This window comes from Panicum hallii, chromosome 4 (genome assembly GCF_002211085.1).
Source record: "Panicum hallii strain FIL2 chromosome 4, PHallii_v3.1, whole genome shotgun sequence".
Classification (NCBI taxonomy): domain Eukaryota; kingdom Viridiplantae; phylum Streptophyta; class Magnoliopsida; order Poales; family Poaceae; genus Panicum; species Panicum hallii.
Genome location: NC_038045.1, coordinates 34,296,325 through 34,368,413, shown reverse-complemented (window position 1 = coordinate 34,368,413; position 72,089 = coordinate 34,296,325). Strand labels below are relative to the sequence as shown.

The 72,089-nt window shown below is 50.6% G+C and overlaps 1 protein-coding gene across 1 annotated transcript; it reads right to left on the bottom strand.

The window, feature by feature from the left end:
- Positions 1-45,293: 45,293 nt before the first annotated feature.
- LOC112890094 (protein CUP-SHAPED COTYLEDON 1-like) lies at positions 45,294-48,293 on the bottom strand. The gene is made up of 4 exons (XM_025956950.1): positions 48,249-48,293; positions 47,887-48,136; positions 47,493-47,776; positions 45,294-46,235 (listed from the first exon to the last, which is right to left on the bottom strand). The coding sequence occupies exons 2-4, from the start codon at positions 48,086-48,088 to the stop codon at positions 45,642-45,644; spliced, it is 1,080 nt and encodes a 359-aa protein (XP_025812735.1). The 5' UTR covers positions 48,089-48,136; positions 48,249-48,293; the 3' UTR covers positions 45,294-45,641.
- Between the last annotated feature and the right edge of the window lie 23,796 nt (positions 48,294-72,089).

Here is a 72,089-nt window from a genome sequence, read left to right as displayed (position 1 = left end):
CTTACGGAAAGGACTGGGAGCAAAGTCTGCCTTATGCAGAATTTTCGTACAACAACGGTTACCAAGCCAGCTTGGGCATGTCGCCATTCGAAGCTCTCTATGGAAGGAAGTGCAAAACTCCCCTAATATGGTCGGAAGTTGGAGAACGTACCCTAGTAGGACCCGCACTTATAAAAGAGGCAGAAGAAAAAGTAGCAGAGATCCGCGAGAAATTGAAAGCAGCTCAGTCTCGACAAAAGAGCTACGCAGACAAGAAAAGGCGAGAAATAAGTTTCGACCCAGGAGATTTTGCTTATCTCAAGGTCTCGCCTATTCGAGGAACGCGAAGATTTCAAGTACAAGGAAAATTGGCCCCTCGATACGTTGGACCGTATCGGGTTCTAAAGAGAGTCGGAGCAGTAGCATACCGACTGGAGTTACCAGAAGAAATGTCGGATATACACCCAGTGTTTCATGTCTCGCAATTAAGGAGGTGTTTGAGAGTACCCGAGGAAGAACACGTGCCGGTGGAAACAATAGATCTGCAGCCGGATCTGCGATATCAGGAAGTACCGGTCAAAATTCTAGACACTGTCAATAGGAGCAGACACGGAGTAGAGGAAGCAACCTGGGAACGTGAGGAGGCTCTGAAGAAGGAGTTTCCCCATCTGTTCGAGAACCAGTCGAATCTCGAGGACGAGATTCATTTTAAGTGGGGTAGGTTTGTGACGCCCTGAAAATTCACTAAATTAAATCACGCGCTAGAGTAATTCGTGTCCGACGTCAAAACCCTAACCCTAACTGGGTCGCTATCCCATCCTGCACCGCACAGTGGCCGACGATCACGCGCGACCGCTTTTCCACGATCAACGCCGGCGCGAATCTTTTCTCCTCGTGCAGCGCGCGTGGCTGACCGGCCGCGGTCGCCGCCGCGATCGGCGCCGACGCGCCCCTCTCCCTCTCTCCTTCTTTTTCTTTTTTTCCCTCTCCCATTTCCTTTCTCTTCTTTTCTTTTTCCCCAATCTCTTTTCTCTTTCTTTCTTTCTTTTCCTTTCTCCCCTTTTCTTTTCTTTTTCTTCTTTCTTCTTTCCCCCTCCTCCCTTCTCTCCTTACTTCCTTCCCCCTGCCGCGTGCCCGAGCGCCGTGCGCCGGCTCTGCCCCGGCCACGCCACGACGCGCGCGCCCACGCAGCGCGTGGCCGTGCGCCGCGCCGCGCCGCCCGTCGCCCGCGCCCTCACCCAGGACCCGCGACACACCGCGCCGCGCGCGCACGCGCACGCCCTGTCCCCGCGCGTGCCGCGCCACTCGCCGTTGCCGCGTTCCGCCCGCTGCGCGCGCCGCTGCTTTTCCCCGTCCTGTGCCGCACAGCGCCGCACCTCCCCCACGTGCGGTGCCCGGTGCCCTCACCCCCACGCCGCGTCGCGACGGCCGCAAGCAGCCGGAGCGCCATTAATGGCGCCCCGCACTGCCCGCCGGCCGCCACCACCCAAGGCCCTCCTCCCCACCGCCCTTCCCCTATAAATCGCCCCCCACCCCCCCGCGCAGCCCGTCTCCCCACGGCCTCCAGCGCCACCTCCAGCCCTTCCCCAAGCCCGTAGCCCCGCCGCCGCCCACAGCTCCTCCGCCGCCCGCTGCCCACCGTGGGCGCGCCTCCTCGCTCCACCTCATCCCAAGGTGAGGACGGGGATGGGATCCCCTCCTTCCCCTCTCCCTTTTCCCTCAACCCCGAGCCGCCCCCGGGCCCCGGCTGCCGGGATTTGGCCGGCGCCGAGCCTCCCCTTCCCTCCTCTATTTCCTGCTGGCAAGGGGAGGAAGAAAGGGGCAATTTTGCCCTTAAGCCCCTCCCTTCCCTTCTATCCAGTTAAAGGCCCCTCCACCCTTTAGACCCTTTGCAAAAAGAACCCCTTCCCTTTGCCATTTCCCAAACTAGACCCCTCCACTATATAAACTTATTTCCAAACAGGCCCGCCAAACTTCCTGTCGTGACCCTAATGTTTCTAGGATTCACCAATAGGTCCTTACTCTTTCCGGATAAATACGAATAAGCCCCTAGACCCCTGTTTAACCCCTGAACCCCTCTTTACCTCGTCATTTTATGTGTGAAACGATCTCCGATCGACCCGAAACTTTACCACGCCCTTTCTAGTATAGTTCTAGCCATGCCATTAAGAAACCACCCAAAAATACTACCCCTACCTCCGTAACTAAATTATTTCCGATTCGAGCTCAACAATAAAAGCTTTTGGTACGTTCGCTTGATTGTGTGTTTGTTTAAATGCGTCGTAGGACACGGAGTGAACGAGGAAGGTCCCGACTGTGACCAAGCGAACGAGGACCAGTTCTGCGACCCCGAGCCCGAGGGACAGTGCTTCGATCAGAACCTTCCGCAAGGGTTTGATGATGGCAAGTTCAATCCCGCCCTTTTGATACATGTTTTGTCCTAGTTTTTATAAACACAACCTAGTGGCCTGTTTTATAAAATTGCATGGTTTTGCTTGCTAGAAACATGGTAGGATAGCCACCCTTGTTTGTGATAACCATACCTTGACCCTCCTGGTTTTATAAAGAAATGCGTGCGTGTGGGAAGGGATAAAATATGATTTTGAAAGATGAGTCAGACGGGATGGATGGCATTTCTGTGTGAATTGCCGTTGGTGTGCTCGTACCTGTGTGGTTGAGCGAGGAAGGGAGATATCCATCTTGTCACCCCTAAGGACCGAGTTGATGTGTCGTCTCACCTAGCTTCCTGTCGTGCAAACCACTTGACCGTTGTATGGGCAACGGCTTAGCCTAACCCCACTAGTTAGTCTGATAGCCATCAGGAGAGCTGGGAGCAACGGGTGATCAAGGAGACGGGATAAGCTCTGTGTGACTTATGCCCCGGTTAAACCTCGGTGATAGGTCGAATGACCCCTTGATAGATCCCGTGGTGGCTAGCCAGGTCTAGCTAAGGTGGGTAAGGGCTTCGATGGGATCTGCACCGGCACTAAGGTGTTCGTGCTGTGGTACCCCACCTGTGGGTAAAGTTGCACACCTCTGCAGAGTTAAAAATCTATTCGAATAGCCGTGCCCACGGTATTGGGCAAGTTACGGTGTGGTCACATAACTAGTGTTTCTCTAGGATTGGTGTGTGTGTTATTTGGAAAATGTCCGGCAGTTGTGCCGTGGGCTACGATGGACGGGGAGCCCGGTAGCAGCTTAAAGTTCGGATCCTGTGTGGATCAACAGCACGTGCTCCTTGGTATTTGAAAACTTGTTTTGAAAATGTTTTGAACGAACCCTTGCATAAAACCGAGTTTTCCGCAAATAAAACCATAACCTTATCCTTGGATTAACCTGTGCATTTATTTCTGTTATACCCCCTCCGCGGGTGTGATTGGACTTGCTGAGTACGTTCGTACTCACCCCATTCTTACTTTTACAGTGGAAGATCCAGACTACATCCCCGAAGACGTCGAGTAGGGTTCCGTCCTGCACCCAGTCTTGCCTGTGGGTGAGGTCACCGTTGGAACTCCGCATGGCGCAAGACTCTGACGACCCCCTTTTCGTAGCTAGTATAGTAGTGTGGGTTTTAGTTGTAATCCTCGCGATAGTGGTGCTTCACTGCCCATTGCCGCGAAGAGTTGTACGGTGATGTACCATCTGATGTAATAAAGTGTTATCAGCCTCCTGGGACTGATAAAGTAACACTTTTAAGTCTTCCCTGATGGGGGGACGCTTCACCATCTTCCACGCATGACACGCTGTCCCTGCCGCTACCCGAGCTTCGCCGTGCCGCCACTTGCGCCGCCGGCATGCCAGCTCTTGCTCTCGCATGACCACGTCTTATCCCAGACCCCGAACACCTCCTAGAGACCCTAGCACACTCGCTCTTGCGTTTGCATACACACATTTCTCTCATTTTCGCTTGCTCCGACCACCATCTCTCACTGGACCTCTGCCGCGCCTCCTGGCAACCGTCGTCAGCCACCTACACCAGCCCCGGACCCCGATCCAGTGCTCCTAGAGCACCACCGTGACTCACTGCAGCTCATCGACCCACCCAATTCCATTTTCTCGCACCCGAGTGTTGTTCCCCGCAGCGCCGATGAGCTCCAGTTCCACCGCCCGTTCGGCCTCACCGTCGACAGCCCCAACCGCCGCCCCCCATCCCCGGTCCAGAGCACAAACAGCATCGCCATCACCCACTGGTGCTTCCCAGCCCATCCAATCTTGCTCTGGTGCACCGGAACAGCCGGACCGCAGCGCCGACGAGCTCCTTGCTCCGCCGCTGCTCGGCTTCGCCGTCGACCCGCTGATCCACCACCTCCTAGCCCCGGCCGAGCACCCCATCAGCACCACATCATCACGTAGAAGCTTCTCGACTACTTCCCCGCCACCCTCCGGCACCCTAGACACCGAAACACCGTCAACCCTCTCGGAGCTCCACCGCCCGCCCCTGTTCGCCGCTGTTTACGCTGCTATAGCCCCTCCCCGCCTCAGCCCCGACCACCCCCGTAACCGCCGTGAGTCACTGGTCATTTTCCCCCACTTGTCCCTTGCCGCCGGTGAGCCCCCTCGCCGGATTGTAGATGCCGTCGATCTGCCCTCTGTTGAATCCCGACCAAGGGCTGGATTGCAAAGATTAGAATACTTCCAAGGGTCTTTGTGCATAAACCCGAGGGCCTCAGTGTAAACTTCTTTGTTATTTCATGTGGGCAAGCTGTCAGCTTGTAAAATCAATAGAAAATTGTAGGAAAATCCAAAAATTACCAAACTTGTTTTGTTAGAAACTAGAATTCAAAATCTACAACTTTTGTTAATGAAGTCTGGTTTGAAACTAAATACTTTTGAATCTATTTTAAACCTAAGTAAAAGGGTATTTTATGCATAGCTCTTGCATACAAGCTTAGTTTCTTATGATCTTTGGTATGTAGCTTCTATATGTCATGAGTAAGCTTATGTAGAAATTTCAAGCTTAGTATTGCTCTGTAGCTTAAGTTCTTTTAAACTTTTGCAAATCAAATTTGAAATGATTTGAATTAAATTAGGCATGTTCCTAAGGTCTCTATGTTTAGATCTTTTTACCCTAACCTAATTTGATGATAATTGGTTTATAATTAAATTTTTAAGAATTTAAAGTTCTGTTAACTCAGGATTTGAATTTAAACTTGAAGTTTGAATTCAAATTCAAATGTTTTAGTTTCTGTTTCCAGAAAATTATGAAAAATTCACCATAAGCTTATTTGTTGAAAATAAACTTATTCACAAAAATTCAAGGTCAGAATCTTTATGGTTTTTAAAATAAAAATCAAACTGTTTGAATTACTTCAAAGTAATTCCATTAAAATGACATAACCTAAGTATGGGTGGTAGTTTGGAACCCCACCCCCTTGTTACATGAGTTTATGTTTATTAATTTATTAGATTGCAACTTTATCGTGAAATGAAATCCTTAACTTAAGAACCATCTCACTTAAATCATTGCATATCATGTAGAGTCAGCAACGCTCGACGACGGAGACTACGAGCTAGTCCTGGAACAAGACCAAGGGTTTTCTGAAGACCCGATAAACGTCGCCGAGACTCTAACTGAAGCTCCGAACCAAAATTCGGAAATCTTTGACACTCCTGCCCCCAACCCCACTCCAGAAGGCAAGCTCCGATGCATATCCCAGTATTTCAATTTACTACAAATTTTATACTTATATATTCTATCTTGCATTAAGTCTAGGAGTTGGAATGGAACCCTAGATGCATGAATCCTAGGAACCAATGTATTGCACCCAAGTTCTTATCGGCTAGATGCTCTGCTAATAGGACCGGTAGAAGTTGAGTGATTTCCTGTCACTCGCGTGATATAGGAGTTGAATGTTTACTATCTTGCAATCACTATAAGGATCATGGACGGGGTTATGTGCAGTAACATGACCTGGAAGTTTACCCCGTCTGTGTTGATAAAAGTTGATAAGGTCGCAGTGTGTGGTAGTGGTGGCTAAGCGTTTGAAAGTACTAGCCACATGCCGCAAAATATGGTAAAGCGGTAAGCCTAGTAACCAATCGGCCCGAGGAGTGGACATACCTCCCACCACTCGTAATTTGGTTTTTCTCACGCACCGATGTGCGGGAGTACATTCCGCACAGCGGACAGGAGTACGGTCATGTAGTCGCGCTACAGATGTATGTCCTGCACAATTGGTGTGCGTACGGTCCTACAGTCGCTTGTGGTGGCCCTGTTCCACGAGTCGGAATGAAAGGCAAACGGTTGCTTCGGAATTATCATTGGATATTCCAAGCGTGTGAGTTAGGTTTGCCTTGCAAGGTTTGGAAATTCAATTCAGAATCATCCGTTTCTCGCGGAGATTGAGACTGCTTATCCCTTCTGTCACATAGAGTAAGAAGTGTAACTATTGATGGAATAATCTTGATGAATGATGATCTCTACCTTGCTTGCCTAGTGTAGGTGCTTACCTAGAATGGATAATCAAATTAGAATCTGAAAGCTAAAATTTTAAAATAGATCATACTCTTTGTTGCTTTTCAGCTGAAATTAAACCAGAACCATTCAAGCCTTCATGAGTCTAATTACGGGCTAAGTATACCCAATCCCGGGTAAGCCTTACTGAGTATTAGCTGTCAGACCCGGGGCCACGGGGCTGCGTACATCAAGGAGTCCGTATTGGGCTAGGGGATAGGACGTGTCCTGTACCTTATTTATATTGTATTCTACCCGCATGTGGAGTAGAACTAGTCGATACAGAAGGAAACCACTCGAGTTATACTTGAGTATGATTTCTATGTTAGTATCATATTAGGATTCATGTAACCCTGTCCCCCTGGATATATAAGGGCGGGCGGGGACCCCCTCAAAAGACAAGATCACCAGATCAACACCAAGGCAATACAAACTATCATACAGGACGTAGGGCTTTATGCATATTAAGGCCTGAACCTGTCTAAATCTTGTGTTGTCTGTACCTTCGAGTTCCTGATCTCGGCGCATCCCAACCCAAAACCTACCACCTTGGGGATACCCCTCGGTGGGCAGCCGGATAAAACCCGACAGCTGGCGCGCCAGGTAGGGGTGCACATCAGAGATCCGCTGGAGAACTCGATGGCAGTTTTCAAGTTCCCCAATCCCGTGCTCCCTGAGGGCACAACCTTTGTTTTTGGCTCGTGGGTTTGCGTCGCTAACGGCGCAGGCGGTTTCCGTCGGCACACCGTCGACGACACCTTCAAGCCAAAAACACTTGCCGCAAGGCTCGACGACTTCGTCGATAATCTCGACGAGTTGCCGTTTTCTGACTCTGCCAGGGAAACCGAGGCAGCGTCTGTCTCTACTGTTCCTTTTTCCACGTTGGAAAAGGACTTGGACTCTTTGCTCCAGGCTGGAGGCTCCGAGACCACCGCATGTCGGGAGGCTGAGGATCACCTGGCCACTTGCGGGCTGATGATCACCACCACCTCCGAAGGACGAATTGTTCATTGGAGGGGGATGAACCTGTCCGATTTACTCGGACATGAAGACCGATTGGTAGCCCATCTTGAGCCTTTGCCTTTTCAGGAGGGCAGGGCGTTGGCTGCCATATCAGAGGGCTCAACTGAGCTAGTCGAAGCCCCCTCTGAACAACTCGCAACTCGTCAAGTCCTGATGGCGGAAGAAGGGGACGACGACACCCTCATCCCATTGGCGCACTTGACGGCATATCAGAAGATGAAGACACCGCAGAAGCCGAGAACGAGAACGACGCCGAGCGCGACGCGCGACGTGCAAGGAACAGAGCTCGTGCGGTTCGCAGAAAGCGCGCCAACGAGCGCATACGTTATGCACAGCGCGAACTCGACGCCGAATTCGCCGCGGCAGATGAGTGTGGCTTCAAGACTCCCGTGGCCAACATTGCTCGGGTAACAGCACTACTCGAGCGAAGCAACGACCCCAACATCCGACAAGCACTCATCTACGCCCAACGGGCGTGGGTCCAGTTGGACCAGCTGGCTCCGGTATCGCTCGTCAGGGACGAGCATGTCGGAGACAACCGAAGCTAGGCCCCAAGTCGAACAACGGGTCATCGTCCGCGACCCCAACGCAGCAACAACAATGATTCATCTCCCGGCTCGGGGAGAGAGGATTACCTTTTTTCAAACTCTTAAAGCGCCAAGACAAGTTTCACTGGACAGAGGAAGCCGAGCGGGCTCTGCAGGATCTCAAGCAACACCTACAGTCGCCCCCGATCCTCACAGCACCATTGCCGGGTGAGACCCTTTTACTTTACATTGCGGCAACTATCCACGTTATTAGCAGTGCTATTGTTGTCGAACGCTCCGAGGAAGGCCATGCTTTTGGCGTGCAGCGGCCCGTGTACTTTGTCAGTGAAGTACTCTCGGAGTCTAAGGTGTGCTACCCGGCGGTCCAAAAGCTTCTCTATGGCATATTGATTACTTCAAAGAAATTACGCCACTACTTTGAAGAGTACCAGATCATCGTGATCACAGACTACCCGTTGGCGGATATCCTACACAACCAAGATTCCACGGGTCGTATTTCAAAATGGGCAGTGGAACTGGGGGCTTTGTCGATCGACTTCAAGCCACGCACTGCAATCAAGTCCCAAGCTCTAGTCGACTTCATGGCAGAGTGGAGGGAAAATCAAATTCCAAATCTAGTTGACAAACCAGAGCATTGGACCATGTACTTCGATGGTTCTCTCAAGCTCGACGGCGGCGGTGCCGGCATTTTATTCATTTCCCCAAGAGGCGAACAACTCAAATACGTCCTCCAAATTCTCTGGGAGGTATCCAACAATGAAGCCGAGTATGAAGCGTTGCTTCACGGGCTCCGTTTGGCGATATCACTAGGGATCAAGCGACTACTTGTATATGGCGATTCACTCTTGGTCGTTCAGCAAGTCAACAAGGAGTGGGACTGCAACAAGGAGACCATGGAAGCCTATGTACAAGAAGTATGCAAGCTAGAAAACAAATTTTCTGGCCTAGAAATTCATCATGTGCTGCGGGAACACAATGTCGCTGCCGATGCCTTATCTAAGCTGGGATCAACCCGAGCACAAGTCCAAGCAGGGGTATTCATTCAGGAGCTAACGCGCCCGTCCATCAGCCCTTCACTGCCGGTTTCCACCGCTACTGGCTCCGTACAGCCAGAACGGGAGGTTCTGCTGGTCGGTGAGGACTGGAGAGGACCTTTCATCGACTTCATCCGAGATCTCATCTTACCGGCCGGGATGGACCCCAAAAGCGCTGCCGCCGCCCGCCTCATGCGACAGAGCAAGGGGTTTGTTCTAGTCGAAGACAAACTTTATCGGCGCGGCGCACAATCCGAAGTACTCATGAAGTGCGTCACAACAAAAGACGGTCTGGACATATTGAGGGAGATACACGAGGGCGTGTGTGGTAACCATGCCGCGTCAAAGTCACTGGTCGGCAAAGCATACAGAGCCGGTTTCTGGTGGCCTACCGCCGTGTCCGACGCCGAAGATCTGGTGCGACGATGTCAGAACTGCCAGTTCTTCGGTAAGCAAACTCATGTCCCGGCCCACACCCTCATCACTATACCGCCTTCCTGGCCTTTCGCTTGCTGGAGCCTCGACATGATCGGGCCCTTCACAACGGCGCCAGGAGGTTTTACTCATGTTCTGGTGGCTATCGATAAGTTCACCAAGTGGATCGAGTTCAAGCCGATCGCCAAGCTTACTCCAGACAGGGTGGTCGACTTCATTTCCGACATCTTACATCGTTTCGGCTTCCCCAACACTATTATCACTGACTTGGGTTCAAATTTCACGGCCAACCAATTCTGGGAATTCTGTGAAAACTCATCCATCGAGGTCAAATATGTTTCGGTGGCTCACCCAAGGGCAAATGGGCAAGTCGAGAGGGCGAATGGTTTGATTATTGACGGCCTCAAGAAGAGACTTTACGACGCCAACAGCAAAAAGGGCGGGAAGTGGATTCACGAGTTGCCACACGTCATCTGGGGGCTCAGGACTCAACCTTCAAAAGTCACAGGGCAGACCCCGTTCTTTCTTGTCTACAGCTCCGAGGCGATTCTCCCAGCAGATATCATGTGGAAATCCCCAAGGGTTGAGATGTATAAAGAAGGCGAGGCGGACGAGGCTCGACAGCTGGAGTTGGACTCTGTCGAGGAGGCTCGCTGCTCTGCTCTCGTTCAGTCAGCCCGTTACCTACAGGGAGTCCGGCGATATCATGATCGCAACATTAAGGAAAGGTCATTTAGCATTGGCGACCTTGTCCTTCGTCGCGTTCAGGACGAGTCGGGTTTGCACAAGCTTAACTCAAGATGGGAAGGACCGTTCGTTGTCAAGAGGGTTACAAGACCGGGATCTTATCAACTTCGGCACCCCGATGGTCAGGATGTACCCAACTCGTGGAACATTTAGCACCTGCGATGGTTTTACCCCTAAGTAGACTAGTGTCCAAATTCCGTATGCTTCAATGGCAAGTTTTACTTTTCTGGGTCGATTTGGCGGCTTTGTGCCACACAACCCGAAATGTAAATTCTTGAATATAACGGTGGCAGTTTTTGGCCACGTTTAAATTTTATATAAAATCGACTACTTGCCAGTGGCACATGGGTCGTCGCGATACTAATCGTGTTCTTTCAAACTGGTTAGGCCCGTCTGGCTCGGGTTCTATCCAACTCGTTTGGCTACTCCTGCGGTGGTTACACCTAAGGGTAGTTTTCGACTGTTTGCCATGAGCATCCTAGTCGTCGCGCCACAGACTGCGCGTTCCGGGTCCGAGTGGATCCTTTTTGGCAGGATCTTATCTAGCTCACCCGATGAGCTCTCGCGAAGAGCTAAATCGACTACTCTCTGAGTCGCTGCACTCAGAGGTAGCACGCCTATGCTCCAAAGCAGATGGGGCTCTTAGTCTGCACATAAGGCTACAAAGGAACAAAAGTGGTTTCTTATATTACAAAAGTCTTAAGCACTAATGGTTTAATCCTGGACCATGTTTCCAACAATTTTTTCAGCTACAGGCTGGACTTCTAGCAAATACTCGCGGAAGCTTTCATCAGTACAATCAGCAGCTGCACCCTCCGCGAGTACTTCTAGCCGAGCCTTTGGCCAGAAGGACTTTACAAGGCCTAGGGCATGGCCCACGTAAGATGTGGCAGCCTCGGTGACAAAGTTGAGGAGCTTTTGTGGCGCTCCGCGAAGTCGATCAAGTAGTGGTGGCCCATCTTCAGCACTGTCTTCCCGAGGATCCACCATCTCTACGAGTTCTTGAGCTGCCACCTTCAAATCATCGAGTTCCTTCTGGCGCTGTTCTTTCTCTTCGCCCAAAGTCTTGATCTGCTGGAGGCAGTCGACGAGTTGCTTCTCCGTGTCGGCCATCACCTTCCATAGACCCTCGACTTCATCTGCGCGGCGATATAGCATGTTCTTCAAATCAGTAAGCAATCCTTCTTTATAATTTAAGAGCTGTTTAAGTTCTGCGATGATAAGCAAGTTTCAGATCATGAAGTTATCGACTACGGGTATGACTTCGAGAATTGAATTCAACATACCTTGATGGGTTTTCCGCTGCTCCTTGAGTCGGCCTTGGAGCTCGATGATATTCTGCTCGAAGCCGGCTCGCTCCTGCATCAGCTCGTCGATACGCCTGGTGGACTCTTCCAGCTTCGTTGAAGATTTTTGGTTCATGTCCTACATGTTCCTGGGCGTCAGAGAAAATCGACTTAATCATACAGTTACCAGCGGTTTAGACAAGATTTACCAGAGCAAATGAGTCGATCGCCTTGATCATTTGGCGCAGGCGGCTCAGATCATCCCCTGGGAGGTGCATCTCTTGGAGTATATCGGTGTTTTCCCCTACAGGGGTCGGCAACCCGGGTGCCTCGCAAGAAGCACCCGCACCCTCCAAGGCTGACGGCTGCGAGGTCCCGGCAAAGGACAAGTGTTAATATAGCAATGATTGTGGCAGAAGGCAGTGGGATCATTTACCTGCACCGTCGATGGGTACGGCAGTGGTGGCCTCGACTTGCTCATTGCCAGGGGCTTCGGGTTCTGTGTGTTGGAGCTCGGGTAGTGACGAATCAAGCATGATTACATCTGCCCCCCCTGCTGGCTCCAGCGCGTTGGGTTGCCCAGGCGAAAGCTCGGGGGCTGGTGGAGCCAACTCGAGTTCGGGCGTCACCGCAGCTGTTGATCTGCTCAAGACAACAACACAACATTTTTACTGTGATTTTTACACATGGCTAAGGGCAAGGTCCAAGGCATTACTTACTTCTGGGATCGGATCATTGTCGGTTTCCTCCACACCAGCTTCAACAGCTTCTTTATCACGGTACTTGTGGCTGGAGGAGTTGGCGTACAGGATGAGGGGGCTGGTAGCTCTGGCACGGCGACGTCCGTGGCGCCTATTGCCGGCGGCGGTGCTGTTTCAGTCGAGGGCGTGAGCTGCCCCGACATTGTGCTTGCCACGGCGATAGTTACATCGTCTGCGACAGAAGGTGATGGATCGGCCCTATCGACCTCTATGGGCCCGGCTCCTGGTGCATCTTTTCTGGTGGGGGGCACTTCGGCTACCCTTTGGCGCTGGGAGCCGGGCAAGGAAGACGAGGGGCTGCAAGACAGGGTTGTCATCGGTGTTCAGCAAAACAACTCGACAGTTTGTATAATTCGACAAACACTTACCCGGCAAGGTCAGTGGTGCTGGCTTTGCGTTTCCGCATATCCCGACGTCGCCGGGGAACTAGAGGTGCGTCGTCAGACCAGTCCATGGATGATCCGGAGGAGTCGTCGGCTTGCACCCTCTCCTCAGCCGCCTGGCCGCCCGTGGCTGATTCGCTGCCAGCAATTTGTTCTTTCTGTGCTTTGGCGATGGCGCTGGGCAGCGTATGGTAAGGACGGGGCAGATCGGGGTGTGTTGGGTAACTCTGATACAATGCTGATGAATCCTATGTTAAGACAATCAGTTAATATTAACTCTTCAGATCAAGGGAATAAGTCGAGAAGTCGAACACTTACTGCTGGTGGTCGATTCTGGGCTGTAAACCCTGCTGGAACATACGGGACAGCATCCACATCTAGTAGAATTCGCCTGACGCGCACAAGTGCAGCATCGTCCCCAAGCTCTTCTGCGCACATACGGGATGGGTCTTCAGTACCCAAGTACTCGAATCCTAAAGTATGGCGCTGCTGAATGGGTTGGACTCGGCGTTTGAAAAATGATAGCATCACTGATGCTCCGGTTACCCCCGTCTCTTTGTGCGCGGCAATCAACTCGAGCAGTTCTTTGACTTGGTCCATCTCGGCTTCATTTGGCTCCAATGTCCATTTGCCACGCTGAACAGGGGGCCTGCCGGACCGCACAGGGAGTTGGGGGGCATGGTTCGCAATGTAGAACCAGTGTTGTTTCCACCCGGGGACATTTGACGGAAATTTGTATGATATATATTTGTCACTAGCGTGTTGCCTAAGCTGGATTCCAGCGCCCCCTATTGCAGAAGGATTTTTTGAGGTGGGCTGGGGCTTCACGCGGAAAAGATAGCGGAAAAGAGCCCAATGTGGTTCAATTCCGAGGAAAGCTTCACAGAAATGGATAAAAATGGAGATATGGCAGATCGAATTGGGGTTGAGGTGTTGCAGCTCAATCCCATAGTAGTAGAGAAGACCACGGAAGAAGGAGCAAGTGGGGAGGGCGAATCCCCGTTCAGAGAAAGAGCAGAAAGAAACGATCTCATCGACATTTTCCATGGGAAATGGATCGCGAAGAGGAAGGCGCCAATTGATGAGATCCCTTTCCTGAAGCAGACCCCCCAATACCAAATTTGCTAAATTATGGCGAGAACACTTACTAATTGCCCATTCTCCGGTTGCTGCTTGCGCCTCTTTCAAGTCCTTCTGGTTGTTTTTCTTCGGAGCCATTTCGAATCCTTACAGCCACGAGTTGTTTTCACAAGCGCTCGGGGGCTGCGGCGGTGGGCTCGAAGATCTTCGACTATGCTGGGCGGCGGAAGGGCTCGGGCAGGTCAGATTCTAATTGGGTTTTTTTTTGTTTTTTCTCTGGTGGCGGCGTCAGATCTGAAGGCACAGGAAAAACCCTAACTGACCGTGGGGTTAAATAACCAGCGGTCAGGCAGTGGTTTACTGTGTGTAAGATGAAGCGTCGCGCAATGGGATTAATTGGATAAGGGCGGTTTTTTGGCAGATTTTTGGGCCGTTACCCGATTCACCATTTTTTCTGGGTTAGTTGTTCTAAAAAAAGAGGTTTTTCGGGTTTCGAGTCTAATTTTTGCTAATTGCCTCCTCTTAGACTTTATTTTTCAAAAGGAACTTTTTTTTGCCACGACCTTTGGGATCCTTTTTTCCAAAAGATTTGGACTCAAGGCTCGGGGGCTGTAAGACACGTGGCATTGACTACTTATTTTTCGAAAGTACTTGAAGGATAAGAAGGAAAGATTCAAGGCTAGTTTGACCCTCAGCTTGATTCTTTGATTCAACCTAAGGCTCGGGGGCTACTCCATATGGAGTGTGATTATTCATCGCACCCCATATAAAAGAAAGAATTCGGGGCATGAGCACCTCATAGCTTCGACGCAGTCAGAAGAGTACTCGAAGGGAAGTTTCAAGATGGAGCTTCGAAAGAAGTCGAAGACAGCTTCCGAAGTACTCGAAGAGTCTGCAGTACTCAGCTACGAAGAGCTCGGGGGCTTGTCAGACCCGGGGCCACGGGGCTGCATACATCAAGGAGTCCGTATTGGGCTAGGGGATAGGACGTGTCCTGTACCTTATTTATATTGTATTCTACCCGCATGCGGAGTAGAACTAGTCGATACAGAAGGAAACCACTCGAGTTATACTTGAGTACGATTTCTATGTTAGTATCAGATTAGGATTCATGTAAACCTGTCCCCCCAGATATATAAGGGCAGGCTGGGACCCCCTCAAAAGACAAGATCACCAGATCAACACCAAGGCAATACAAACTATCATACAGGACGTAGGGCTTTATGCATATTGCGGCCTGAACCTGTCTAAATCTTGTGTTGTCTGTACCTTCGAGTTCCTGATCTCGGCGCATCCCAACCCAAAACCTACCACCTTGGGGATACCCCTCGGTGGGCAGCCGGATAAAACCCGACATTAGCATACTCAGTCTTGCTAGTGAATTTTTCAGGTATGACCTTCGAGAACCCCACGGGTAGTTCTGCATGGCCAACTTCTATTCCGTACGGCTGGTCCGTGGAATGGGATCTGTCCCCGGCTGGCAGTGACCCTCCTAAATGACACCAAGCTTTGGGCTGAGTATGGTGTCAACCTTCGCGACGTGTGTAGTCGCGAGTTTATTTTCCTTCCGCTGTGAACTTGGACAAGCTGCGTAGCTTGTCGTGTTAAACACTATTTGTATAAATTTACATTAAGTTTGAAAAAGGTTTGTAATAATGTTTGTGTTTCTGTAAATTAGAATTTAATGAGCTGTGCTGTGATTGTAAACTCGCCTTCGTTTGAAGTGTGGTTGTATCGGGCGGAGACCCGACAGACCAATGGGTTGTTCCGTTTGAAGTGCGTTGAGTTAATATCGGCTGTAAAGCAATAATTAGTGCACTTGAGCTGGAATAATTCAGGCGGTTCTGCCACACTACCCAAAGGATGCAAGTGTAGTGTAGATTTTAAATAGGATTTCTTTAAAGTTTACAACTTTACTAAGTTTTATGTTAGTTTCAAATCCTTAGCTCTTTTGCAACTAAACCTTAAAGCAAAGTTGTAGACCTTGCTAAACCCTACACTTTTTCTTTTGGGCACATTTTCATTTGAGCTATGGTTTGAAAGTTATCTAGGCTTTACAGGGGAGTCCCTACACTTTCGAGAAATTGCAAACAGATCCCCTTTCGTGTACCTCCAGCCCTCGGCTCTCTGTTTTCTCTGCCCGACTCCCCGCCGCCCTCGCTGGCCATGTGCCGCGCACCGGCCGCCCCCGCACCGCTCTAAGCCATGCCACATGCCCTCCTACGCCTTGCCCGCCGCCTTCCAAGCCTCGCGTTGGCCCTTCCCTGCCTCTCCACGACGCGCCGCTGCCGCCCGAGCCGCCGGCATTGCCAGCTCCTGCTCGCGCGTGCAGTGCCTCTCCCAGCCTTAAAACATGCTCAGCAGCTGCTCCACGATCTTCTTTACTCACTCAAGCACTTCTCTTCCATGGTATTTCTTTTCCCCGAGCGCAGCTCCTCGCCGTAGTGCCGCTGCAGCCTCTGGCCGCCGTCGTCAGCCGCCTACGCCGCCTCCCACCCGCGATCCAGTGCTCCAGTCGCACTGCCGCGACTCCCTGCAACTCACTGACCCATCCAATTTCACTTTCCCTCACCCGAGCATCATCCCCCATAGCGCCGGCGAGCTCAAGCTCCACCACCGCTCGGCCTCGCCATCGACTCGCCGCTACAGAGCCCCTCAGCCCCAGCCAAGGGCACCAGCAGCACCACATCATCTCGTAGAAGCTTCCCAGCAGCTTCTTCACCGCTCTCTGGCACCCCAGCCACCAGAACACCGCCGCCGCCCTCGGAGCTCCGCCGCCCGTCTCTGTTCGCCGTCGATACGCCGCCACAGTCCCTCTCTTCCCCGACACCGACCACCCCCGTGACCGCCGTGAGCTCCTGAACATTTCCCCTCACTTCCCCCTCGCCGCTGGTGAGCCCCCTCGCCGGAGTTTGATCGGAAGCAATCGAGTTTCCTGTGTAGCCCGGCCAAGGACCCAATTGCAAGGATTCGAATCTTTCTAGGAGCCTTCATGTAGAAAATCAATACCCCTCTCTAATTTCAAATTAGCCAACTTGTAAAATCCATAGGAATTTCTAGAAAAATCCAAAAACTGCCAAACCAGTTTTGTTGGAATCCAGAAGTCCAATTCTATAACTTTTGTTAATAGAGTCTTGGTTTGAAACTAAATACTTTTTTATTTATTTTAAACTTTAGCAAAAGGGTATCTTGTGCATAACTTTTGCATGCTAGCTCTTTTTCCTATGATTTTTGGTGTGTAGTCTGTTTAAGGTGAATACAAGCTTGTGTACAAATTTCAGCACCAGTATTGCACCCTAGCTTCAACTAATTTAATTTTGTGCAAATCAAGCTTGAAAGGATTTAAATTTATTCAAACATGTTCCTAAGCTTTTCATGCTTAGATCTTTTTACCATAGGTTGATATGTTGATAATTAGTTCATAATTAATTTTTCAAGAATTTATGGCACTTTTTTCCTAAGGTTTGTATTTAAACTTGAAATTTGAACTTAATTCAAACACTATAGCTTCTATTTTCAGAAAATTATGCAAAATTCATAGTAAGCTTATCCACTAGGAATAAGCTTATCCACAAAAATTCAAGGCCATAGCCTTTATGGATTTAAAATTAAAGTAAAACTTGTTAACCTAATTCAATTAATTCAAGTAATTAGGATAATTGAATTAGGATACCAATAATAAGTTTATATTTAAAACTCTTGCTTTATGAATTTATGTGTATTACTCTGTTGGATTGCAACTCTATCATGAAATAAAACTCTTAACTCGAGAACCATCTAAATCAAATCATTGCATATCATGTAGAGTCAACGACACTCGATGACAGAGACTACGAGCTAGTCCCGGAAACTGAGCCAGGGTTTTCTGAAGACCCAGTAAACATTGTCGAGACTCTAACTGAAGCTCTGAACCAAAGTTTAGAAATCTTTGACACTCCTGCCCCCAGCCCCGCTCAAGAAGGCATGCCCCGATGCATAACCCAGTATTTCAAATTACTACACCTATGCAGTTTTATCTTTATATATATCTATATTATGCATTAAGTCTAGGAGTTGATATGGAACCCTAGATGCATGAATCCTAGGAACCTTTATATTGTGCCTGAGTCCTTATCGAATAAATGCTCTGCTAATAGGATCGGCAGAAGTCGAGTGATTTCCTGTCACTCGCGCGATATAGGAGTTGAATGCTTACTATTCTGCAATCACTATAAGGATGATGGACCGGGTCATGCGTAGCATCATGACTCGGAAGGTTACCCCGTCTGTGTTGATAAAAGTTGATAAGGTCACAGTGTGTGGTAGTGGTGGTTAAGCGTTTGAACGTACTAGCCACATGCCGCGAAATGTGGTAAGCGGTAAGCCTAGTAACCAATCGGCCCGAGGAGTGGACATACCTCCCACCACTCGTAATTTGGTTTTTCTCACGCACCGACGTGCGGGAGTATGTTCCGTGCAGCGGACAGGGGTACGGTCATGTAGTCACGCTACAGACGTATGTCCTGCACAATTGGTGTGCGTACGGTTCTACAGTCGCTTGTGGTGGCCCTGTTCCACGAGTCGGAATGAAAGGCAAACGGTTGCTTCGGAATGATCGTTGGATGTTCCAAGCGTGTGAGTTAGGTTTACCCTTGCAAGGTTGTGAAATTCGATTTAGAATCGTCCGTTTCTCGCAGAGATTGAGACTGCTTTTTCCTTCTGCCACATAGAGTAAGAACAATGACTATTGTTGGAACAATCTTGATGGATGCTAATCCCTACCTTGTTTGTCTAGTATAGGTGCTTACTTATAATGATTAATGAAACTAGAATCTGAAAGCTAAAATATGAAAGTTAGTTCATACTCTTTGTTGCTTTTCAGCTGAAAATTAAACTCAGAACTATTTCAAGCCTTCATGAGTTTAGTTACATGGCTAAGTATACCATGAAACAGTAAAGTCTTGCTGAGTATTAGTATACTCAGTCTTGCTAGTCAATTTTTCAGGTATGGCCTTTGAGAATCCCACGGATAGTCCAGCATGGCCAACCTCTGTTCCGTTTGGCTGGTCCGTGGAATGGGATCCGTCCCGGCTGGCAGTAACCCTCCGGAATGACGTCATGCTTCGAGCTGGGCGCGGTGTCAACCTCCGCGATGTGTGTAGTCGCGTGTGAATTTTCTTCCGCTGTGAACCTGGACAAGCTGTTTAGCTTGTGGTTTTCAAACAATATTTGTATAAGTCTACTTGAAGTTTGAAATGGCTTGTAATAATGTTTAATATTCTGTAAATTAAAAGTTGGTGAGCTGTTGTGTGATGGTAAACTCGCCTTCGTGCAAGGTAAACCTGCTTCGATCCTGTTGAACCGTGGTTGCATCAGGCGGAGACCCGACAGACCAATGGGTTATTCCATTTGAAGTGCGTTGAGTTAGTATCGGTTGTATAGTGATGACTAGCGCACTTGAACCGGAATAATTCAGGCGGTTCTGCCACAAAAACCTTTCGCAGGCCCTTGCTGCTTCACCCACTTGCAGGACACGGGATTTGATGTGAACCCGTTAGGGTTTGTTCCTGATCTTTCGATGAGAGGAGTGGAATAACTCGATTGATGGAGGAGACGACGTTCACGGCCCGACTACAGCCTTCCAAGGATGCTGCGCCTTAGCAATTGATACACCACCTCCTTTGGTTACCGCAATTTCGTGGAGCGCGACACCCGGCCACTAGGGCACACGTCCTGCAAGCAATCAAAGAACTAGCAAGAACAAGTACTGAAATTATGAGATATAATTGAAGGTCTCAAACCGAATCTCAATTATGATGGGGTTCTGAAAACAAGTGGACGGGCGGCTGGATTAGCACGCGCGTCTACAAGGAAGTAGCAAAAGCTAAACTTGCATCTAACAAAACCCGAGTGTTCTTGACGGCGGCTAAAGGTTACAAAGAAGTGGGAGAACAACCACAAGGGTGCTGGGGTTATGTTCCAACCCTAGGACGCATCCGTCTTGGACTCAACTTGATACACGGCCCGTTGGGCCAAATTAGGGTGACGCAGCACCGTGGCTGAAAAGGACTTTATAGTAAATCTAGGATTGCGATTGACTCCGAACAGATATGGAGGTGATTCCAGATCCATTAGAAAGTAAATTTGATAAGCTTTCCAGAAAGTACTCGACGGACCCAAACAGAGTCCGGATGAAGTCGTGGCGGCCATCACAAGTCGTGTCTGTCCTGCAGTCCGAATCCAGCCTGCGCGATGCCTCTTCCCTCTTGATCCAATCCATTGTTCCTGAGTAAAACAAGAGTGCACATGTCTCCATTCTCTAAATATGATGAACCTGAGCTTAAGAATGAACTTACTTGATGGGTAAGCCAATGAGCACGAGCGTGAGTAATAGGACCAAGAGGTGTTGTTGAAGTAGATACTGGTGTAGGTGTGGATGTATCGTTAGTAGCGATGTCCTCATCATCCTCCCCTTCTTGCATTTGAGTCGTCCTCGACTCAAGCTCATCGTCCTCTCCCAAATATGGCTTCAAATCTGCAATGTTAAATGTGGGACTAACCCCAAAATCCACTGGCAGGTCTAGCTTATAGGCATTATCATTAATTCGTTCTAGCACTTTAAACGGTCCATCAGCCCGAGGCATCAATTTAGATTTTCTCAAAGCAGGAAACCTATCCTTTCTCAAGTGCAACCAAACTAATTCACCAGGTTCAAAAATCAATTGCTTTCTACCTTTATCACCAGCAAGCTTATACTTAGAAGTCATGCGCTCTATATTTTCTTTAGTTGTTTCATGCAGTTCTAACATCAGTTCAGCACGTTGCTTAGCATCAAAGTTCAATTTTTCAGAAGTGGGCAAAGTCATTAAATCAATAGGAGCACGAGGAATCAAGCCATAAACAATCTCAAAAGGGCACATCTTTGTAGTAGAATGCATGGAACGATTATAAGCAAACTCAACATGAGGCAAACATTCTTCCCACAACTTAATATTCTTCTTTAAAATAACCCTTAACATGGTAGACAAGGTTCGATTAACAACTTCAGTTTGACCATCAGTTTGGGGATGACAAGTGGTAGAAAATAGAAGCTTAGTTTCCAATTGTGCCCATAAAGTTCTCCAAAAGTGGCTAAGAAATTTGGCATCACGATCAGAAACAATCGTGTTTGGCACACCATGCAAACGAACAATTTCTTGAAAGAACAAATCAGCAACATGTGTAGCATCATCAGTTTTATGACATGGAATAAAGTGTGCCATCTTGGAAAATCTATCCACAACTACAAAAACGCTATCACGTCCCTTCCTAGTTCTAGGCAATCCCAACACGAAATCCATAGAAATATCCTCCCAAGGAGCACTTGGAACTGGTAAAGGCATATACAAACCATGCGGATTTAAACGTGACTTAGCTTTTTGACATGTAGTCCAGCGTGCATCAAATCGCTTCACATCTCTTCTCATTTTTGGCCAAAAGAAATGACCAGCAAGTACATCCTCTGTCTTCTTTGCTCCAAAATGCCCCATCAAGCCAACTCCATGCGCTTCCTATAACAACAACAAACGAACGGAGCTAGCTGGAATGCATAGCTTGTTAGCTCGAAACACAAACCCATCATTGACGATGAATTTGTTCCATGCTTTTCCATCCTTACAATGCAGCAAAACATCCTTAAAATCAGCATCATTCACATATTGTGTTTTAATTGTGTCCAAACCAAAAATCTTGCAATCAAGTTGTGTCAACAAAGTATATCGCCTAGACAAAGCATCAGCAATGACGTTCTCTTTCCCTTTCTTGTGTTTGATGACATAAGGAAAAGATTCAATAAATTCAACCCACTTAGCATGTCTACGGTTCAGTTTTCCTTGACTACGAATATGTTTCAAAGATTCATGATCAGAATGGATAACAAACTCTTTGGGCCACAAATAATGCTGCCATGTTTCTAATGTGCGCACAAGAGCATACAATTCCTTATCATAAGTAGAATAATTCAGAACAGGTCCGCTCAATTTCTCACTAAAATATGCAACAGGTTTACCATCTTATAACAAAACACCACCCAAACCAATTCCACTAGCATCATATTCAAGCTCAAAGGTCTTATTAAAATCAGAAAGTTGGAGGAGAGGTGCATGTGTCAACTTATCTTTCAACATGGTGAACGCATTCTCTTGTGTGGTGCCCCAAGAAAAGGGCACCCCCTTCTTCGTAAGCGCATCCAACGGTGCCGCAATGGTGCTGAAATCCTTCACGAAGCGACGATAGAACCCAGCAAGTCCTAGAAAACTCCGCACCTGTGTGATGGTCTTTGGTACAGGCCATCCCTGAATAGCTTCCACCTTGGCTTGATCAACTTCAATTCCCTGTGGAGTGACAACATAGCCAAGAAAAGATACTCGATTTGTGCAAAAGACGGACTTCTCAAGGTTACCAAATAAACGTGCATCACGTAAAGCAGTAAAAACAGCATGTAAATGATCAAGATGTGCCTCCATGGATTTGCTATAAATCAATATATCATCAAAGTAGACCACAACAAATTTGCCAATGAAAGCACACAGAACCTCATTCATTAATCGCATGAAGGTACTAGGTGCATTAGTTAACCCAAAAGGCATGACTAACCACTCATATAACCCGAACTTAGTTTTGAAAGCACTTTTCCATTCATCTCCCAATTTCATGCGAATCTGGTGGTACCCACTACACAAATCAACTTTGGTAAACACAACAGCACCACTCAATTCATCAAGCATATCATCCAAACGTGGAATAGGATGTCGATATCGAATTGTGATATTGTTAATAGCTCTACAATCGACACACATACGCCACGTTCCATCTTTCTTGGGGACTAAAATAACCAGAACAGCACAAGGACTAAGGGACTCACGTACATAACCCTTGTCGAGTAGTTCTTGCACTTGTCGCTGAATCTCTTTCGTTTCTTCCGGATTGATCCTGTACGGTGCACGGTTGGGCAGCGATGCTCCTGGAATCAGATCAATTTGGTGCTCAATCCCTCGTATTGGTGGCAGCCCCGCTGGTATTTCACTTGGAAACACATCAGAATACTCCTGCAAAACGTTAGCGACAGCAGGGGGCAAAGAGTGCTGCATATCATGAATGGAAATCAAAGCATCTTTGCACACCAAAGCATAGGCAACAGAAGTGGTAGCAATCAAGTCATTAATATCAGATTTAGTAGCAAGCAAGCAAGTCCCTTTCAAGCGTATCTCATCTTGCTTATTAGCAACCAACTTGACAATTTTATTAGTCTCACTTTTAGATTTGGCAGCTCTAGCAGTATCATCACGCACAATAGCTTCAGGAGATATAGGAAGCAACACAATTTTTTTATCATGGTGCAAGAGCGAAAACTGATTTGATCTACCATAATGCACACAATCCGAAATCAAATTGCCAAGGCCTACCGAGCAGAATATGGCAAGCTTGCATAGGCACAACATCGCACTCAACAACATCATGATATGATCCGATTGCAAAATTAATGCGCACCAGCCTCGTTACCTTAGCCTTACCACTGTTGTTTAGCCATTGAATGTGATACGGGTGTGGGTGTGGTTTGGTGCTGAGTGCAAGCTTCTCCACCAGTTTGCTGCTAGCCAAATTGTTGCAGCTACCTCCATCAATAATCATACGACAAGAACACTCTTTAATGACACACTTAAATTGGAACAGCGTGTGTCGCTGATTTTGCTCCGCCTTCTCCATTTGTGCACTAAGCACACGCTGCACAATGAGACTCTCGTAGTGTTCGGCTGCCCCTACATCAATATGTTTGTCTGGTGATCCCTCATTACCTGCATGGTCAACAGCAAAGAAAGCAAGTGTATCATCATCAAAATCACTAGCAGAGGAATACGCACCATCATCTTTGACCATCAAAACGCGCTTGGTAGGACAGTCACGCTGCACGTGCCCAAAGCCCTTGCACCGATGACACTGGACATCCCTTGTTCTACCTGTGGATGCAACCGAGGAAGCACTAGCGGTTGGCTTCTGGACAGTCTTGGTTGCCAAAGTGGTGGGAGGAGCACGTGGCTTGTCGCTGGATGGAGAAGATGTTGCTGTAAGACTCGGTGAAGGAGCTGGTACAGGTGCACATCCGCCCATAGAAGTAGTCATGCGTGGCTGCCATGATGTAGATTTACCTGCAGAAATATTAGACCTAGCACTAGCACGTCGTCCCTGTACCTCCCTACTTTACAAGCAAGATGGAACAAATGGGTTACGTTAGTATAATCTTTATACGCAAGAATGTCCTGAATTTCTCTATTTAACCCGCCCAAAAATCTAGCCATAGCAGGTTCCTCACCCTCCACTAAATTACAACGTAGCATACCCATTTGCAATTCCTGATAATATTCTTCTACACTTCTAGTGCCCTACCTCAATTGTTGTTACTTATGTAACAGATCACATGCATAGTAAGAAGGAACGAATCTAGCCCGCATGACCCGTTTCAAAGCATCCCAAGTTTGTGGCATGTCATCAGCATTTTTCTTACCATATTCTATCCACCAAACAGAAGCAAAATCAGTGAACTCACTAGTAGCAGCCCTAACACGTGCATTCTCTGAAAAATTATGGCATGCAAATTTTTGATCAACAGCAATTTCCCAAGTAATGTATGCATCAGGGTCATATGTACCATCAAAAGGAGGTATCTTAAATTTAATCTTGCTGAAAGCATCATCATTGTTGCGTACCTCACGGTGGCGAAAACCACCCATACCTCTACGATTAGTGCGTAGCCGGCGGCGATGGCGAGCGTCTTGTTCATCCTGTTCAGTATCAGCAATATATTCATCCGCCCAATCATCACGCTGTTCATTGGTTTTCGCATGGAGCTCATCAAAACGCCGCAAAAGAGCAGCGAGACTCTTGTCAATATTGCCGACCGCTGTCTCTAGGCCCGTAAGCTTGGTGTTGGTGGCAATCTGCGTAGCCTCCAATTGTCCAATCTTGTCATTCGTCACCTGCATATCATTATCAAGTCCCTCTGTGTGCCGCTGCACTTGCCTTTCAAAATGTTGTGTGATGCCCCTGGTACATAGAGACTGATGCAAGCTATGATCCTCCTCCTCGGAGCCTGCCATGGTGAGAAACACAAGGACAACAAGAAAAACAAGTGAAGTAGTAAAATCACTACAACTAATAGGGTGTAGCTACTGCAAGGCGCTCACTCTCAACCTGTTGCACAAGTTCTTACCAATTCTTACCTTGCTGCTAGGAGGGGATGGCAACCAACAAGTCCGCAACTGTGGAATGAAGTGTATCAGCGCTGCAGCAACAAGACCTGTGGGGCTGTAGTCGGATATGTGGAGCTGTAGGTGGGCTGGAACAAGGAAGTACTAGCACCACGTTAGTCACAAAAGCAAGCTGAGTAATCGTTCAACGGTGGGACTGTGCTGGTCCTAGTCTAGACCGTGCTAGAGACGCGAGCCTGGACACAAAGGAAGTCACAAAGCACCACTCCGAACAGAAGGGAAAAACAAACGCAATGAATTAGCCCCTTGCTTCTTTTTTTCTTTTCTTTTTTTTAACACTGATCCTTTTTTTCTTTTTTCTTTTTTTTTCAGAAGAACCTCAAAAACAGATTCTATGAACAAAGAAATACAAGTGAGCACGTCACCACACACACTTTTTCTAGAAAGAGTAGGGGTATACAGGTAAGTGTATATGTGAGCACGTCACTCTCTCTCTCTCTCTGGAGTAGGCCGAACACTTAAATATATGTGGAAAGTATTATTGCCTCTAGTGCACAGTTCGGACTTGATAACAAAGAGACACTCAGATTCGGCAACCGCAAGATGAATAAGCTACCTGAATTCAAGTTGGTCTCGGCCAACACGCGCTTAACTGATTCCAAGTCGAACTTGACAGACAAAGTGTATTCTGATTCGGCCAAAACAATGATGAAAAGGCAGCGTACGTGACCAAACATGATAAGAACTCGAAACTCTAAAGGACTACAACTAAGACCAGCAACTCGACACAACCGATGCAACCGAAAACTCAACAAGCCCTAACTAAGCAGTACTAGTAAAGGCTCAAAAGGGTCTATAGGATTGCGGTGGGAAAAAAAATTCTACTATTTTTAGCTTTTTCTGGACTGCAGGAAAATAAAAATAGCGAAGGATTGGAAGTCTCTCATCGAACAACCTTGCTCTGATTACCAACTGATGTGAACCCGTTAGGGTTTGTTCCTGATCTTTCAATGAGAGGCGTGGAATAACTTGATTGATGGAGGAGATGATGTTCACGGCCCGACTATAGCCTTCCAAGGATGCTGCGCCTTAGCAACCGATACACCACCTCCTTTGGTTGCCGCGATCTTGTGGAGCGCGACACCCGGCCACTAGGGCACTCGTCCTGCAAGCAATCGAAGAACTAGCAAGAACAAGTAGAACAAGTACTGAAATTACGAGATGTAATTGAAGGTCTCAAACTGAATCTCAATTATGATGGGGTTCCGAAAACAGGCGGCTGGATCAGCACGCGCATCTACAAGGAAGTAGCAAAAGCTAAACTTGCATCTAACAAAACCCGAGTGTTCTTGACGGCAGCTAAAGGTTATAAAGAAGTGGGAGAACAACCACAAGGGTGCTGGGGTCATGTTCCAACCCTAGGACGCATCTGTCTTGGACTCAACTTGATACACGGCCCGTTGGGCCAAATTAGGGTGACGCAGCACCGTGGCTGAAAAGGACTCTATAGTAAATCTAGGATTGCGATTGACTCCGAATAGATATGGAGGTGATTCCAGATCTATTAGAAAGTAGATTTGATAAGCTTTCCAGAAAGTACTCGACCGACCCAAACGGAGTCCGGATGAAGTCGTGGCGGCCGTCACAAGTCGTGTCTGTCCTGCAGTCCGAATCCAGCCTGCGCGATGCCTCTTACCTTTTGATTCAATCCATTGTTCCTGAGTAAAACAAGAGTGCATATGTCTCTATTCTCTAAATATGATGAACCTGAGCTAAAGAGTAAACTTACTTGATGGGTAAGCCAACGAGCACGAGCGCAAGTAATAGGACCAAGAGGTGTTGTTGAAGTAGATACTGGTGTAAGTGTGGATGTATCATTAGTGGCGATGTCCTCATCAGGATTTGCCCCCCGAGTCAATTCTGCAACTGCTACTTCCTGATCATCCCCAGAGTCTTCAGCATCTTCTGTGTCAATCAATGTCACTTGACGCTTGAACTTATCTTGGTATAGCTCTGGGTGGCGCTGGTCATATGTCGTTAACTTTTGCACCAAGTGCGCCAAAGAGTTGAACTCTAATTGGAAAGCCAGATCCCTGATCGGCTTTACTAATCCCAAGGATGCCAACTCGACCGCCTCCTTCTCCGAAATACGGATCGAGTAACATTGGTTCTTCACCTCTCTGAAGCATTGGATATATTCCGCCACGGTTTCCCCACGCTTCTGCCGTACCTGTGCCAAGTCGGCAATTCCCGCCTCTACAGCTTCCGAGTGATACTGAATATGAAATTGCTCCTCCAGCTGCTTCCAGGTGCTGATCAAATCACGGCCTAATGATGTGTACCATCCAAAGGCTGGCCCTGTGAGAGACTGCGAGAAAAACCTCACTCGCAAGGGATCCGACACCGAGATCATCCCTAGTTGCGCTAAGTATCGGCTCACGTGCTCGATGGAGCTAGATCCTTCTGCTCCACTGAATTTGATGAACTCAGGAAGCCGATACTTAAGCGGTAGGGGAATTAAATCATAGTCACTAGGATACGGCTTAGTATAGCCGATCGCCCTCCTCTTTGGTAGAATGCCAAATTGATCTCTTAGGATGGCATTGATCTGATCTACCGTCTGCGCTCCTGGGGTCGAGTGCGCACTATCGTGACTCGGCCCGGTGGCATAAGCAGCTAGCCACGCTTGTTTGTCAGCATCTGACCCGGAAACTCCTCCAGCTGCTCCCTGCATTGAGTGTACTGAATTATTGCTATCCGGTATATAAGCACACATATACCCATGCGGGATCTCCTTGGGCAGCTCGTTGAAGAATTGGTGATCCACAGGATCACCTCCCACCTGGTAAACAACATAGGTCGGGGAGCCGTGTGACTCCGAAGCTGCAAGCGCATAAGGCAGTGGTGGCCTAGCCTGGCATGGCAACTCTCCCTTATAACTCCCCAAGGTAGGTCCAGTTGGAGAGTATTGATACTTCATGATTTCCTGGACCACGCGCAATGCAACACGCATGAAAGCATTTACCAAGCTCTCGGAGTGTCGGTGTAGTGAGTGGGCCACCACGTAGTTTACTTCCTGATGTAGAGCTCTGGTACGGTCTTCTGAAAGGGTGGACATATCTACGCCATCAAGAGCGCCTTCGGGTGAAAATCCCTTCCACCTAACGCTGTGATGGCGGGTCTTCTCGAAAGAGCCAATGAGATCAGCTTCAAAGAGAGCCTTAATCTCGTCATATTTCTACTTGTGTTCAGCAGGCAGCTCCTCGTACGTGATCGGATCATCTCTCGTCATGCCGTCAGCGGAAGTTGATGAAGTTGATGAAGATGGTCCCACCGGGCGTGCCAGAATGTGTTGTCGGTCAAAACCCACCAGCAAGCAGCGACAGGCAACACGAGGAGCTGGGAGGCTCCCGGGACTACTAGTGGGCCCCGGTCCCTCGGTCAACGGCCCGAGATCCGGCACACATCCTGGCGTTTGAGTTGCTAGGCGTGCCACCTGACCTTGTACCTGATCAGGAAGGTGTTATATGTTAGTTTTCTGCATGCACAGATACGTATAAACATTAGTCCGAGCCGTGATCGGCTCATCGGGTGACTTCCTATATCGACTGTAAAGAGTCGATTGTATTCGGTACCAGATCGGATCTATGAATATGAATAAGGCAAACATATCCGATGGTAATATAAAACTTGCTCTGTAATTATTAAGCTAATCCAATCTACGATGGTTAAACCTTTCACTGCATAACCGGAACATCCTACACGTAATTGAGCCTAACAGATACGGAAGGTAACGAAACAATAACCTAAACAGAGGTCTAAAAACCAACTGGAAGCTGATTCCCGGAACAATCTCTTTTTAAGCTGTTATAAAGCGCCAAACATACTGCCGGAACATTCAACCCGTTTGAAGGGCCTAATCATGCAGATATTAAACTAAATCTTCGATGAATAAAGATTAACCATAACAGATTGGATCTACTAAACAAGAACAGACCAAGGCACGGTCCTTATACCCGAGATCGGGCACAGGGACAGCTAAACGTTTACAGGTAACAAACGATGCATGAATAAGGCATGAAAGAACCGATGCTACTCTATAAATGTTAAGATAACTATTGCTACTCGTCATCAACAACGCTTCAGAATAAGAAACATAAAAGGTGGATAAGCAGGGACGATGCCGCCCCGATCACGCGGGGCGTGATCGGGGCTGCACGACACTTACCCGAGAAACTCTTGAACAGGGGTGCCAATGCGCCAAGAGTTGTTGGTGAATGATTGATTGGTTTTTTGATTCATAATCTAGGGTACATATTTATAGTCCGGAGACTTGCCTTTCCTAACCAATCCTAACTAAACACGACATGAATCTTGGCTATCTCTATCTGAATTATTTAAACACACATGCGTATCTAGATACATGGCCAACCTTGGCCTCAAACACCTGCACAAGGTCCGATTCGCAAGCCCACTATGATTACCTTTTGAGTCCATCTTGCCTCTCAGCCCACCTTTCTGACCCGTCTGAGTTATGGCGATAACAGTCGCCGTCACCTTCACCTCGCGTCGCCATGCCGTCACCACACGCGCGAGAGAAGAAACCGGGAACGGATTGGAGCCGGAGGGTAGGGCTCCTAGCTCCATATATTCCAGGCTATGGAAACGGGGGAGGCGCCAAACCAGGCCGGCTTCCTTCGCGAGCCAGGCCGAAATGGACAGGTGTTCTAGGTCGCATCTGACTTTGTTTGGGACCATTAATATTCCATTCCGCTCGGATTGGGCCTCGTTCCGTGCCATTCCAGAGGAACAAACGAGGCTTGAGTGATTTCGGAGCTCGAGGAGGTTAGGCATTGTGGGTGCGTGCAGCCGGCGGCCATAGATGGTGTGACCTCTTTGGTGATGTAAGGGGATGTTTGGTTCCAGAGAGATAAAGTTTAGTCCCATCGCATCAAAGAGAATTTTATTGTTTAAAAATATTAAATAAAGTTTAATTATAAAACTAATTGCAGAATCTCTAGGCTAATTCGCGAGACGAATCTAATAAGGTATATTAATTTATAATTAGCGGATGGTTATTGTAGCATCACTATTGCAAATTATAAATTAATTAAGTTTATTAAATACGTCTGACGAATTAATGCTCATCTGTAGACAATTTAAACAGATTTTTTGAGACCGGCCAAAGATGAACCGATGGAGCCCGTCGAGGTCGCGCTAGCCATAGAAGGCTGTGCGAGCCCTGTATCCCCCGTCACGTACCCGTCGGTCCATCCAGTCCCAGGGATCCAGCAGGAGACGTCCCCATCTCGTCACCGTCGCCATCCGTCACATAAAATATTGCTACCACTCGCTACGTACTCCCCGCTCTGCTGCTGCTGCTGCCTGCTGCTACCACACGCGGAGAGAGGGAGGGACTAGGAGAGAGACGCTGGCAGCGAGGCATCGCCGCATGGGCGTCGCACTGGGGAAGTGACGTTTGGAATGGACGGATGGATGGACGCATGCATGCAAAAAGGACGGGGGCGAGGAATCATGCCGTGCCTGGGAAACGGCCGGTTGGACTTTTAGCGCTCTCGAGTGCCTAGCATGCCACTAAAGTTACACAGCACAGGCACGCGGTCAGGGGCTAAGGCAGGCGTATCCCCTCGATCCGTCCGTCGGATTGATCACTTGGATGGCTTCGATATCACTGGTCGATCGGTCGTACGTGTCCCAATCCAAGTTGAGCAACTGTGTACGCTTGTTCAGTCAGGGCATGATCAAGTGATCATAAAGCTGGAAGATGGCTGGAGAGTAATGGTAGGAGCGTTTGGGGTTATGAATTGAAGTTACATAACCTGATGGTTATGCAGTATTGCCATCCTTTTTGCACTATTTTATGTGCATGCGTACTGTGTCTGTCGACCGCCCACATTTGTGAGCATATCATTTTATATTTAAATTTTATCAGTTACTAAATGATGGTCATATCTGGATCGTACTTGAGGAAGTGATGACACAGTTCTTGGTATATGGCGTACTTCTTATCGAGAAAACATATGACGTTGAAAATAGCCTTCCCAGAGTCACATCGCTAGCTTGGTAACTCTGTTCCCCAAAAAAAAAGAATCTTCCCTAAAAAAACATTTCTTACATAAAAAAAGTTTGGTAACTGTGATTCATAACTCCTAAGTGATGTGATTTGCATTGGCCACGACTACTGCACTAGCTAGTAAATATACTATATATTGTATAACAAACTCTAGAGCATGTTTGATTTATGCCTAGCCGCCTACCAGAACTTAGACATACAAACTATTTCTAGATTAGGCAAGTATACGAGTGTTCGCAAGTTTAGACAGCAAACCAAACTGACCCTAAATATAGGTAATAGCTGTATACCTGCGACATCAATTGTTAGAGGTAGCTAGCTAGCTGGGACCACGAGAAGCATTACCTGAAACACAAGAATTTCAGGAGTAGTTTTGACGGGTCTAGGACCCGGGATCCCAGCGGACCTGCCTACCGTTGACTCTCAGACTAGTATAAATATAGCACCCGGAACGAACGTCCAACTTCACGGGCCGCGGCTTCGCCTAGGCCGCCCGGGTCCATGATCCCGACCAACTGGTCGGTTGGGAAAACCATGGCTGGCGTCCCCGACCTAGGAGATGATTGGCGACTGGGTCCGTACCACAGCTCCGACTGAGGTCCCAAGACCAAGCTCCAACTTATGCGTGTCGCTATCCCCTACCAGCGAGGCCGAGGAGAGCCGGACCCTGCGTACTTGCGAACCCTGGGAGCAGGTGCTAAGGATAAGGGCGGACGCCGGATTCAACTTGCCGTATAGGCCAACCACTCCCCCCATAGGGGTTACAGTCCCCTCTGCCCCCACAGTGGGGGGACACTATTCCACCTGCCTGTCCTCGCGAAGGGACGGAGCGCAACATCATCACGATGCGGAGGAGTGACGGGGCGTAGCGCTAAGGATGGAGCGTGACTACCGTATCGTACTTATCGTCGCACGCTCGCCCCCCGACCGACGGAGCATGACGCACAGGGACAAGATAAGACGGCCATCCCACGATGCAGGACTTGGACGGTGGTTATTGTCAGACCCGGGACTACGGGACTGCGTACATAACGTAGTTCATACAGGATAGGAGATAGGACATATCCTATACCTTATCTGTGTTGTATTCTACTCGCATGCGAAGTAGAATTAGCCGATACAGAAGGAAGCTACTCGAGTACGATTCCTAGGCTAGTGTCGGACTAGGATTCATGTAACCCTGTCCTCCCGGATATATAAGGGCAGGCAGGGATCCCCTCAAAACACATCAACACCCAAGGCAATACAAACCACCAAACAGGACATAGGGTATTACGCACATCGCGGCCCGAACCTGTCTAAACCTTGTGTTTCTTGCACCTTCGAGTTCCTGATCTCAGCGTCACCCTACCTAAACTTACCACCTCGGGTATACCCCTCGGTGGGCAGGCGGTAAAACACCGACAGCTAGCGCGCCAGGCAGGGGTGTGCATCGAAGATCCACCGGCGAACTCGATGGCATCGTTCAAGTTCACCAATGCCGTGCCCCCCAGGGCACGACGTTCGTTTTTGGCTCGTAGGTCTGTGTCGCAGACAGCGCGGGCGATTTCCGTCGATTCACCATCGACGTCATGAAGCCAAAAACTCTCGCAGCAAGATTTCATAGCGAGCTTGATGAGTTCGTTGACAATCTCGACAACATGTCAGCCCATGGCTCCACCAGGAAGATTGCGGAGGAGTCCGTTTTCAACACGACTCCACCCCGTGCTGCAATGACCACGCTTGGATCGGACTCGCTCCAATCTGAGGACTTGCGTAGCCGATCACGACTCGGTCTACGCAATTCGGCCACTGAATTTCAGGAGGCCAACAATTCTGAGTCCCTCTCCGCATTGGAATAGGACTTAGACCTTTTACTCCAAATCGGAAAACCCGAAGCCACCACACGTCGGGGGGCTTCGGGTTGCCTTGGTGACAATGGTCTGATGATCACCTCCACTCTAGAAGGCCGTTTCATGCATTGGAAGGGCATGAAACTCTCCGATCTACTCGAAGATGAAGACCGGCTCGTGGCACACCTCGAGCCCTTGCCTTTCCAGGAGAGCAAGCCATTAGCCACCATGGCAGAAGAATCGACTGAGCTAGTCGAAGCAAGCTCCGATGAGCTCATATCATGCCAAGTGTTGATGGCGAAAGAGGGCGAGGATGATGGCATCTCACCCAACAAAGCACTTGACATGATATCCAAAGACGAGGCCACAGCCAACACCGGCAATAAAAACAACACCGAGCGTGAGGCACGAAGGGCCAGGAATAGAGCCCGCGCAGCCCGGCGAAGGAGGGTCAACGAGCGCATGCGATCTATGCATCGTGAGTTAGACGCCGAGTTCACCGCCGTGAGCGAGCGAGGCTTCAGAACCCCCGTGGCTAACATCGCCAGGGTAACTGCCATACTCGAACGCAGCAATGATCCAAACCTGCGCCAAGCACTCCGCTATGTGTAGAGGGCATGGATCTAGCTCGATCAACAAAACACATGGGTGAAAGCCGCAGCTAGCCAAACAGTCGAACGGTAGGCAGCCGTCCTCGACCTCAGCGAAGCAATAACAACGACAATACTCGCGGGAGTCAGACCACTGGCGGGAGGCAGCAGCCACCTCCAGGAGGCAACCCACGACTGCCTAATCACCGGAATCCTCCAGAAGACCTACGCCAGAGAATCAATGAAGGACGCGATGCACGATCCATAATTGATTCCAGGCGCAGAGAGCGTGAAGTAGCCGATCCAGAGGGTACCGACTGCAGTGATCGCTTTCTAGCGTTCACAGCATGGATCAACAGTTACAAGTACCCTAAGGGCTTCAAGCCAATTGGGATCACCAAGTATGATGGCAAACAAGCTCCTCAGCAATGGCTATGATGTTACACAGCCATAGAAGTCGCAGGAGTCTCCAACATCACCAAGGTCGTCTACTTCCCGATGACTTTGGACCCTACGCCGCTCACATGGCTGGAGAGCCTCAGCAACAACTCGATCGACTCCTGAGAGCAGCTCAAGAAAGTCTTCATCGACAACTTCCAGGGGGTGATCACCCTCGCAGGTACTCGTCATGACCTTGCTCAGTGTAAACAGGAACGCAACAAGCTCCTACGGTCATACACACACCGTTTCTTCGATGTGCGAGCCACCATTGCGGACATCTCGGAAGAGGACATTATCGACTGCTTCTACAATGGCCTCACCGACCTCGGCATCTATAGAGACTTTGGGTGGAACAGACCAAAAACTATTGCAGGACTTCGTGACATGATGCACGATTGGTCCGAGCAAGAGGAGAAGATGCATGAGCGGTTCCCGAGGCGCAATGACAACAACCTGAGGCGCACAAATGACAATCGTACCGACAAGAGCCAGCGGGACTACTCGGGTTCATCCCGAAAGCGCAAGCCAGACGACCTCGTCGCGACTGTGGATCATCCTTCGCGAGGCAAGAAGACAACGATGCAGGAGGAGTTCGAAAAACTCTTGAAGAAGAAATGCCCATGGCATCCAGGTGCTAATCATGCGGCAATTGATTGCTACCACCTCCGGAGGACATTCAGCAATCCCAATAGTAACAAGAAGAACAAGCCAGCGGATAAAGAGCCCGAAGAGAACGACCAAGGGGACAAATCGCACAACGCGAAGTTCCAAGATGCCTCGAAAACCATCAACGTCATCTTCGGAGGTGACGAAGAGATCAGTTCCAGGAGGGAACAGAAACTGGTTCTCCGAGAAATCATGTCCGTCGAGCCGGCAGTACCACGGCCACTCCGGTGGTCGGAGGTCCCCATCTCATTCTCACGAGACAATCAATCGACCAGCATTTCAGAGCCCTGCAAATTCCCCCTGGTCCTCGACCCGGTGGTGGCAGAGGTCAAGCTCACTAGAGTACTCGTCGACGGCGGAAGTGGTCTTAACCTCATCTTCGCCAGCACGTTGAGAAAGATGGGCTTGGACTTAATAGACATGCTCGTCCCAAGCAAGTCTCCCTTCTATGGCATTCTCCCAGGCAACGCAGCGCATCCACTTGGCACGGTGGTCCTTCCAGTCACCTTCGGCATAAGGGAGAACTACCGTACCGAGTTCATCAAATTCGAAGATGACAACTTCAAATCTTCATATCATGCCATATTGGGCAGGTCGGCACTGGCCAAATTCATGGCAGTGCCGCACTATGTTTATTTACTTCTCAAGATGCCAGGATAAAGTGGGGTACTAAGTCTCCGAGGTGACTTGAAGAAGTCGTATGATTGCAACCAGGAAGCCATCCAGTACGCTTCGACTACGCGTGTGCCAGATGCTTCAGGAGAAGTACTTGTGGCCGCGCAACAACTCTCTCAAGCCAGGCTGGAAATCCCAACGACGAAGGCAAGCAAGTCGAGCATCCAGTCGATTGGCGATGTGGCCCTCAAGACGATCCAGCTCCAGGAGGGCGACTCATCTAAGACCGCTGTCATTGGTGCAGACTTAGGTGAGAAATAGGAAATCGCGCTTGTCAGTTTCCTTCGAGCTAACCGAGACATATTCGCATGGAAACCAGTGGATATGCCAGGGGTGCCCAGGGAACTGATCGAGCATAGCCTAAATGTACACGCACATGTTGTGCCCAAAAAGCAACGCCTTCGCAGGTTTGCTCAAGACAAATGAGAGGCAATCAAAAGGGAAATAACTAAACTCCTCGCGGCTAGCTTCATTAAAGAAGTAATCCATCCAGAGTGTGTAGCTAATCCCATCCTTGTAAAGAAAAAGAACAATGAATGGAGAATATGTGTTGACTACACCGATCTCAACAAGCACTGTCCAAAGGATCACTTCGGGCTACCGCGCATTGACCAAGTTGTCGATTCGACGGCGGGTTGTGTACTCCTCTGTTTCCTTGACTGCTATTCGAGGTATCACCAGATTGCGCTTAAGGAGGAGGATCAAATAAAGACCACGTTTATCACCCCGTTTGGGACATATGCCTGCAAAACTATGTCTTTCGGGTCAAAAAACGCAGGTGCAACCTATCAAAGTGCAATTCAAATGTGCTTCGCTAATCAGCTGCATCGGAATATTGAGGCCTACATGGACGACATGGTCATCAAGACCAGGAATCCTGAGGACCTGATTGCTGACTTGGAAGAAACGTTCAATAGCTTACGAAAGTTCCGGTGGAAGCTCAACCCAACAAAGTGCGTATTCGGAGTACCATCAGGGAAATTGCTCGGGTTCATTGTCAGCAACCGGGGAATTGAAGCCAATCTTGTGAAGATCACGGCCATCACTGACATGGAGGCTCTGGCCACAATCAAGGATGTGCAGAAACTAACAGGCTGTATGGCAGCCCTGAACAGGTTCATCTCCTGACTTGGGGAGAGAGGACTACCCTTCTTCAAACTCCTGAAGCGCCAGGACAAGTTCCAGTGGACGGAAGAGGCCGAGTGGACCCTGCAGGATCTGAAACAACACCTATAGTCACCCCGGGTCCTCACAGCGCCACTGCCGGGAGAAGATCAACTACTTTATATTGCGGCGACCACTCATGTCGTCAGCAGCGCCATCATCGTCGAGCACAGCGAGGAGGGCCATGCGTTTGGAGTGCAGAGGCCCATGTACTTTGTTAGCGAGGTACTCTCCAAATCCAAGGTATGATACCCGGCAGTTCAGAAACTTCTATATGCAATATTGATCACATTAAGAAAGCTACGCCATTACTTCGACGAGTACAAGATCACTGTGATTACGGATTTTCCGTTGGTGGATATTCTACACAATCAAGACACCACGGGATGTATATCAAAGTGGGCAGTGGAACTGGGGGCTCTGTCAATCGACTTCAAGCCACGCACTGCAATCAAGTCTCAAGCTCTAGTTGATTTTATGGCCGATTGGAGAGAGAACCAAATTCCAACTCCAGTCGACAAGCCAGAGCACTGGACTATGTATTTCGATGGATTTCTTAAGCTCGATGGCAGAGGCGTTGGAGTCCTATTTATCTCCCCGAAAGGCAAACAACTGAAGTATGTCCTCCAGATCCTTTGGGAGGTATCCAATAACGAAGCCGAGTATGAAGCCTTGCTTCACGGGCTCCGTTTGGCGATATCACTAGGCATCAAGCGACTACTTGTATACGGCGATTCACTTCTGGTTGTTCAGCGAGTCAACAAAGAGTGGGACTGCAATAAGGAGACAATGGACGCCTATGTACAAGAAGTGCGCAAGCTGGAAAATAAATTTTCCGGTCTGGAGATTCATCACGTGATACGGGAATAAAATGTCGGCGCAGATATACTATCCAAGCTGGGATCCACCCGTGCACAAGTCCCAGCAGGAGTTTTCATCCAGGAGCTGAAGCAATCATCCATCACGTCCTCACCTTAGATAACCACTGATACCGGGCTTCAGAAGCCCGATCGGGAGGTTATGATGCTCGGGGAGGACTGGAGAGAAACTTACATCGACTTCATCTGGGACCAAAGACTACTAGCGGGGGTGGACACAAAAAGCGTAGCGGCAGCTCGTGTCATGCGCAAAAGCAAAGGTTTTGTCCTAGTAGACAATAAACTCTACCGGCGTGGCGCACGATTAGGCGTGCTCATGAAGTGTATCACGGGAGCAGACGGCTATGACATACTGCGGGAGACACATGAGGGCGTATGCGGCAATCACGCAGCTTTAGGAACGCTAGTTGGGAAAGCATACAGAGCCAGTTTTTGGTGGCCCACCACAGTGTCAGATGCTGAGGACCTGGTGTGCAGATGCCAGAACTGCCAATTTTTTGGCAAGCAATGTCACGTCCCAGCCCACAATCTTATCATCATACCGCCATCCTGGCTGTTTGCCTGCTGGAGCCTTGATATGGTTGGGCCATTTACAACGGCGCCAGATGGTTTCACCTAGGTATTGGTAGCAATCGACAAGTTTACCAAGTGGATCGAGTACAAGCCAATAACCAAGCTCACACCGGATAGGATTGTTGATTTCATCTCCGACATCTTGCATTGCTTTGACTTCCCGAATACCATCATCACGGACCTGGGATCAAATTTCATGGCTAACCACTTCTGGGAGTTCTGTGAAAATGCGTGCATCGAAGTCAAATACGTCTCCGTTGCACACCCAAGAGCCAATGGTCAAGTCGAGAGGGCGAACGGCATGATAATTGAGGGCCTCAAGAAAAGACTCTATGATGAAAATAGCAAGAAAGGCGGAAAGTGGATACACGAGTTGCCACATGTCGTTTGGGGGCTGAGGACTCAGCCGTCCAAAGCCACAGGACAAACACAATTCTTTCTTGTCTATAGCTCCGAGTCAATCTTACCGTCTGACATCATATGAAAATCCCCAAGGGTTGAAATGTACAATGAAGACGAGGCAGACAAAGCAAGGCAGCTAGAGGTTGACTCTGTCGAAGAGGCTCGTTGCACTGCTCTTGTTCAGTCAACACGATACCCACAGGGGATCCGATGATATCACGACCGCAATGTCAGAGAACAGCCGTTCAGTATAGGCGATTTGGTCCTACACCGCATCCAAGATGAGTCAGGGTTACACAAGCTCAATTCGAGGTGGGAAGGACCATTCGTTGTCAAGCAGATTTCAAGACCGGGGTTTTATCGACTACTTGCTACGAGCATGATAGTTGCGATGGTGATCGCATTTTTGCTAACAGGTTAGATCCGCTCGGTCGGATTCTATCTAACTTGTTGGACGAGCTCACTTGAGGAGCTTTATCGACTACTCCCAGGGTCGTTGCACCCAGGGTAGTGTCTACTACTTAGCCTATCAACGTGGATGGCAATCCAGAAATCATAAGGCAATGATAGTATGGACAACATTGACAGATATATTACAAGGAGAAGAGTACTTTACAATAACTCAATCCTGTTCTATACTTTCTACTATCTTTTCACCTACAGGCCTAGCCTCTAGAAGGTACTCGCTGAACTGCTCTTCTGAGCAGTCCGCGGCTACACCCTGTGCGAGTACTTCTAGTCGAGTCTTGGGCCAAAATGACTTTACAAGACCTAAGGCATGGCTAACATATGTGGTGGGGGTCTCGGCGATGAAGCACAGGACTTTCTGCGGAGCTCCACGGAGTCGATCCAGCAGGGATCGCCCATCTGCTCCGCCGTCATCCTGCAGATCCACCACTTCAACCAGCTATTGGGCGGCCACCCTTAGGTCCTCCGGCTCTTTTCAGCACTGCTCCTTCTCTTCGCCTAGTGTCTTGATCTGCTGACCACCTTCTGCAGCTTCTCGATGTCATCTGTACGGCACTACAGCATATTCTTCACGTTAGTAAGTAACTCTTTTTTATAAGTTAAGAGTTTCTTAACCTCTGCGGTGAAGACAATGTTTCAGAACACGATCAAATGCTAGAGAAACTACTCGATCAAGGAAGGGACTTGCCTTGATGCGCTTTTCTCTGTTCCTTGAGCTGTTCTTGGAGCTCAGAATTGGACTTCTCAAGATTGTGGATGTTGTTCTTGAGAAGCCATGTTTCCCGTGTCCGCTCTTACTTCAGCTTGTCGAGCTCCTTGCGAAGATAGATGTTCTTTCGGAGTTCTTCCTGGATGCGTTGATCTTTCGCTTGGAGCTCCTGGAGGCCACTCTCTACTGCTTTCAGCTTCTCAAATTTTTCTTGAGAGCGTTTGGCCACATCCTGTACAACGGGGAAGACTAAGAAGACGAAACAACTAGACAAAACATAATGGCAGAAGAGCTGTCATGCCTTACCAGGGTAAATTTGTACATCTCTTTGGAGATCTTCTGGATATATCGCATGTTGTCGATCGTGAGGAGAGGATCATCCAACAGATCTTTGGTGATGATGTTCTTGTATCCTCTCCCGGACACCAGCACAGCTCCAGGGCTGCCAGAAGTACCCGTAGCCTCTTCAGTTGATGGTTGTGGGGCACCTGCAAGTCGAAAAAGCGTTCAATACATGAAGCCTGTGCTCTAAGCAGTTAGCCGCAGGGGGTCAGACACTTACCTGTGCCATCAGCAGGAGCGGCATTGGTAGCCTCGACTTGTTCGTCACCACCAGCGCTGGCTTCGACTTGCTGGGGCTCGGGAGGTGGTGGGTCGGGCAGCGTCGCGTCCTCCTCGGGGGCTGGCAGCTCGGGGGCTGGAGTAGCCGAGATAGGCTCTGGCTCATCCAATCCCAAAGCAGATGAAGTCCTAACAAAGCAGAGTAAGATATATCATCAAACAAGTCGAAAGAACAAACGATACATTATGACCAAGGAGCTGCACTTACAGTTTGGATTTCTTTATGCCAAATTTATTCAGCCTCAGTTCCCCTGGTTTTATAATCACGATACTCATTGCCGGTGGCAGGGTCACACCAGTCGAGGGCGCTGGATGCCCCGGCGAGGTACCCGCCACGGCAATGGTTACGGCTCCTGCAGATGTAGTCGACGGGTCCGTCCCAACAGTTTCTGCAGAGTCTCCTGCTGGAACATCATCCCCAGCAGACGCGGTCCCGACCATCTTTCGGCACTTGGGGTCGGGAGGAGAAGAAGAAGGGCTGCAACACAGACAAAGTTAGCATCCAACAAACACAAGACTTGATAATTCTACAAGACGGCGGCTCCATACCTGGTGGGTTCAACTACGTTGGCATTACGCTTGCGTACCACCCGGCGACCCCGGGGGACTGATGGCAAGGCTTCCACCAACTCCACGGATGATCCGAGGGAGTTGTTCTTGTTCGCCTTCCCTTCGGTTGCCCTCTCCGCCGGGGGGTTCTCGCCTTTAGTTGTCTCGCCACTGGGCTCATCGTCAGACGATTGAGAATTTTTTGCTTCAGCTGCGGCGCTGGGAAGAAGGTGGTGTGGTTGGGGGATGTCAGCTTGTGGCGGATAACTCCGGTACAATGCCGTGTGTCCCTGCAGAGGATTTTCAGTTAGCAGAAGTTTCAGAACAACAAAATTTTTTCCAAGAAGTCAAAACCTTACCGGCTCTGGAGGATTTTGCGCTGAGAGCAGCTCCGGGACGTAGGGCACCGTGTTGACATCCAGTAGCACCTGCTTGACTCGGATGAGCGCGGCATCGTCATTCAACTCCTCTGCGCACATCCGAGATGGGTCTTCAGTACCCATTTACTCGAAGCCTAGCGTATGGTGCTGCTGGATTGGCTGGGTTCGGCGTTTGAAGAAGGAAAACATTACTGACACGCCAGTCACTCCTATTTCCTTATGGGCTGCTATGAGAGCTAGCAGCTCATCGACTTGGTCCATGTCCCCCTTGGTGAGCTCGGTGTTCCACTCCGGCCGCAGAACAGGGGGCTTACCCGACCATTCAGGAAGTTGGGGGACATGGTTTTCGATATAGAACCAATGGTTTTTCCATCCAGGGATGTTGGAGGGGAATTTGTAGGAAAGATATCTATCACCAGCCTATTGCCTAAGCTGGATGCCGGCGCCCCCTACAACGGATGGATTTTTGGAGGTGGGTTGCGGGTTTACCCGGAAAAGATAGCCGAAAAGATCCCAATGGGGTTCAATTCCCAAGAAAGCTTCACAAAAATGGATGAAAATAGCAATGTGGCAAATAGAATTCAGGTTGAGATGATAGAGCTCAAGCCCATAGAAGTAAAGAAGACAACGGAAGAAGGAACAGGTGGGGAGAGCTAAACCCCGTTCAGAGAAATGGTAGAATGAGATGATTTCATCTACATTCTCCATGGGAAGAGTTTGGTGAAAAGAAAGGCGCTAGTTAACAAGATTTCTCTCTTGAAGCAAACCCTCAGAAACAAGATGCAGGAGGTCGTTATTGGAGCACTTACTGTAAGTCCACTCTCCAGAAGGCAGTTCCGATTTCTTCCCCTTCCCATCTTTCTCGTTGGATCTCTTGGGTGCCATTCTAGATCTGTTTGCCACGAACTGCTTTACTCGCGTGTGCTCGGGGGCTGCAGTGAAGGGGTGGAGAGCTTTGGCTAGATTGGGGCTTGTTCAAGGGGGTGAAGCCGGAGCACAGATTTGATTGGGGATTCGGAAATTTCTCGGCGGATTGAAGATTGGAAGCACGGGTTTTAACCCTCAGTTACCGTGGGGTTAAATAACCAGCGGCTGAAGTTGAAGAGTCGTCACAAGGAATATTCGGAAGATGAGGGGTCATTTGGTGGGTTTTTGGATAAATTATTCGATTAACCATTTTTCAGGGTTAATTGTCCTGAAAAAAGGGGTCTTTCGAATTCCAAATCTAACTTCCATCATCTGTACCATCACACCAATTATTTCCCAAGGGAACATTTTTTCACTGCATGCCACGACCATTGGATCCTTTTTTCCAAACCTGAGAGATTTGGATTCAAGGCTCGGGGGCTGCTGGATACATGGCATCGACTACTTATTTTTCGAATATATTCGAAGAGTAAGCAAGGAAGATTCAAGACTAATGTGACCCTCAGCCTGATTCTTCGATTCAACCTAAGGCTCGGGGTCTACTCCATATGGAGTGCGATTTTTCATCGCACACCATACCAAAGAAGTAATTTGGGACATGAGCACCTCATAGCTTCGATGCAGACAAGGAAGTACTTGAAGAAGAACTTCAAGACGGAGCTTCAAAAGAAGCCGAAGACTACTTCGGAAGTACTCAAGGAGCCTGCAGTACTCAGCTACGAAGAGCTCGGAGGCTTGTCAGACCCGGGACTACGGGACTGCGTACATAACGTAGTTCATACAGGAATAGGGGATAGAACATGTCCTATACCTTATCTGTATTGTATTCTACTCGCATGCGAAGTAGAACTAGCCGATATAGAAGGAAGCTACTCGAGTATGATTCCTAAGCTAGTGTCGGACTAGGATTCATGTAACCGTGTCCTCCCGGATATATAAGGGCGGGCAGGAACCCCCTCAAAAGACATCAACACCCAAGGCAATACAAATCACCAAACAGGACGTAGGGTATTACGCACATCGCGACCCGAACCTGTCTAAACCTTATGTTGCTTGCACCTTCGAGTTCCTGATCTCGGCGTCACCCTACCTAAAACTTACCACCTCGGGTATACCCCTCAGTGGGTAGGCGGTAAAACACCGATAGTCATCAGATGGCCCCGACTGACAGAGTTGGTAGTCCCGACTGATAGAGCTAGCGACTCCGACCGACGAAGCAAGAAACACTCTATCTTTCTACCTCACTCTTTCTACCTTTGGTTCCCCTACAACGGAGACCCCACTTTGGATTATAAAAGGGAGGGTCATCCGCCTAGAAAAAACAACCTCGACAGATCTCGATCATACCACATCATCCACTCGCAAGTTTGTAACTCTCCTAACTCTCATGTGCACCTGGGCTCAAGCAATACAACCGACTGACCCCAACTAGACGTAGGGCACGATTGCCTAAACCAGTATAAATCTTGAGTCATTGTGTGCTAGACCACATCCGATCACGACGCGTGATACACACTTTGAGTTGGTTTAGCTGCCGGCCATTTCCGAAACCAACAGTTTGGCGCCGTCCGTGGGGAGGACATCGTGCATCCACTGTCCCAGCGATCGGATGGCCTTCGTATCCGATACCTCCAGCCTCACGAGCCTATGCGATACGATTCGCTTCGGCTCGTTGGAGTTTCCCATGACCCTGCGCGTTGGGCTGTGGGCACCACCTATCTTCACGCCCTTCGTAGTCGATGAAGGACAGGCACAAGCTCTCTCCACCCTAGGAAGGACCATACACCATCACGGAGGTGGTTCGACCAGGAACCTACCGACTAAAGGACAGCGACGGCAACATCCTCACCATCACTTGAAACATTGAGCAGTTACGTCGCTTCTTCCCCTAAATTTAGTCCCTTCACTGCTTTCATTCAAATGCCGGCTCCTACAGCACCCTGGCCCAAAGCACTCTCAGCCCCGGTTGCTCGGGGCCCATGGGGGTACACCGCCACGTGCACTTTTACCCCCTCTCTCTCCTTTTCATAAATCACACACAAAAAGGCAACTTTTTCGCCCAAGCGAAAGGATGACCCATTCTCTCAACACGACCTAAGTGATGTTTGTTGGACCACCGGATCTACCGAACCCTCGTCACAACCTACGATGAACTAGCAACTGACGCCACTCGGGCCAGCCTCCGGCTACACGCTGCAGCCTACGGTTGACAGGCAGGTTCGAAAGGAAAAGTGCGAAGGCAGAAATCACTCCAGGAAATAAAGGGATACGGGCGAGACCAGCTTCCCAAAAACCATAAAACGAAAGTGATTACAAGCACTTAGATCGTTCACTCGGGGCCCTTCAAGACCCCCGCACAAACTACTCTAGAAATGAAAGCTAACTACGCGACAAATACTTTTTATTGTGGCACCTCGTCCGCATTGACCGACGACGTGGACGGGAGGGGCCGCGCTACACACCTGCAACGTCTTCACGACACGACGGACACGCCTCCATCACAACGGAGTGACAGGGTGTAGCGCTAGGGACAAAGTGTGACTACCGTATCGTACTTATCATCGCACGCTCGCCCCCGACCGACGGAGCATGACGCTCAGGAACAACCTCGACAGATCTCGATCATACCACATCATCCGCTCGCAAGCTTGTAACTCTCCAAACTGTCCTGAGCATCTGGGCTCAAGCAACACAACCGACTGACCCATGACTGGACGTAGAGCATGATTGCCTCAACCAGTATAAATCTTATATCACTGTGTGTTAGGCCACATCCAATCATAATGCGTGATCATACTTCGAGTTGGTTTAGCTGCCGGGTATTTCCGGAACCAACGAGTTTGCAGCGATTTCACATGGAATAGTTGAGTTCATATACGATTCAAGAAAATTACGAAGTAGAAACAGCGAAAGGTCCAAGATGGGACAGAAAAAGGCTAATTAAGTGACTACATGGATATATGACTTGGCATGGAAAAACATTGCGTGGTACAGTACTATGGTAGTAGGGGCAGTCGTGAAGTACGTACGTGTGCAAAGGTAGTGGAACAGAGTTAAGCGTCCACAAGATATGCAAAGTTAGTACCCCTCGAATGAGAAGTTAAGAACATGTTTGGACTTTGGACTACTGCATTTCTGACCTGAGCGGTTGAGCCCTTGAGGCCTTGACTCACTCCGATCCACGTGATAAAATCACAACCACCATATCAACCCTGCTAGTCATCATCTCATATACGCAAAAGAGTAGAAGATAAAAGCAAATAGTTCATTCTAGAACATGCCATGAATAAAAAGAAGCAGACATGCCAGACACAAACATACTCCGTTGACAAGCTGATCCATAGGTCATGCGCTCATGCCTGATCACATACATCATGGATTCTACAGGAGCAACACGTCAAATCCCACAGGTCCGTACAGCACGGACATTAACTAGTCCGATCACACTAGTGCACATCAATAAAGCTAGCTAGAAGACTTGACCTCACTTACCTACTGACTGATTAATCTTACTAATCCATGGTCAGTCACATCCTGCTACTGCAGTTAGAGACCACGAGAGGATAAACACAGTTACATCAGAATAACGATACCACATAGCAGCTAATTAGGTTCTTAACACGAGCACAGCACGATTACTTGATCGTTCGCTAGGATACTTGATTACACAACCACAGGGCATCCATTTAGTGGTGGCCCAATTGGTGGTGGTGTGTGCAGCTAGAAGCCCCAGCCGAAGCCGCCGTCGAGCTGGCCGGGGCCGACGGCCATCCGCGGCGCCGCGCGGCCCTCGACCTTCACCTCCATGCCGGCGGGCCAGTGGAGGCCCCCGCCGCCCAGCGGGCCCAGCGTCGAGGCGCCCGCGGACAGGCCGCCGGAGAGGACCAGCGGCAGCTGGAGGTTGTCCTGCAGGGAGAGCAGGTTCGGGAAGAAGGCCGGCGGCGGCGGCGGCTCGAAGGCCAGCGGGGCCGGGTTGTACGGCAGCCCGATGCCGAGGGGGGCATCCTGGGGGCCGGTGGTAGTGGAGAAGCAGGGCACGAGCTCACGGCCGGTGACCACGTTGTTGCCGTTGGCGCTGGCAGCGCCGCAGTAGGAACCGCTGTCGGCGGCCGCCGCGAACAGCGAGGAGGCGTCCGTCAGGAGCGGGCGCGGCGCGGACGACGCGGACGCGCCGCCGCCGCCGCCGCCGATGGAGGCGGAGGTGGAGTCGGAGAAGCAGGACTCGCCGCCGGCGCTGCTGAGGCCGAGGCGTTGCTTGCGGGACGGCGGGACCTCGCCGGGCTTCTGGAACACCCTCGCGATCACCCACTCGTCCTGATCCAACATAGCACGGGTGAGATAAAACATCAGCAACAGTGTAAGAAACTTCGCTGCAGTAGTATGACCAGGAAACGAATGCTATTGTTTCAGGAGCCTTTCTTTTACTAGGAAACGAATGCCTTTGGTGCATCCACATGAATGCTGTCACAAAACTCGATTCTTGCTCATGTAATGTAGCCACCACAATACTCCATTTGTGTTACAAAATTAACTAGCCAAATCTTACTTGGCATGGCTATCCATGCCAAAAAGGAAAACGCTTTGCTGATACAGTAAGGTAGATGCTGAGTTGTGCCACAACTCAGCAAACATCAATGCAAAGATTAGTTATAAAGGATGTGTGATACTGATTAGAGTATTAAATAAAAATTAATTAAAAAACTAATTGCATAAATAGAGACTAATCTATGAGATGAATCTATTAAACCTAATTAATTCATAATTTGATAATTTTGTGCTACACTAAATATGTCTTAATAATAGATTAATGTCTCGTGAATTAGTTTTTATTTATACAATTAGTTTTACAATTAATCTATATTTAATACTTTTAATTAATAACAAACATTCAATATAGAGGGATTAAATTTTACTCCGGGAGAATCGAAACGGACGCTCGTAACCCACAAAGAGGAACCAGCTAGCACAGCCGCAGTAAAAAACAAACAAGGGATGCATTTACGCAGGCGTGGGAATATAGTAACTTGTGCGCGGCCATGCACGCACGCACTGATCCTGCGCTCGTATCGTCGGCATTGGCCAAGAAAAGATTCGAATCCCTGCGCTTAAGCGCCTCGCCGCATGCCATATCCACGCATGTAGTGGTAGCAGCAGCTAGCAGTATCCTACACGCATCGGCAGCAGGGAAGCCAGGGACACAGACAGGCCTGCCTGTCCTGAGCACTCTGCAGCTATACTCGTAGCCATGCCATGCATGACTTCACAGCTCACACAAGAGAAGTAAACTCAGAAGAACTGAGCTTGTGACTACCCTTTTGCCCTCCCATAATCATAGCATTGTGTCTCTAGTGCTGTACATATTTTTAGTTTTGTACTCGTACAGAAACTTTTAGAGTTTTAGATTCGTGTATATATAAACTCTATAATAAGATGTACAAATCAGCATTGCCAAGGAAAAGAAAGGAAAAAAAATGGCAAGGGGGAAATGCACAGGAAACACAAGATGAGCAACAAAGGAGGAAAAGAAGGAAACGATAGATCGAGAAGCATGGCGCGGACTAGAGGACTGACCCTCGTGGAGTTTTGGAGGTACTGATAGGCGTAGGTGCCCTCGAGGCGGTATTCGTGCATGACCCAGTGCGTCTTCTGGCCCTTGGGGGCTCGCCCGCGGTAGAAGACGAGCGTCTTCTTCATGCCCACCAGCGCGCCGGTGCGGCCGCTGCGGATCTCGCGGTCCTTGCCGGTGGCCTTCCAGTAGCCGGCCACCGTGGCGCGGTTGGTGCGCAGGCCCGTCGGGTACTTGCGGTCGCGGAGGCTGTAGAAGTACCACTCCTTCTCCCCCATCTTAGCCTTGTCTGCAGCGACAGAGATGCAGCGTCGATCAGTTTCGGCAGGCGAGACCGCTGCAAGAGAGGACGGACAAGAAACGAACGGAACTCAGCTCGAACGCATCAAATCAACTCACCCGGGAGCTCCCATGGCTCGCACTTGTTGAGGTCGATCTCGGCGATGGCGCGGCCGCAGAAGCTGCCGTCCACGGCCTTGCGGAGGAGGTAGTAGGTGATGAGCTCCTCGTCCGTCGGGTGGAACCGGAACCCCGGCGGCAATTCTCCCCCGCCGCCGGTGTCCAGGCCCAGCCGCGTGCCCAGCACGCCGAAACGCTCCATCGATCCCCTCTTCTCGCCCAAACTAGCAGGCGCCCTCTGCAGCAACAGCTAGCACGAGCAAACGGAACAAGACAACAGCAAGAAGAACATCCCATTAATGCAAGAGCCAAGGAATGGAATGTAAGGATCAGCATCAGGATCAGTACCACTGGAGCTTTACCTGTGGTCAGAGTTGAAAGGGAACACTCACTCCTCGCTGTTCTTGGTGATGGACGGCTGGAGTGGAGCTCCTTGGCTTCATTTTATACAGTTGTATGGACACTTAGCCGGTGGGCGCAGGGGTGGGGTGTGGCGGGGTAGGAGAGGGTGGGTGAGGAGTAAATGGCGGATTCGACGAATCGGGGAGGGTGTCAGTCTCTCTCAGCTCGCCGGCACGGCAGAGGAGAGGCGAGGCGACTGCGCGGGCGTGGGGCCCCGGCACGGCGGGGACGGTGGAGCGGAGCTTTGCTTCTGTCTGGGGTTTTCGGGGACGCGCTAGCGGACACGGATCGGCTGAGACAGAAGGCTGCGATGGTGGATTTTTTTTAAAAACAAATTGGTCCCTTTCTAAATGGAGGAATTTTCTGGTCAAGTATTTTTCTAGAGAACGTACGCGGGTAAGACTTTCATTTTTAAAGAAGTATTTCTTTTTGCGAAAAAATACACTGCTTGACACGACTCTGAGCCATTGTGACGAGCTCGCTCGTTGGCTCCATTCTGGCCCTGGCGTGTCCGTCGCTTTAGGGTGTGTTTGGTTGGAGAGTCTGGTAGGACGGAACCGTTCCATTCTAGATTCTTGGAATGGAATGGTTTGGTAGCCGGAACGGAACCGTTCTAATTTTTGTTTGGTTTGAGAATCAAGTGGAACGGAATGGTCCATTTTTTGTTTAGTTTGAGAACCAGGTGCCCCTGCTCCCCTCGCGTGCCGCCCCTCTCCCCCCGCGCGCCACCCCTCTCCCCCCGGCCGGCCCCTCTCCCCTCCCCGCGGCCGGCCCCTCTCCCCCCGACGCGCCGCCCTGCTCCCCCGCGCGCCGGCCCTCTCCCCCGCGCGCCACCCCTCTCCCCCGCGCGCCGCCCCTCTCCCCGGCGCGCCGCTCTGCTCCCTTGCGCGCCGCCCTGCTCCCCCGCGCGCCGGCCCCTCTCCCCGGCGCTGCTCCCCCGCGCGCCGCCGCTGCTCCCCCGCACGCCGCCCCTCTCCCCCGGCGCGCCGCCCTGCTCCCCCGTGGCCCGCGCGCCGCCCTGCTCCCCTCGCGCGCCGCCCCTCTCCCCCCGCGCGCCAGCCCCTCTCCCTCGCGCGCCGCCCTGCTCCCCGGCGCGCCACCCCTGCTCCCCTGCACGCCGGCGCTGCTCCCCCCGCGCACCGCCCTCTCCCCCTGCGCGCCGCCCCCTCTCCCCCCGCGGCCTGTGGGCCGGCGCTGCTCCCCCCGCGCGCCGCCCCTGCTCCCCCCACGCGCCGCCCGTGCTCCCCCCGCGCCGCCCATGGAGGAGAGGCGGTGTCTCTGGATCGCGAGTTGGGGACGCGGGGCTGGGACGTGCTCGTTCCGGAACGGACGGGTACCGCCGATTTTTTGGTATGGGATGGTTCCGCATATGTATGGAATATTCCATACCGGAACCGATCGGTTCCACCTTGTCCAGCAACCAAGCAACCCAAAAAGTGGGATGGAACAGTTCCGTCCCACCCGATCCCTCCAACCAAACAGATCCTTAGGTCATGCCTGCCGGTGGGTAAAAATTTAAAATGAATAAATAAAAATATGCTAAAGATATGAGAGAGGCTGGGACAGCCTCAGGAACAACCAAAATTTAAGATGGGTAAAACACAGAAGATGAATATCCTTATCAATTTAGCTGAACTTTCATCCACCACTACCGACCGTGCGGGTGTAGCTGGACCTTACCTTCCACCAGTTGCAATTGCAACATGTGGGGATCTGACCCATCTCCTTGCCCTTTGCGGTCACCGCTACCACGGGCCATGGCGATGCTTGGCTGCTGCTATGCTAGGTGCAGCCGTGCACGGATGGGTGGGAGAAAACTGTTACGAAGAGAATTAGATTAGTGATTATTGTAATTAATTAATTGATTAGTGATTAATGACATCATCAAGTAGGTTACTAATCACGGAAGGGCCAATCCTAAAGGGGTGTGTCTCTTCAGCCCTTGGCCCCTTGGCATGTATATAAACAAGTGAATACACAAGTCACTTACATCTCTCTTACATCTCTCTTCTACTTTCACTTACAACACATTGTCATAGTGACGGGTCTAGGGACCCGGGGTCCCAGCAGGTCCTCTTCTCGCTGGCACTCTAAATAGCCTAAGATAGCGCATGGATCAACGACCACACTCTTCGGCTGTGACTTCCTCCAGGCTACCCAGGCCCACGGTCTCGACCGGCCAGTAGGAGCCTTAACCCGCGTCCCCGACCGAGGGGGTGACTAGGGCCTAGGTCTGTACCATGGTCCTAAACTGAGGCGCCGACCAGACTCCGCCACGCGTGTGTCACTTTCCACGACTGACGAGGCCGGGGGCCGGCTAGGCCTTGTGCACTGACGGTTCTCGAGAGCAGGTGCTGAGGATAAGGGTGGACGCCGGAGTCAACTTGCCGTACAGGGCCAACAACCCCTCCACGGGGGCTATAGTCCCCCTTGTTGCCACAACAGAGGGGCGCTATTCCACCTACCTGTCCTCATGAAGGGACTAGGCGCAACATCATCATAACACGATAGACACGCCTCCATCATGATGGAGTGTAAGGGCGTGGTGCCAGGGATGGGGCGTGACTACCGTAACGTACTTATCGGCGCACGCCCGTCCCCCGACCGACGGAACATGATGTATAGGGACAAAACAAGACGGCCACTCCACAAGACGGGACTTGGACGTTTGCCGCCCGAGGACTCCGACTGACGAAGTTGGCGATCCCGACTGATAGAGCTGACGAACCCGACCGATGAGGCTAGGAACTCTCTCTACCTAGATACCTTTTTCTACCTCTAGTTCCATTGTAAAGAAGACCCCCTTGGACTATAAAAGGGAAGGTCAGCCGCCTTGGAAAGGAAACAAGACCAAGATCCAAGAGATTCATCCTCCACTCGAAAGCTTGTAACTCCCCAAATCTCACGAGCACTTGGGCTCAAGCAATACATCCGACCGATCCCCGACTAGACGTAGGGCACATTTGCCTGAACCAGTATAAATCTTGAGTTATTGTGTGCTAGGCCACCTCCGATCATGTTGCATGATACACACTTCAAGTAGGTTTAGCTGCCGGCCGTTTCCGTAACCGACAGTTTGGCGCTGTCCGTGGGGATAGAAATCATGCATCCACTATCATGGTGATCGGATGGCCTTCGTCTCTGACACCTCTACCCTTACGAGCCTGTGCCATACGATTCGCTTCAGCTTGTTGGAGTTTCCCATGGCCTCGCACGCTAGGCTGTGGGCACCGCCCGTCTTCACGCCCTTCCAGACCTTTCGCTTCGGAAGCTTGGACTTCGTTGCTGATCGGATCGGCACGCTTCGCCTCCACGAGGACGCCACCCCTCTAACATCACTCGAGGGAGACACTCCCTCGAACGGACCGCTAGCTGACCTCGACACTGAGGCGCTCGCGCAACACATCAAGCTCATGCTTTGTGCCAACCCCCCAGCGAGCGATGTGGACTTGTTCTTGTTCTCGCTACGCAACGTCTTCCACCAGCTCTCCGGAGGGACCTTGTTGTCCCCACCGTGCTCATTGCACGGTCGGTCCCTGTTTGGCCTCACAATCTCCGCGAGCCTTTACGCCAGGGAGCTCTGGAGGGCCATACCGCAGCCCCCACCCGCGATCGAGTTTGTGGGCGTGATGGGGTACAATCCTGCCTCATTCCATGATCTCTTCTCCAACGACGACCTCCTCAGCGAAGGGTCTAGCATCAGCGACCTGTCGCCCCTTGGCTGTCCCGTGTTGCGGGAATGCGCCATGCGGACGTGCAGGGCGGACAGCCGGTCCCGGTGGAGACCGAGGATACGCACACCCCGCCAGACCCATTGCGCGCAGGCAAGGACTTACGCCAGCGGCGGCAGCACCAGCTGTCGCCCGCGTCGGTGCACCCCCGGCGCAACTCCAAGCCGAATGCTCATAACGTTGCGGGCGGCGTGTGATCACATGCTCGTTAAGTCCAGCAAGCCATTGTCGCAGACGCCAACTGCCCTCGCATTTTGCGAGGGCCGGGCAGAACATCACCACCGTAGCGATGCTCTTACGCAACCTGCCCGAGCCTGCGGACCCTCAACAGCAGGAGCTCCACTGCAACATCCGGACATTAGTGGAGTGTGTCGCCATGCAGCAGGCAGAAAGCTCCGCATCATGCCACCGGCACGTGGCCTCCTGTCCAGACGGGGGGCCAGGCTCGTAGCAGCCAAAACCTTCAGTCCACCAGCAGCTTCCACCCCAGGCTGGTCGCGACGCCGCGGCTGCACCAAGCCCCCACCTGGCGCCCACCTCGCAACGCCCCTGGTGTGTGACCGGCTCAGGCTCAACTACGACGTGCACAGCATCATCCACTCAAGACAACTAGCCCGCCACAGTGTGGCAGAACTAACCTGAATTACACCGGCTCAAGCACGCGAGTCCACTCTTGAGGGCTCCAACGTGCTTCAAACAGTATAATCCTTGGTCTGTCGGGTAACGTCCCGATAAACTACCGAATTCAGGATCAAACAAGGTACCCCGCACGAAGGCGAGTCCAGAGATACAAAGGCCATCACATTTTACAGAACACGCAGATATATTACATGAGTGTTTAAAAGTAACATAACCTTCCTCACTGGGAAATTATTACAGAACAGCCATAAGTTTTAGTTCAAACAGCGGAAATTAAAGTACGGTATTATACACGTCGCCAGTGCAGATGTTATGCTCGCCCTTGCATGACATCACTCGGAAGGGTCTGCGTTGGCCGGGGACGGGTCCCACTCCACGGACCAACCATCAGGCAGAGGATAGGGCCACGATACAGGCAGAGCTGAGTCGTCAGGAGGATTACCTGAACAAAAGTTATGAAGCAAGACTGAGTATTCTAATACTCAGCAAGACTTACCCGGTCATGGTATACTTAGCCATGTATCTAGACTTATGAAGGTTTATAATGGTTCTGGGTTTAGTTTCAGCTGAAAAGCAACAAAGAGTAGATCCTTATTTTCAGCTTTTAGCTTTCAGATTCTAGTTAATTATCCATCCAAGGTAAGCACCTATAACTACCCAAGCATGGTAAGATCATTAGCCAAACATCATCTTTGATATTCATGGCATTGCTCTTGTTACTCTATGTGCCAAAGGGATCAAGCAGTCTCAATCTTCGTGAGAAGCGGACGATTCTGAATTGCATTTTAAACCTTGCAAGGTAAACCTAACTCACACGCTTGGAACACCAAAGGGTCGTTCCGAAGCAACTGTTTGCCTTTTATTCCGACTCGTGGACAGGTCCACCACAAGCGATTGCAGGACCATACGCACTACCAAAGTGAAGGACATACGTCTGTAGCGCGACTACAAAACCCGTATTCCTGGTTGCCCTTGCAACACGTATTCCCATACATCGAATCAAGTAACCAAAAGAACCAAATACATGTGGTGGGAGGTATGTCCACTCCTCGGGCCGATTGATTACTAGGCTTGCCGCTTACCCAAAACTCACGGCTTGTGGTTAGTACTTTCAAACGCTTAACCCCGATCACCACACACTGCGACCTTATCAAAATTTTAACAACACAGACGGGGTATCATTCCCTTTTAAGATATTGCACATAACCCCGTCCGTCATCCTTATAGTGGTAACAGGAATGTAAGCATTACAACTCCTATATCGCGCGAGTGACAGGAAATCACCCGACTTCTACCAGTCCTATTAGCAGAGCATTTACACGGTAAGGACTCAGGTACAGTACATTGGTTCCTAGGATTTATGCGTCTAGGGTTCCAAGCAATTCCTAAGAACGTAATGCAAAGATAGATATAAATAACATAGGTGCAGTGTAAATAAAATAGGCTTTATGTCCGGGGCTTGCCTTCTTGCGTAGAGTTGGGGGCAGTAGGGTCAGGGTTTCCCGAACTTTGGTTCGGAGCTTCAGTTAGATCTTCGACGGTGTCTCCGGGATCTTCAGAAACTCCTGTGACTTGATCTGGGATAAGCTCGTAGTCACCGTCGGCGAGAGTAGTCGAGTCTACATGATATGCAAAGTTGTGAGTTAAGGGATGCAGACTCTTTCATTTTATTTCACAATAAAGTTGCAATCCAAACAATTATCACATAGAAACTCATGAAACAGTAGGGGTTTAGGCTTGAGTTGTCATTTTTACGTAAATCATGACCATATCATAGTGTTGGGTTTATTAAAAACAGGACTAGCTCATTTGAATTTGAATACAAATATCAAATTTAAATTCAAATCCTAGGTAAAAAGAATCTTAAAGTTTTGAAAATTTAAGCATAGATCAATTGCATACTTAATAGATCATGATCAAGAGATCTAATTAGTTAAGCTTTAATAGGTATACTTAGCTAATTCTATTTCAAAACAAATTGAAATGATCAACTTAAAAGGATTCAAGTTATGAAATTAGGTGTAAAAATTTCACATCAATTCATACATCGTCTATAGAAATTGTATACCAAAAATCATAATCAACAAAGTCAACATGTAGGAGCTAAAGATATAATACTCCCTTATCTTAGATTTAAAATAGATTCTAAATTATTTAGTTTCATATCAAACTCACTTAACAAAAGTTGTAGAGTTTAAAATCTAGTTTTCAACAAAACTGGTTTTGCAATTTTTGGAATTTTCTATGATTTGTTATGAATTTTACAAGGCAGCATGAGCATCACATGAAATAATAGACGCGTTCACACAGAGGCCCCTCCGGGGTACTATTTCATTGAGTCACAGGCTTTGCAAAAACCCCCCTGGAAGTTTGTATCTTCTAACCCGAGGTCCTTACTCCCGGTCAAAGAGGGGGACAGGAGGATTGACCGGCGTGATTCGTCGTCGGCGATCGCCGGCGGCGAGGATGGAGAGGTGGGGAGACACGACCACGTCGGAGCGCACCTGTGGGCAACTGGAATCGGACCGAGGCAAGCTGTGGCAGTGGCTCGACGGAGACCGTGCGGCCGGCGACGGGGAAGAATGGCGGGAAGGGTACTCCGGCGGTCGGAAGGGGCAAGGGAGGAGTCAAGGAGCTTCAGGGTGAGTCGAGGAAGCTCGGAGTGCAAACAATTAAGGTCGGGGGTGGCTGGGTGCAGGTGTTCCACGGTGGATAGAACGCGGCGGCGATGGGAATCTCGGGGAGCTCGTTGGGGAGTCAATGTAATGCTTTAGGGATCAAATTGATGGGTCGGAGAGCTTCGTAGCGGTGATGTAGTGCTGGCTAGGGTGCTGTGGTGGCGTGGGAAAGCCTGGGGCGAGCTGCCCACGGTGAGGCCGTGTGTTGCCGGAGTAGGGAACGACGGCGGCAGTGGGGAGTGGGGCGGGAACTCAGGGAATGCCAGGGAAAACAGGGAAAAAGAATGTAGGAATGCTGGCGGAGCTAATGCGCGCGAAGGATAAGAGCTTTGGGGCTTGCCCGGGGGCTCTCCACGGCGGCGATGCGGTGGCGGCCGACGGGCGCTCGGGCAACCGTGGCGCGCACAGAAGGGGACAGCGGGGAGGAGCTACGGCGGCGGCCAGAAGTAGGATGACGCGTGGGGGATAGGGTAGGCCAGGGATGACCGGTGGCGAGGGCGGAGCAGAGGCCAGGGGAGATGGCCTGCGCCGGCGACAGAGCAGAAGCAGAGGGAGCAGAGGGGGTGCAGAGGAAGAAGAAGGGAGGAAAAGGATCCAGGGACACGTTTGCAAAACTCAAAAATTATAGGGACCCTGTGGTAATCTAATTTTTCCCACTAATCTAGAGGTTTTCTGAGAACAAGCCCAACATGAAAGTTGTAGATTTTTTCAAGATCTACTTATTTGCTTTAAGGCTCAAATTCAAAAACTCAAAGTGTGAAACCTTATAAATTGAATTTTAAGCAAGGTAAAATTTAAATCACCCCTGTCCTTACCAAATGAGATTTTAACCAAAATTTTGATATGTTTGTAAATATTCATGAAATGTCATGATGACAAGTAATTTTACAAATAAACCCTCAGGTAAGCATGAAAGTTACTTTTATTCCTCAACTATTTGCACAAAAGACCCTATAACCTATATTTATTTACACATAGGCCCTTATCCTTACTTAAGGGCTTATTTCTGCTTATGATCATATCCAAAGCACACACCTTGCACTTAAAGACCTATAGTGCATGGAAATTTTCAAATACACCTCTAGCTCTTATTACAACCCTTAACAACCCTGTCTATTTCACCCAAGGTTTAGCATTTATGAATCTTATTACCTGGATGTCACACACAGCACCGATGTCGACCGGGCTGCCACGGACGCGGCTGATGCCCACCAGCCCGAGGGGGAGCACGAAGAGGTGCCCCCTAGGAAAGATGGCCGACTGTGAGATCAGGACGACAACTCGAGCCCCAGCCTGGACGACCTGAGCCCACGGGCCTTTGATCGTCGCATCCAGAAAGCACCATTCCCACCGCACTTCCGACCTCCCACTAACATCACCAAGTACACCGGGGAGACGAACCCTATTGTATGGTTGGAAGACTTTTGGCTCGTCTGTTGGGCCGGAGGAGCGAATGATGATTACTTCATCATCCAGTACCTCCCAATTTGTGTCGGGAATTACGTTCGAGCGTGGCTCGAATTCTTACCACCCAACAGCATCTGTAGTTCGGCAAGCTCAAACAGGTCTTTGTTGCAAATTTCTAGGGGATGTACGTGCGCCCTAGAAACTCCTGGGACCTCAAGAGCTGCAAACAGGAACCTGGCAAGTCCCTGTGGGACTACATTTGCCGGTTCTCCAAGCAATGCAATTCCCACCTTGACGTCATCGACGCAGATGTCATCAGCACATTCCTCTATGGGACCACTTGCAAGTGCCTCGTTCACAAGCTCGGCTGCCGGAAGCCGCGCACCACCCGTGAGCTCCTGGACATAGCCACGAACCATGCCTCCGGCGAGGAGGCGATCGGGGAGGTCTTTACCGATGGTTGGGCCAAAGGCAAGGCCATGCGGGAGGACCAGGATGAGGGCCCCTCCTCAGGGCAGGGGAAAAGGAAGAAGGACTGGCGTCGTGCCAACCCCAACACAGTCGCCACGGCCAACCGTGTGGGCAAGAACAGGGCAATGCCGACCACTTCGAGCAGCTCTTGAAAAAGCTGTGCACCAATCACGACTACCCCATCAAGCATAAGCTCAAGGACTGCAAGCTCCTCAAGTGCATGCCGGGTCAGCCTAGCAAGTGCAAGGACAAGGACCGCAATGAGAAGGCGCCCAAAAATCAGGAGGCGCCGGCCAAGGACAGGGGCGGCTTCCCTGAGCCAAATGGCTGCCTCATGATCTTCGGAGGTTCTGAGGATGACTGCTCCAAGCATCAACACAAGATCCACCTCCAGGAAGTCTGCACCACCAGGAACACCATCCCCAAGTTCCTCTGTTGGTAGAGCACACCGACCACCTTCGATCGGGGCGACTACCCTCCCAGCATCCCCCGACCGGGGAGCTACCCACTCGTTGTCAACCCCATCATCGGCAACAAGCGCCTGACCAAGGTGCTGATGGTTGGGGGCAGCAGCCTCCACGTCTTGTATGTTGAGACCCTTAACACCATGGGCATCTCGCGGTCCAAGCTCCGCGCCTCTATTTTTCCCTTCCTCGGTATCATCCCGGGCATGAGGGCGTACCCCCTGGGGAACATAGACTTGCCAGTCCCGTTTGGTGACCGCACCTACTTCCGTACCGAGACCCTAATCTTCGAGGTGGTGTACTTTGAGGGATTGTACCACGCCATCCTTGGACGTTTGTGCTACGCCAAGTTCATGGCAGTCCCCAACTACACCTACCTCAAGCTGAAGATGCCGGGACTGAACGGCATGATCACAGTGAGCAGCTCCTTTGTGCAGGCGTACGCTGCGGACGGGAGCACTTCACGCTCGCCACCGCTATTGCCAACTCCGCCGCTCCACGAGATGGTGGTGGAAGGCATTCCCGACCGCAATGAGTCGACTCCATCCAGCATCTTCTGCCCGTCCGAGGACACCAAGGCGATCGAGGTCGACCCCAACGACCCGACCAAGACCGTGCGGATGGGGACCCAGCTCCCGACCAAATAGGAAAGCGTGCTCATTGACTTCCTGTGTGCCAATCGCGATGCCTTCACATGTAAGCCTTCTGATATGCCAGACATTCTGAGGGAGGTCGCCGAGCATGAGCTTCGCGTCAAGCTAGGTTCCAAGCCCGTGCACCAACGCCTGCACCATTTTGACGATGAAAGGCGCAGGGCCATGGGCGAGGAGATCGGCAAGCTCCTGGCAGCTAGCTTCATCAAGGAAGTGTATCACTCCGACTAGCTTGCCAATCCCGTCCTTGTAAAAAAGAAGAATGGGAAATGGAGAATGTGTGTTGATTATATTGGCCTTAACAAGGCGTGTCCCAAGGATCCTTTTCCTTTGCCGCGCATAGATTAGATAGTCGACTCCACATCAGGATTTGAAATCCTCTCTTTTCTGGATGCCTACTTGGGCTACCACCAAATCGCGATGAAGGAGTCCGACCAGCTCGCGACCTCCCTCATCATCCCGTTCGGCACATACTGCTACGTCACGATGCCGTTTGGTCTAAAAAATGCTGGTGCCACATACCAGCGTTGCATGCAGAAGTGTTTTGCTGATCAGATTGATCCGCTCCGGCAGCCCAACCAGCTTGAGCTACAAAAACCTACGGTCATCATCTACGTAGATGACATAGTGGTGAAAGTGCCTCGCGTGGGAGACTTGATCACCACACTAGACGCCATGTTTGCTAACCTTTGAAGGTTCAGCATCAAACTAATTCCCGAAAAATGCACTTTTTGGGTTTTGAAGGGGAAGCTACTTGGATACATAGTGTCCAAGCGCGGCATCGAAGCTAACCCCGAAAAAATCACAGCCATCGCCAGGATGGGCCCCATACGCAGCGTGAAAGGTGTACAATGGCTCACCGGCTGTTTGGCCGCCCTTAGTTGGTTCATATCCTAACTAGGCGAGCAGGGAATGCCCCTCTACAAACTCCTCAAAGAGGTCAGATACGTTCGTTTGGACATTGGAGGCTCAACAAGCCTTGGATAGCCTCAAAGCGTTGCTAACCTGGGCTCTGAACCTCGTTGCTCCTGAGTGACATGAACCACTGCTACTCTACCTCGCGGCGACCACCCACGTGGTCAGCGCCGCTCTCATAGTCGAAAGGAGGAGCCAGGTCAGGTGTTGAAGATTCAACGACCGGTGTACTTTGTCAGCGAGGTACTCACCGAGACCAAGGCTCGCTACACGCAGGTGCAAAAGCTCTTGTACGCCATGCTCATGGCGACTAAGAAGCTGCAGCACCATTTCACTAACCACGAGGTTACCGTCATCACCTTGTTCCTACTCGGGGAGGTCGTCCATAGCCACGACGCTACGCGATGGATCTCCAAATGGGCACTCGAGCTCATGGGCTATGATATCAAGTACGTCCCCTGCACTGCCATCAAGTCGCAGGCCTTGGCCGACTTTGTCGCTGAGTGGACGGAGGTCCAAACCCCGACTCGAGGCATCACCCACAAATACTGGACCCTATACATCAATGGGTCGGTTATGGGACCCGATGCGGGGGCCGATGTGGTGCTGATCTCACCTGAGGGGAACAAGCTCCGCTACGCGATCCGCCTCCACTTTCCAGCCTCAAACAACATTATCGAATATGAGGGCCTTATCAATGGCCTTCGCATCGCCATTGAGCTCAGAGCAACTCAAATCTACGCCTATGACGACTCCAAGCTGGTGATGGACCAAGTCATGAAGGAGTCCAACTGCGAGAGCTCCCTCATGAGCGCGTACTGCTAAGATGTGCGCAAGCTGGAGGACAAATTCCGAGGAATCGAGCTGCATCACGTCCCGTGGAGGGATAACAACGACGCTGATGCACTCACCAAGATGGTGGCCCAGCGAGACTCTGTTCCCAGCGGGGTCTTCATCAACGATCTTCATGCGCCTTCAATCCGCGTCAAGCCGGACCTACCTCAGAGGCCGTCCGACCCGATGCCTGGGGGCCCTGGTTCGGTGCCCCCCCGGCCAAGCGTCACCCAACCTAGGGCTCGGGGGCCCCAACTGCCTTGCGATGGAGGTTACTACTCTAGCAGTCGACGCCGCGGTAAACAACCCCCACTTGAGGGCACCTCTCTTGGCCTATCTTCTCGACGAGGTCCTCCCAGCTGACCAAATCGAGGACCGAAGGATTGCCTGACGCGCTAGGACATATGTCGCCATTGTTGGCGAGCTTTACAAGTGCAGCCCATCGGCGGTGGGAATGTTGATGAAATGCATCCCGACCCATTTGGGCAAGGAACTCCTCCTGGAGATCCATGACGGCATCTATAGACACCACGCGACCCCACGGTCGCTAGTCGGCAAGGCCTTCCGCCAAGTTTTTTATTGGCCGACAGTACTGTGTGATGCGGAGGAGGTCATCCGCACGTGCGAGGGGTGTCAGTTCTACGCTCGCCAGACCCCCTTGCCATCGCAGGCGCTTTAGACCATCCCCCTCACATGGCCGTTCGTGGTCTGGGGTCTCGACATGGTCGGGCCTCTTAGGATGGCCCCTGGCGGTTTCACTCACCTCCTTATCACGGTGGACAAGTTCACCAATTGGATTGAGGCGAAACCGATCACCAAAACCAATTCCCAAGAGGCCATCTAGTTTTTCTTGGACATCGTCTACCGATTTGGTGTGCCAAACACCATCATCACAGATAATGGGACAAACTTCACAGGCATGAAGTTCATGGAGTTCACTGATGGATACGGGATCATGATCGACTGCGCGTCGGTTGGACACTCTTGCACCAATAGGCAGTTGGAGAGGACGAACGGTATGGTCCTCCAAGGACTTAAGCCTTGCATCTTCGACCGGCCCAAAAAGTTTGCTGGATGGTGGGTCGAGGAACTCCCAGTTGTCCTCTGAAGCCTGAGGACAGCTTCCAATCGATCCACTAGGTTCACCCTTTTTTTAACATACGAGGCAAAAGCAGGTCTCCCCTCCGACCTAGACTATGCCGCCCCAAGGGTCAAAGCCTTTGACCCCAACCAAGATGCGGAGGCTCAGCAGGACACGGTCGACTTGTTGGAGGAGGCCTGGGAGATGGCCTTGGTCTGCTCGACTCGTTACTAGCAAACCCTTCGCAGGTACCACGAGAGGAAGATCCGGGGATGAACCCTCGAAGTCGGCGACTTGGTACTATCGAGAGCGCAGTCAATGAAGGATAGGCATAAGCTCACTCTGCCCTAGGAAGGACCATACACCATCACAGAGGTAGTTTGGGCAGGAACCTACTAACTGAAGGACAGCGACGGCAACATTCTCACCAACACTTGGAACATTGAATAGTTATGTCATTTCTTCCTTTAATTTAGCTCCATCGCATGCTTTCATACAAAGGCTGACTGCTACAGCGCCCCGGCCCGAGCACTCTCGGCTCGGGTAGCTCGAGGGCCCCATGGGGGTACACCACCACGTGTATGGCTACCCCCTCTACCCTTTTGCAAATCATGCACAAAAAGGCAACTTTTTTCGCCTGAGCGAAAGGGCAACCCGTTCCCCCAGTGCAACATAAGTGATTTTTGTTGGGCCACCTGACCTACCAAACTCTCATCACAACCTATGGTGAACTAGCAGCTGACTCCACTCGGGCCAGCCCCAGGCTGTCGGTGTTTTACCGCCAAGCCCATCGAGGGATACCCCCGAGGTGGTGAGTTGTAGGTGGGGTGTCGCTGAGATCAAGAACTCGAAGGTGCAAGGAATACAAAGTTTAGATAGGTTCGAACCATCTGTTTGGAGGGGTTCCATTCCCGCCCTTATATAGTTTGGGGGGACAGGGTTGCATGGAAATCCTAGCCAGATACGAGCTCAGGAGTCCTACCCGAGTACTTTTCGGGTAGTTTCCTTCTGTTCTGACTAGTTCCACTACAGTACGAGTAGTTCTACTATGGTATGAGTTGTTACAACTGATGTAGGGCATGGGCCATGTCCCATATCTTATCCTAAAATATGTACGCCACGTGCGCATTCCCATGGCCCCGGGTCTGACACAGGCTACACGCTGCAGCCTACGGTTAGCGAGCAGGTTTGAAAGGAAAAGTGCGAAGGCAAGAGTCACTCTAGTCAACAAAGGGTTGCGGGTGGGACAGGCTTCCCAAACATCACTAAAAACAAGAACGATTACAAGCACTTAAAGTTGTTCACTCGGGGGCCCCTTCAAGTCCCCCGGACTAAGTGTCCAATAACAAAAGCTAATTATGAATCTTTCTACTGTGGCACCTCATCTGCGTTGGCTGATGACATGGATGGGAGGAGCCACGTTGCAGGGTCGACCGAAGGATTTCCCTGATCATGAGCCGGCTCGATCAAGGCGGCACTCGACACAGCTTCCATGGCTGACCGCCGTCTCTGCCCTCTCTGCGTGACGGGCCTCCCTCACCCACTCCGCTGTGGTCACCTCCGCGATTGCCGTCGCGACCGGCGCCAAGCTCTGTCCGAGTTCACGGAGCTGGTCGACGGACCACCCGACAACATAGCCTCTCCTGACTGCTTCAAAGTTGAGGGTTGGGTGATACGACGCCACTAACGTCAACACTCTCAAGGTGTGATGGAAGACTCCGTTGGTAATGAGCCCCGCCACCTCGCCTGGAATCTCCGGAAGGTCGTCGATGAGCACGCTCGACCCTTGGTGGGCCCCAAGCACCTCATTGACCACCGACCGCGCCGTGCCTTGGAGCTGACCAAGATCCTCTTTGAGAACCCTGCTCCTCTCCAGGGAGTCAGCCAGCACTTGCGAGTTCCACGCCATCAACTCTTTGGTGCCCGCTAGCTCGGACTCAATGGCGCGGCAGGATTCGTTCGACTGCGTCAACTCATCCCGTATGAACCTATTCCTCCCTCCTAATTCTAGGCACAAGTAGAGGGGAAGTTAGAAGCCACAAAAGGCGAAGCGAGAACCGACAGGACAAAGGAAAAGAGCTACTCACCAGACATAGCATCCTCTGCGATCTTGAGCCCCTCTTCCCTCACTCGCAAGCCCCTCAGCAAGGGCTCGGGCCTCGCACTCGCTTGTGAAGTATTGACCCTCGGCGGCGTACAATTCGCGAGTCAGCTCCTCGACCCGTCGTTGTGCCACCGCCTCCTGCCCCATCAGTTGTGCTCCTCTCGAAGAAATCGGGACTTGCTCAACAGAATCCTCTCTAGGTTCTTCAAAGCAAAAAGTCAGAAATGCCCAGACAGATTACCAACCATAAAAAGAATGGAGACTAGGAAGGAGCCATTGAGACTCACCCAAGCAAAACTCAGTAGTTCACCGGACGCGGTCCACCAAGTGACCCTGACCTTATTGAGGGCTTCCACGAGCCCCGACTCTATGATAGCAAGCTCACCATAGGCTGACTGCTTGCTCCACTCGAGAAGACCCCAAAGCTTCTCCTCCCGATGAACGCGCAAGACAAACCGAGCCTCACCTGGTTTGTCGGGGTCAGGCCACACCCACTCGGCAACTGACCTGCTTACTGGTCCGGACAGCCTGGAGGCTATGACCATTGCCCGCTCCTGGATCCCCTCCGGTGCCACCTGCAGCGCCGAGGGATCGCCCCGAGTCCGGACCTGCTCGCGCTCAGCGAGCAGCTGGGCCTCGCTCTCCATGTCCGCGAGCGCTGGAGTGGCCCCCTCATCCTCCTCCAGCTGGGACCATGCGGGGAAACCAACTCCACCTCTACCTGGGGACTCAGGGGCCACGATTTCCTCCTCCCTTTGTACACTCGACGGGGGAGGCATCGCCATGGTCACCCTCGCACCAGACTGTACGGGGATCGCCACCATCACTAGCGGCCTGCTCGTAGAAGCTAATCCCCAGCCCCCTCATTAGGTTGGAGCAAACAATGCTAGGTTCGGCCTCCATGGCAATTGCTCGACACTAGGCTTGAGGCCGGTCGACATCAAGGCAATGCAAGAAAGAGCAGAATAAGCGAAAACATCCGGAAACGGGACCGAAACCGCGAAAAAATTCCCTTACCTTGACTCCTGGCTGAGTGGTGGAAGTCCGAAACTCCGGACGCTTGACGGCGGTGGCAACCCGAGCCTTGGCGCGTCAACTACAGCGGGGACCGACCCCGCTGCTCCCCCACCAGCCTACGAAGCGCCGTGTCCGGCGCCCTCGGTCAGGGAGCTCGGTACATCCTCTTGACCATTCGTCGGGTCGGCCACGCTTGCCATCTCCGAACACGCCTCTGATAGAGCATGCCCTTCCGACTGCACCACTCGGGCCCGCTTCGCCTCCTTCTCCTGCGCCGTGCCCCATCGGCAGCGCGCTTTCTCGCCTTAGGAGCATTGGAGGACGCCCCGGGGTCCTTCATTATCCTCGACGCCGCAGTGTCATGGGGTCTAATCACAAACACGGAGTCGTCTAACTCCACTTCCTCCGACTCTTCATCATCGTCGAAGTCGGACGAGGGCTCCAACTCGAGCTTTTCCTGGACGGCATCGCGGTCCTCCCCCATCCGGACCCGATGCGCGATCTCCATCTCCTTCTTCTACCTCCTATCTGCCATCTCGGCCTTCTTCTTCTTCCTTCCCCGGGAGGCCTCTACCTAGGTAGCCTGTTTGGCCGCGCTCGCTGCCCCCTTCGGGAGATGAGGAAGGGATTGGGGATGACTGAGTCCCTGGAAAAACAAGCTAAGGTTAGGAGCCGTTCAGGCGCACGAGGTCGAGCAGGAAGAAGGAGAGGGGAAAAACTTACCGGATCCGGCGGGTGTTCCTTGTCGAAGGCCTGTGGACCGCTGACAGCCCACTGATTCCCCACATTGAGCACCACATCAAGCCGCGACGACACCTCGTCGTTGGTCACCGCCGCCGTCGACACCCAGTTGGGATCCGTGATGCCACTGTACTCCCATATCTTGGTCATCCTAACAGCCAACGGGATGACGTGACGGTGGTTTATGGTGCCGAAAAGGTGAACCCTGTCGAGACCCTTCTTCGTGATGCGCTTCTGCAGTGCGACCTCAAGAAACTCCACACGGCCCTTCTTCGCGGTGATCGGCCCCTGTCGGTGTTTTACCGCCACGCCCACTAAGGGATACCCTCGAGGTGGTGAGTTTGTAGGTAGGGTGTTGCCGAGATTAGGAACTTGAAGGCGCAAGGAACACAAGGTTTAGATAGGTTCGGGCCGCCGAGAGTGTAATACCCTACATCCTGTGTAGTCTGTATTGCTTTAGGTGGTGATCAGGTGATCTCCTAGGTGATTCCCTGTTTGGAGAGGGACCCTGTCCGCCCTTATATAGTCCGGGGGGATAGGTTTACAGGGAAATCCTAGTCGGATACAAGCCCTAGAGTCCTACTCGAGTGGTTTTAGGGTAGTTTCCTACTGTGTTCGACTAGTTTGACTACTGTATGAGTAGTCCTACTACGCTATGAGTAGTTATAATAGATGTAGGGCGTCTGTGCAGTACCGTGGTTCCGGGTCTGACAAGCCCCCAAGCTCTTCATAGTCGAGTACTGCAGGCCTCCGAGTACTTCTAAAGGTGTCTTCGAGTTCTCCCGAACTTCATCTTGAAGGTATCCTCCGAGTACTTCCTTGACTACATCGAGGCTGTGAGGTGCTCATGCCCCGAATAGTTGTAAAATTTTCTTTTATATGGAGTGCGATTAAACTCGCACTCCATATGAAGTAGCCCTCGAGCCTTAGGTTCACTCGTAGAATTAGGCTAAGGGTCATTTTAATCTTGAGTTTTTTTTCCTTATCTTCCAACAGATTTGAAAAATAAGTCGCTGATGACACATGTCCCGCAGCCCCCGAGCCTTGAATCCAAATCCCCAATGTTTGGAATAAAGGATCCAAAGAATCATGGCATGTGATATATAACGGCAAAGATTTGATGATTAAGATAGGCAAACTGGTTCAGTAAATTTGAAAATCTCTTTTTTGGGGATGAATTCCCTGAAAAAATGGTTAAAAAAATAACTTCACCAAATAGCGCCCTAAATTACTGCTCAAATCAAACCTTCATTGCTGAGAGCCGTGTCGTATCCAGCTCCTGAGCCTGGGACCTAGATGAATCGTGTAGGATATGCCTAGTAGTCAGTGGTGCCAGCCCCCAAGCCTAGGGATTGGCCAAGTTGCTGCTGAAATCTTGAACTGTCGATGAAGCCAACTAGTTGTAGTTGATTCTGACTAGTTATATACGTGAGACAAGTAGTCGGAGTAGCCGCTAGCATAACGCCAAGCAGAGTTGATTCCGACTAGCTTATAGGTGAAACAAGTAGTCGAAGTAGTCGCCAGCATGTCACCGAGCAGAGTCGATTCCGACTAGCTTGTAAGCGAAACGAGTAGTCAAAGTAGTCACCAGCATGTCACCGTGCATTCTTCACAAAGTCCAGTTGTGGCCGATGGTTGTTGATGAACCTAACTATTCAAAGTCAAATCCGACAAGTAGTCGTTGTAGTCAGCGATGTGAAGTCGAGCGTTCTCGCGAAGTTGGAGTAGCCATTGGCAATTGTTGATGAAGCCAACTAATCGGAGTTGAATCCGAATCACCTAGCAGCACGGTCCAGATCAGGTCCCCTGCAAGGTAAACATAAAAGTATGTTGTAACCGATATACATGAAACCTTATTGGGAGCAATACCCTTGCAGTAAACTCCATGTATAACTAGTCGAAAACTAGTAAACAGAGTAATACTGAAAGTATGGGAGTGACACCCCTTCAGTAACATAGAGTACTAGTCGGTGACTAGTAGTCTGAATGTTACTGGAAGTATGGGAACATAATCCCTTCAGCAACATAGAATACTAGTCTGAAACTAGTAAACAGAGCGTTACTGGAAGTATGAGAGCGAAGCCCCTTCAGAAAAATTGCACGGATATCAGTCGTAAAACTAGTAGAACAAAGTTGTACTAGAAATATGGGAGCGAAACCCCTTCAATAACATAGAATACTAGTTGGAAACTAGTAATCTGTTACTGGAAGTATGGGAGCAAGGCCCCATCAGTAAACTTGCACATAATACCGGATGTAAACCAGTAGAACAGAGTTATACTGGAAGTTGGGTAGCAAAGCCCCTTTAGTAACATAGAATACTAGTCAGAAACACTAATCTATTACTGAAAGTACTGGAGCGAGACCCCTTCAGTAAGCTTGCATGTAATACTGGTCCTAAACCAGTAGAACGGAGTTGTACCGGAAGTTGGGGAGCAAAGCCCCTTTAGTAACATAGAATACTAGTCGGAAACCAGTAATCTGTTACTGAAAGTATGGGAGCGAGGCCCCTTCAGTAAGCTTGCACATAATACCGGTCCTAAACCAGTAGAACGGAGTTGTACTGGAAGTTGGGGAGCAAAGCCCCTTCAGTAACATAGAATACTAGTCGGAAACTAGTAATCTGTTACTGAAAGTATGGGAGTGAGGCCACTTTAGTAAACTTGCACGTAATACCAGTCGTAAACTAGTAGAACGGAGTTGTACTGGAAGTTGGGGAGCAAAGCCCCTTCAGTAACATAGAATACTAGTCGGAAACGAGTAGTCTATTACTGAAAGTATAGGAGCGAGGCGCCTTCAGTAAACTTGCACGTAATACCGGTCATAAACCAGTAGAATGGAGTTGTACTGGAAGTTGGGAAGCAAAGCCCCTTCAGTAATATAAAATACTAGTCGAAAACCAGTAATCTGTTACTAAAAGTATGGGAGCGAGGCCCCTTCAATAAACTTGCATGTAATACCGATCGTAAACCACTAGAACGGAGTTGTACTGGAAGTTAGGGACCAAAGGCCCTTCTGTAACATAGAATACTAGTCGAAAACTAGTAATCTATTATTGGAAGTATGGGAGCGAGGCCCCTTCAGTAAATTTGCATGCAATACTAGTCGTGAATCAGTAAACGGAGTTGTACTAGAAGTATGTGAAGGTGACTGGAAGTCAATTAGCGAGGAAGAAATAAATCTTACTGGTAGTTTCAGTCGATTCCTTGGGCGGACCATGAGAATTCATATATTGACTTGCGAAACCATCAAAGTTGGCCTGAAGGGATTGATGATGAGGTCCTTCATGTGGGGTGATCAGTTCCTGAGGTGGGCCAAGACATGTCGAGTAGTTCCATGCCAAGATGTCTCAGTTTGCCCAAAAGAGGTGACGATGAGGACCTGCACTTGATCTTGGTCAATTCCTTGGGCGGGCCAAGACAATCTGTATGTTTCCATGTGAAGATGTCTCGGTTTGCCCAAAGGAAGTGACAACATGTTGTTACGAGAGTAGTTGTTGTGCAAAGATGACTAGGCTAGCCCGAAGGAATTCCTTGGTCGGGCCAAAACAAGTCGTATGGCTCTGAAATATGGATGAAGAAACAAGCCCTATTTTGGGTGGACTCCTTGATCCTCTAACCGAGTGGTTGAACGAATTCTTTGGGAAAAACCACTTGTTTCGAGATAAAACTCAAGACAATGGTTAAAGAAATTCCCTAAAGATCTTCGTAAAACCTCCTCGAATTAGGTCTCATACTTCACGTGGGTAGCTGCCTTGTTGCATCTAGCTCCAGAGCGTAGAAACCAGATGAGCATGGATAGTTGTCGATCTTGATTCACGGGTAATTGCCGATGAAGCCTTGTCGCTTGTTGATGAAACCCGACAAGTTGAAAGCAACTCCAACTAGTCACTAGTGGTGTGAGTCCCGCTTCCGACTGGCTGGGTAGTCAAAGTAGTCATCGGCGGGTCGCCAAGTGCCCTCACGAGGGTGAAATAGTCGTCGAAGAATCGAGGGTCCTACCTTCTTGGAACGGTTCTAGGCCTGACAGGTTGTCGGGGTCGGTGGCGCAGAAAAGTGGGTTGGGCCGAGCCCGCCCGACCAAGTTGAAAACGCAGAAAGGTGGGCTGAGCCGGGTAGCTTGGAGGACTCGTGCTCTTCCAATGCCCTGACCCGCCCGACCAAGATGGAGGCGCAAAAATGTGGGCTGAGCCGGGTAGCTTGGAGGACTTGTGCCCTTCCAATGCCCTGGCCTGCCCAACCAAGATGGAGGCGCAAAAAGGTGGGCTGAGCCGGGTAGCCCTGAGGACTCCTGCCCTTCTAATGCCCTGGCCCGCCCGACCAAGATGGAGACGCAAAAAGGTGGGCTCAGCTGGGTAGCTTGGAGGACTCATGCCCTTCTAATGTCCTGGCCCGCCCGACCAAGATGGAGACGCAAAAAGGTGGGCTCAGCCGGGTAGCTTGGAGGACTCATGCCCTTCTAATGCCCTGGCCCGCCCGACCAAGAAGGAGGAGCAAGGGGAGGGGGTCCCATGTCCAACTATTCTTCTTTACGAGGTGCGCCCCTGTGAACGCCGAGAGCGGCATCTCCGCCGGGTTCCTGTTGTAGAACCATTCTTCATGCTATCCTCGGTTTGAATCCGCAGGGGTGTACACTAGGTAGTCCCTCGACGGGTGAGGCCTCTTTTGCACGCCAAAGCTCCTGACCAGTGTGAGCTTCGGGTCCCCCTTCACTGTCAAGCCTCAACCGTGGAAGAAGGCTCGAAATAGATTTGTGTGCGTATCTATTCCAAGGAAACCCTTGTAGAGCGTGACGAAGCCCGCGATGTACAACACCCCATTTGGGTTGAGGTGCTGCAGCTCCAGCTCCTACTCGTTCAGCAGACCGAGCAGGAACGGGTGCACCGAGTACCCGAGCCCGTTCTTGTGGAACGCGAGAAAGCTCATGATCTCGCCGGCTTCGGGCTGCGGCTCCTCGGGCTCTATCCGGGGAGCCCTCCAGTGCGCCCCCACTTTTAGCAGCAGCAATCCCTTCACTGCAAAGTCCTCGAGCTACGTCTCCTCCACGGTCGACGACGTCCATATTGACATTGCAGCCATAGGAGGGGGAGTGCAACAACTTTTCCCTCTCTTTTCCTCCCTTTCTCCCCTTCTTCCTCCTTAGGCGTGACAAGGGTCGAGAAGGAAGGCGGTGGCCCTAGCGGAATAGGGGAAGAAGGCTGGCGCTGGCGACTAGAGCAAAGGCAAGGGCGAGATGGAGGAAGACGACAACCTCCAGCCCTGCCCCCTTTTAAGGGGCACCTCACGGAAGCCCAACCGACTGGACGCAGCACGCGGCGCAGGGGCCCACCATGATCGCGGCGTGGGCACAAAAAATGGGGTGACGTTCCAACTTCCTTGGTAAGCCTCAACAGGCTGCGTCCTCATTCAATACTTGCGTTTAAATTTCTCAAATTCGGTAAAGTCATCAAAACCAAAAAGGTGCAAAAAGTGTGCTGACAGATCCCAACTTGGGAACCCGACCGACCGAGGTTCAAAGGCAGGTCCATGGAGGACTCAAGGCCGCCTCGCGTCAAATAGAGCTAAAGGAGAAAACGCAGATGAGCCCCAGCAGCCCTCGCCCAACTTGCTCAAGCAGCAATTCGGGTCATCTCAACCTTCTCATCCTATCGGGACCTCGAGCCATGCCCATTGAATCTCCATCGTGGAGAGGCCAGCGGGCCACCTGAGTTGGTCAGACAGCTTGGGCATCTGCTGGGAGGTGGGTCATGGAGCAGTGGAATGCCATCTGCGGGCTACGTCGACCCCGTCTCGAACGACGGACCCGGATTTCACTCGGACGCTCAAAATTTTGCTCGGGCTCACTCGTTAGGAGCTCACCGAGCCCGTCATTGGAGCCATCAAGGCAACTGACACCAGCTCAACCCCTCCGGTTGCGGAGACTGTGGATGGGGTCACCTCCACACATATTCGCACGCAGCACCACCGATCTAATTGCCTTCTTTTGCGGCAAAGCTGCTGAGAGTGGGGGGTACTGCGTTATCACCCATAGGGGATGACAAAATTTTTGCCCCCGACCGAACTCGCAGTCGGGCGCGGCAAATACAAAAGCACTCCAGAATAAACATATTTTATTCCTAGCAAATAAATATTACAAAGTACAGTCGGCCTATGGCCGTTACAAAGTACAAAAACCTATTACCACCACAATGGTGGTAACGCTAGAAGCCTTGAGGGGGGCTACTATAAGTGTAGGAAGACTGGGAGGAGCATCTTCCCCGCAAGCCTTCTTCTTGCACCCTCTTCCTCAAGGGCAACTTGGTATGGGATGACCACGAGCAGTCCATCTGCCGCTGCCGCCAACCGAACTCCCTTGCCATCTCGAACGACAATGAGGAGTTCTTCCCCATCTCCAGTCGCCTAGGAAGGACAAGACTCCTCATAAAGCAAACTAGGGTGAGGAACACGGGGAAGCCAAACTCGCTCGGGACCGAGGCGACCCTCGGGAGCGCTCCCGGCAGCAGGCAAGAACGAGGAGTTCCTCCCAATTTCAGGGCCTGGCCAGTGGAAACACTAACACATCCATCATCTGAGGCCGGCGCTCCCCTGTAGTCGCCCAAGGTGTCTGGGGAAATGGCGTCAACCGCCAGCCGAAAATGGTGGCCTACCAGCGCACCCGCTCCCCTCGATCATCCTAGTGAGCACTCAGAGGACCGAGCTTGGGAGAGGCCCGGGCGTACGGCATTGCCCGCGTGCTATCCCCTGCCACTCGCAAGCATTCTTCTAGCACTAGATGCTGAAGGAACCACCAACTCCGCTATATAATACAACGCACACGGGCTGAGGGCAACTCCATTATATAAGACAAGGTTCACCGACGACTTAGGTTCTGGATAAGTTCAAAAATGGAGCCCCGGAGGCTTCCATTTATAGCCACCCAGGTACCTCCCTAACTCACGTGACAGCTTCACCGTGTGGCGCGCGGCTCCACCTCAAAAGGATGGAAACCCTCACGGGGGAAACAGGGAGGAACTCCTCCATAGCGGGCTGATGTGATGGATCAGGCAGGCCTCGATATTCTGTACCGA

Bases quoted from the DNA above. Each gene is read 5' to 3' on its own strand.
- LOC112890094 (XM_025956950.1), bottom strand. From the start codon at position 48,088: ATGGAGCGTTTCGGCGTGCTGGGCACGCGGCTGGGCCTGGACACCGGC. The intron at 47,777-47,886 runs GTGAGTTGATTT...CTGTCGCTGCAG, and splicing joins CGAGCCATGGGAGCTCCCGG to ACAAGGCTAAGATGGGGGAG. The intron at 46,236-47,492 runs GTCAGTCCTCTA...ATGTTGGATCAG, and splicing joins ACCTCCAAAACTCCACGAGG to GACGAGTGGGTGATCGCGAG.